Here is a 72,089-nt window from a genome sequence, read left to right as displayed (position 1 = left end):
AGTAGCTGGAAGCAGTGTAGCACTGCAGTGGGGAAACGGCAACAGGCCGTGCTGAAACAAATTTGCTTATGACGCCTTTCCCGTGACCCTCACGTTATGCGCATTTTGGCCAACACCGATTACTGGTTATTCACCCTTCTCGACCCCCGCTACAAAGAGAACTTCTTATCTCTCATTCCTGTGGTGGAGAGGACTTGCAAAATGGTGCAATACCAGAAGGTCCTTGAGGAAAAATTGCTCCCAAAATTTCCAGCTGACAACTCTGTCAGCAGAGTACGTAGTTCCTTGGGCAACCAAGGAGGGGAGACGAGGGGAACACACAGCAGATCCAACAGAGGCAAGACAACACTCTCCAAGGCCTGGGAGAGTTTCATGACACCCCACTAGCAACCTCACCCTGATGCATGGCCTAGTGATACTAGGAAAGAAAAATTTTGGAAGATGGTAAAGGAGTACGTAGCAGACCATGTCAGCATCCTCAATGATCCCTCTGTGCCTTACAACTATTGGGTGTCCAAGCTAGATACGTGGTACAAACTGGCACTCTACGCCTTGGAGATGCTGGTCTGCCCTGCCGCCAGCGTTTTGTCAGAGCGAGTATTTAGTGCTGCTGGGGGCATAATAACTGATAAGCGCATCCGCCTGTCAACTGAAAATTTCCGACAGGTTGATTCTTATCAAAATGAACAAGGCCTGGATTGCCCCTGACTTCTCTACTCCAGCAGAGGAAAGCGGCTGAACATAAAGGCACTTTAAATGTGGCTTTTATGGTGTATTGAATACACTGTATTCCCATGCACCCCTTCCACCACAGAAAAGGGTATATGGTTCAATCTTAATTTTCTCGTCCTCCTCCATCATATCAACATGCTTATTAGGCTGCCCTCGCTCCTAATGTTTTAGAGGGTCAGCTCAGCAGCAGACCCTCAACCATAAATTTTTCCATGGTCAGCTCAGCAGCAGGCCCGCAACCTTAATTTTTTCCATGGTCAGATCAGCAGCAGGCACTCACCCCTAATGTTTTAGAGAGTCAGCTCAGCAACAGACCCTCAACCCTAATGTTTTAGATGGTCAGCTCAGCAGCAGACCCTCACCCCTAATGTTTTAGATGGTCAGCTCAGCAGCAGACCCTCAACCCTGATGTTTTAGGCTGAGTTCACACGAGTGTGTCCGGATAAGATCCGGATGCGTTGCGGCAAACCCGCGCGAGTAGGTACCCAATTGCAGTCAGTTTTGACTGCGATTACGTTCCGTTGTTCAGTTTTTATCGCGCGGGTGCAATGCGTTTTGCACGCGCGTGATAAAAAACTGACTGTGGTACCCAGACCCGAACTTCTTCAAAGAAGTTCAGGTTTGGGTTCGGCAGCTCATGATTAAAGAAGTAAGAAGAGACCGGCAGCTACGCGATCAAGAGGAGAAGGTGAGTTAATTATTTTTTAATTCATGTTATAAGGGAAAATAATACAGTGAATAGACTGTCATCTTAGCAACGATGCGTGAAAATCGCACCGCATCCGCACTTGATTGCGGATGCTTGCGATTTTCACTCAGCCCCATTCACTTCTATGGGGCCTGCGTTGCATGATTAACGCACAATATAGAGCATGCTGCGAGTGATGCGTGAAAATCACAGCTCATATGCACAGCCCCATAGAAATTAATGGGTCCAGATTCAGTTCAGGTGCAATGCGTTCACCTCCCGCATTGCACCCGTGCGGAAATCTCGCCCGTGTGAACTCAGCCTTAGATGAAGCAGACCCTCACCCCTAATGTTTTAGATGGTTAGCTCAGCAGCAGACCCTCACCCCTAATGTTTTAGATGGTCAGCTCAGCAGCAGACCCTCACCCCTAATGTTTTAGATGGTAGGATCAGCAGCAGGCCCTCGCCCCTAATGTTTTAGAGGGTCACCAGCAGGCCCTTGCTCCTAATGTTTTTGAGGGTCACCAGCAGGCCATCAATCATAATTTTTAAAGGCTGTGTATGATCCCCTTTTTTATGTGTCATAAAGGGTGTATTGGAGTGCCGGTTCCTTGTAATTTTTGGCAGCCCTTTCACTTAGTGCATAGGCTTTATTAGTGTAGGAGTCCCACTACCTGAACAATTGTACCACAATGTGAATGAGGCCCTCTTTTATGTGATATACATGTTGTATCGGAGTGCCTCTTCCTTGTAATTTTTGGCAGCATTTGCACGTTATATACAAGTAAATATACAGGAAAGAATGTTTCCTAACAATTTTTCCTCTAAAATCGATTTTTAGTAATTGTGGAAAATTACTAACATCTCAGTGCAAAGGCTGGAAAGTCCCAAAGTCTCTCAGTGTTAGCTGGCTGTGCATTAACCCTTTCCACAGTGCAGTGCAACTACAGTACAATAAGAATGCAAATGAACAGGATATATTACAATAAACATAAAAAATGTAGTTCAACAATATAAAACAGGATAAGTGCAAACAATGGCGAAAATCATAGTGCAAGGTCACCCCCCCAAAGTTCAATAAAGTAGGGAGTTGATGGTTTTGCATAGCAGAATAGGGGCAAATGTCCACAAGCGTCCAGACTCCAAAGGACTTTTTCTCCAAGGCACTACATATGTGTTTTGGGCTGCTGTAGCCCTTATTCACAGCAACCTAATTAAAGTTCTGCTTTTATTTGAACTGACTGAGTACTTGACGACATGAATTGATCAGCTGCAGAGTCTCAGCTCTATCTATGCCATGCTTGGTTCAAGGGAATTGAATGTGAGTCTGTTTAGTGTCTGCTTTAAATCCAATAGTTTTTTATTAATTTTTTAAGACAAATATAAAGCAAAAGTAGCGGACGCAGCCGCAGGGATATCCATATCAATAAAAAGAAAAACACCATTGGCATATTCATAAGTTTCAGGTAGTAAAGCAAGGTATACATTCTTTACATTATAAATGAAATCCAGGACATCCACTAAGATGTAACAACCTGGAATTCTAGCACATAAGTGTTTATAGCCACTGACATGTGACCTGACCAACACTTTGCTAATAATTAAACACCTTATTATATAGTGTATAATGCGTGCATCTCCTCGATTAGTTAGACTCTATGGTACCCCTGTTGTATATATTCCTTGATATACTACTAAATTATAATTAACAAACAGAACATAAAGAAGAACAATAAAAGCACAAAGAAAAAGGGAAAGAAAAGTCGACAAGAACAATATAGACAGAGCCGGACTGGGGGCGCAGCCTTGGGGGGAGGCGACCATGACGGGGGGCTGGTTTGAGGGAGCCCCTGGGGAGGGATTGGTCAGTTTAAGTTATGGGGGCGGTGGAACGAGGGGTTAAATAGGTGAGGGCCCGGGATGAAGGAGGCCATTTTGTGGATAGAACGGAGCTGTATACACCTACACTCCGTGCGCACTTACATTTATCATGGACGTGGAATCACTCCTGTCGGATCTCAGGTCGGCAGCAGCTGCTCGGGGACCCGGCTGGCTCCAGGAGCAGGTCCAGCAGCTGCTCAGAGGGGCGGCTGAGGCTCCCGCTTCGCCTCAGCCACGGGCATCCCGGCCGCGGCGGGCCCGGCCGCCGGCGCGCCTCAGCCCAGATATGGCCTCCCCTAGGGCTCAGCGCCGCAGACGGAGCCCTGCTTTTCAGGACCCTTCACGCCTGCAGGCGCCGGGTGCAGCTCCTTCCCGGGCGTCCAGACGTGGAAGGAATCCAGCCAGGAGGCGGAGCCCTCAGGCAGGCCTCAGTAGGCCTCTTCAGCAGCGCAGCAGCGCCACCTTGTGGTCGGGACCAGGAACGGCGGGCTCTCTCCAGGATCCTGATGTGGATGAGGCCCCTCAGCCAGAGCAGTGTTCCAGAGGGCGCGGGGCTGCTGCGGACCTTGGCAGCAGGCCCTCGGCGGCCAGGCAAGTCGAGGAGGAGGTCGTCGCTGGGCAAGTCGTTTCCAGAGAAGATCCGGAAGATCGCGTCCCTGGCCCCAGCCCGGCCAGGGGACATCCGTGGGAGCTCGCTGTGCCAGGACCGTCTCAGAGGACCGAGCGGCGGGAGTCAGGACCTTCGGCTGATGGGGTCACAGCACCCAGGCAGCCAGGTGAGGCACCTTGGGGACCTTTATGTCAGTTAGTGTCTGGGGGGGCTGGGGGGTCTCAGTCGGATTTGAGTAAGGGACTGGGCCAGCTCTTGGGGGGTTTGGTGGGGTTGTTAGCAAATTTGGGGGCGGCAGGGAATCCCGTGTTACCGGTGGGGGGCTTGGGGGGTGGCGTCGGCGGGGCGGTAGCGTCAGGGCCATTGCCGGCGTGGGGTGTGGGGGCGGTCGCTGGGGGGCCGCCAGCTTCGAGTGCACCCACGGTGGTTTCATGTGGGACTTCGGCGTCCGTTCAGACGCAGGTAGGTGGGTCTGATCAGGAGGATGGAATGCGGTTAGACGATAGGGCTAAGGGGGAAGTTTATGTTTGTTTCGAAGGCCCGTTGGGGGCACATTTGAAGCAGGAGGTTAGGGAGCGCATTTGGAAAGGGGAGTATGTGGATATATTTTCCTTACTCCCTTTGGACAGGTTCAATTTGGATAGGGCGCGGAAGGATGAGGGTAAGAGGGAGGACGAGGAGAAGCGTAGGCACCGCCTGATACCGCGGACGTTCCCAAACTGGTTGCAGGCGTTCGCGATATTGGCCAGGGTGATAGGGGAGAAGGCGCCGGAGTGCTGCTCCGCGCTTTTTTGTTACCTCGATGCTATTGGGGAAGCTTACCGGGTGTATGGGGGTATGGCCTGGCTGCGTTACGACGAACAGTTTAGGCAGCGGAAGGCGGTACGCCCTAGCATCAAATGGGACCACAAGGATATCGCTTTGTGGCTCAAAGTGACGGCGCCGGTTCGGTCGGGTCAGCCCTTTCGGAGTGAATCAGGGGCAGGGGGACAATCCGGATTCGCGGCAGCATCTGCGAAGGGGTTGTGTTTTTTATTCAATGAAGGGGGGTGTAAATTTGGAGCCAAGTGCAAATTTAAGCACGAATGCTCCACCTGTGGTGGGTCTCACGGAGCCACGCGCTGTTTTAGAGGGGCAAGACAGAAGGGGGGTGAGAGTTCTGGAAAAGGGGGAGACGCCAGTGCGGCTGGGAGAGATGGACCGGTTTCTCGCTAGATATCCGGATAGGGAGGCTGCGCAATTGTTGCGGGAAGGTTTTTTGGGGGGGTTTAAAATTCCGTTTGTTCCTTCGGGGCCTGTGTTGCTTAAGAAGAATTTGCAGTCGGCTAGGGAGCACCCTGATGTGGTGACAAAAAAGTTAGAGAAGGAAGTTAGACTTGGAAGGATGGCTGGCCCGTTTTTGGAACCACCTTTGCAGAACCTGCGTGTGTCGCCTCTGGGGGTGGTCCCAAAGAAGGAGGCGAATACGTTTCGCCTGATTCAACATCTATCCTTTCCTAAGGGATCGTCGGTCAACGATGGTATTGACCCGACGCTGTGCTCGGTAGTCTATACCTCGTTTGATGCGGCAGTGAAGTGGGTTAGGAAGTTTGGGAGGGGTGCGTTGATGGCGAAAACAGATATTGAGTCAGCTTTTAGGTTGTTGCCGGTGCACCCAGAGAGCCTGCATTTGTTGGGATGTTTTTGGGAGGGTAAGTTTTTTGTTGATCGTTGTTTGCCAATGGGGTGTTCGTTGTCCTGCGCGTATTTTGAGAAGTTCAGTTCTTTTCTAGAATGGGCGGTAGTGGATTCCTCCGGATGTGAATCACTTATTCACTATCTGGATGATTTCTTATGTATTGGCCCCCCGGGATCCAGGGTGTGCTCTTTGCTGTTGCACACGATGGAGGCGTTGTTTGATTCTTTTGGGGTTCCCTTGGCGGCAGGGAAAACGGTGGGGCCGACCACGGAATTGAGCTTCCTAGGCATAGTGATTGACTCAGTGAGGATGGAATGTAGGCTGCCCTTGGACAAGGTTGAGGACTTGAAAATGGAGGTCGACAGGGCGAGGCGACTGCAGAAAATCCAATTGCGGAGCCTACAGTCACTCCTGGGGAAGCTGAATTTCGCCTGTAGGATTATCCCCATGGGTAGGGTATTTAGTAGGCGTTTGGCGGCGGCAACGGCGGGGGTGGCGGCGCCGCACCATTTTATTAGATTGGGGAAGGAGCTTAGGGCGGATTTGCAAGTTTGGGCATCGTTTCTGGAGTGTTATAATGGCAGAGGTCTGTTTATGGGTGAGGCGGTAGACTCATTTGATTTTGACCTTTTCTCTGACGCGGCAGGGGGAGGCGGTTTCGGGGTCTATTGTGGGGGGCAGTGGTGTGCGGGGGGTTGGCCTGATACCTGGGTGGAGAGAGGCTGGGTCAAGAATTTAGCGTTGCTGGAATTGTTCCCCATTGTGGTGGCAGTAATGTTATGGGGGGAGGAGTTTAGGAACAAGAAGGTTCGTTTCCATTGTGACAACTTGGGGGTGGTGCAAGCGATTAACGGGTTGTCAGCTTCTTCACCGTTGGTGGTGCGTCTGTTACAGAGGCTGGTGCTGGAGTGCTTGTCACTCAATGCTTGGGTGGTAGCAGTACATGTACCAGGGGTTGATAACTGTATTGCTGATGCTCTCTCTCGTTCACAGTGGGAGCGTTTCCGCCAGCTGGCCCCGGGGGCAGAGGAGCGCGGGCTGGACTGCCCGAGTGGCCTGTGGGAACTTCTGGAGACACCGTAGCGGGTCTCATACGGGCTTCACTTGCACCCGGTACGTGGGACACATATGATAGGGCATGGCAATGCTGGGAGGATTGGAAGGCCAGGTTGGCTGTTGTGTCGGATGACTTTGAGATTCCCTTGCTATTGTTCATTGGGCATTGTAGAGAGGAGGGGTGGTCTGTCGCTAGGATTAATAGTTGTGTTTCAGGATTGGCTTTCGGTTTTCGTCTTAGGAATCTGCCAGACGTCACCAAGTCTTTTCTGGTGGTGAGGGCTTTGAAGGGTTGGCGGCGTTCTCAGTCAGTGCAGGATGACCGTAGGCCGGTGTCTTTTGCTTTGCTGTTGAGGCTGGGGGATCAACTAGTCGACGTTTGTGCCTCGCCGTGGGAGTTACGTTTGTTTCGGTTGGCTTTTTCGCTGGCATTTTTTGGGGCCTTGCGTTTGGGCGAGTTGGTTTCTCCGTCGGTTAAGAAACAGGGTGGTTTGTTTAGGGATGATGTAGACCTTTTTCAGGACAGGGTGGAGTTTCGTATTAGGCGGTCAAAAACTGATGTGGAAGGGAGAGGTCGGAAGGTTGTTTTGTTTGCGGTCCCGGGTTGCGCAATGTGTCCGGTATGTTGCTTGAGGGAGTACGGGGTCGCGGTGGTGGGGATGAATTCCCCTCTCTTAGTGCATGCGGACGGGTCTTTCCTTTCCCGTTTCCAGTTCACGGCGGTCTTCAAGCGGTGTCTAGGGCAGTTGGGCTTAGCGCTTGGGGGTTACTCTAGCCATTCTTTCAGAATTGGGGCTGCGACGGAGGCGGCCAGACGCGGATTGGGGCAGGATGTGATCATGCGGATAGGAAGGTGGGAATCGATTCGCTTTAGATCATATATTCGTCTAGATCGGTTGTGATATTGCATTGTATTCTGTCTCATCCCGCACGGTATGCTTTTGTTATTGTTATTTCGTTGCAGGTTCGGACCCAGCGCTGATCTGGATAATGGGTCACTCCTATGTTTTCTGGGGAGCCATCCGGGCAGCGGTTCGGCCGGATGGACAACAGTTGGGGATTGACCGGTCGGTGGCGGTGGTAAGATGGTTGGGGCGTAGGGGTATGGTGTGGGGGGGCGTGCTACCTGAGGTCCACAAGTTTGTGAGGTTGGATAGGGTGCCGGATGTGTTGGTGTTACACGTGGGGGGCAACGATTTGGGGGCGCGGCCGTTGCGGGAGTTGGTGAAGGACGTTAAATTCGATCTACTCCGGTTGTGGGCGCTGTTCCCGGGTCTTATTTCCGTTGGGTCGGACATTGTTCCCCGCAAGGTGTGGAGGGGGGCGCGTTCAGTGGAAGGGATAAACAAGGCTAGGATAAAAGCTAACCGGGCAATAGGGCGGTTTATGGCAAGGAATGGGGCAGTGGTAGTGCGGCATACCGAGCTGGAAAAAGGGGTTGGAGCTTTTTGGCGGTCTGACGGCGTTCATTTGAACGCAGTGGGGATTGACATGTGGTGTCTGGCAATACAGGAAGGCATTGAGACAGCTTTGCGGATGTGGAGGGACGCACATGCTTAAGGTGTCAAGCATGGGCGTTCATGGCGGTGGGAGGTCCTTGAAGTTGGAGAGATTCAGGTGACGAGGATGGGAGGGCCCCACGGTTGGGGCTGGACTCCTATGGCTGGTGGTCGGTTGTGGCGGAATTTGGGCGAGCCGTCAGTGGTGCCTCTGAGCTGGTGCTTAACGGCTGGGGGCAAGTCGGCTCAAAAAGGATACTGGGAAAATTCCGAGGTTTGGGGCTTCCAGGACCTCCCCCGTGTTACTCAGGTGAATTAAGTTGGTTATATCTTATGGGGATGTTTTGTGGGAAATAAAAGGTTAATTATTCATGTATATGTTTTCAATAAACGGCTGCTGTGGCCGATATAATCCAACTTGGTGTCCGTGTCTTATTGGGGTTCTGACGGGGCCAGTTTAGAAGGTTGGGGCTTGTGGTAAGTGAGTCAAGGGTTAGTAGGTGACTGATCATGAGGGGCGAGCGGGTAATAACCAATACCCCGTCAAGACAGAGCCGGACTGGGGGCGCAGCCTTGGGGGGAGGCGACCATGACGGGGGGCTGGTTTGAGGGAGCCCCTGGGGAGGGATTGGTCAGTTTAAGTTATGGGGGCGGTGGAACGAGGGGTTAAATAGGTGAGGGCCCGGGATGAAGGAGGCCATTTTGTGGATAGAACGGAGCTCCCACCCACCCACCCTTGTTGTTCAGGTTCCAGAGCCTGGGTCAGATGGGGGGGGTTGGGGAGGGGACGGAGTGGGGTGATCGTGTAATGAATAAGTAAAATAAAATGTTATTTATTTTGTCACGGCGGCTGTGGCGGTGGGAGGTCCTTGAAGTTGGAGAGATTCAGGTGACGAGGATGGGAGGGCCCCACGGTTGGGGCTGGACTCCTATGGCTGGTGGTCGGTTGTGGCGGAATTTGGGCGAGCCGTCAGTGGTGCCTCTGAGCTGGTGCTTAACGGCTGGGGGCAAGTCGGCTCAAAAAGGATACTGGGAAAATTCCGAGGTTTGGGGCTTCCAGGACCTCCCCCGTGTTACTCAGGTGAATTAAGTTGGTTATATCTTATGGGGATGTTTTGTGGGAAATAAAAGGTTAATTATTCATGTATATGTTTTCAATAAACGGCTGCTGTGGCCGATATAATCCAACTTGGTGTCCGTGTCTTATTGGGGTTCTGACGGGGCCAGTTTAGAAGGTTGGGGCTTGTGGTAAGTGAGTCAAGGGTTAGTAGGTGACTGATCATGAGGGGCGAGCGGGTAATAACCAATACCCCGTCATGGCTAGATCAGCGATATCTTGATTTACATTGCATTACATTATCTATGAGTATGAGACATTTATGTCTAAGAACATATGTAAAACTGTATACCTATTGGTTTTATAAGGTTACTTGCTAAGTATGTTAGCAGACCACAATTGCCAAACATTCTTTAGATATTTTGCTGATAAGATAGAAGGGGTTAATGCTCTCTCATATTGCCAAGTAGTGTTTATAGCAGATATCGTCTCCTCCACTGCAGGAGCCACCACCTCCTTCCAATGTCTGGTGATCACCAACTTGGCTATTACTAAGATCTTGCATGCCAGTATTCTACTGTTTGGAGGTAATTCCCCTAGATCCAAATATAATAATGCTATATGAGCTTTATTAAGAATGGTGATTCCCACAGTGGAAGACAAGATGCGAAACACTTCCTCCCAGTAATTCTGAAGAATGGGACACTCCCATAACGTATGTAATAAGGAACCTTTTTGGCCACAGTTTCTCCAACATAACTGTGAAGTTGTAGGGTATATCTTGTGCAGCCTATCAGGTGTCATATACCATCGTAAATATGTTTTCATTGCTGCTTCATAATGTGTACTGCATTTGCATGCTAGGTGAACTGTTTTAGGAGCGGATTCCCATTGTTTAGGTTCAAAGGTACCACCCAAGTCTTTTTCCCAACTTGTAAACGGTTGTGATTTGTGGAAGGAGAATTGGGAATCTATCAAGCCATAAGCATACCTCGTAATTTTTGATTTAATCTTATGGATAGACGCTATCTGCGTATCACCAGTGTTAATACCTTCGTGATGACTGCTAAGGAAATGTCTTATACGTAAGTATTTAAAAAAGTCAGTATTAGGAATATGATATTTTTGTACTAATTGCTCAAAAGCCTGTAACATTCCCGCCTCATATAATTGGGATATACATGAAATACCTTTTTCCCTCCAGTTTGAGAGATCTAGGTCCCTAATGTGTAGATTCAAGTACTGTAATGGTACTGAGTCCCAGGAAGTATTACCTTTTCCAGCCACTTTTTTATGAAAGGCCCTCCAACACTGCAAAGTAGTTCGTGTCAAAGGAGAAATCTGTGTTAGCTCGGGTATTATAACCCTATTCTCAAAAGTAAGGGCGTGTAATGTTATTGGATATATAAGGCTATTCTCTATATGTATCCAGTTTGTGATCTCCTCTCTTTTCCATTTTGCGATCATTTCCACTTGCGTTGCAATGTAGTATGCTTCCATATTGGGAACTCCCAATCCCCCACACAATTTGTGTTTGGTTAGTAATGAGTATTTAACCCTAGGTTTTCTGTCTGCCCATATAAACCTAGATATACACTTTTGAAGATCTGTGAAAAATTTAGTCGGTATTTTTATGGGTACTGTTCTAAACAGATATAGTAGTTTTGGCAGCAATAGCATCTTAAAGGCCGCTACTCTTCCAGTCCACGAGATTTCACATTTGGACAGTCGAATTGACTCTTCTTTAATATTAGATAGCATGGGTAAATAGTTATTTTTATAAAGTTGACTAAATGTGGAGGGGATTTTTGCACCCAGATAACTAATATTTTCAGTTTGCCAATCCAGATGAAACTGGGTTTTTAACCTTTCTACAAGATGGGATGTAAGGCCCAGTGGCATAGCCTGAGATTTCGAAGTATTATGCTTGTACAATGATATTTGCCCGAATTTTTGGATCCACTCCAGCGATTTAGCCAATGATATTTCCGGATTTGCTAATGTCAAGATAACATCGTCGGCATAGAGGGAGACAATGTGTTCCCGATCCCTTATTTTTATCCCCTTTACTTCTGGATCCGACCTCAAGAGAGTAGCTAAAGGTTCCATGCATAGTACAAATATCAATGGTGACAGCGGACACCCTTGACGTGTGCCGTTTGTGATATCCAATCTATTTGAGAGTGTTCCATTAGTTAGCACCCTTGCCGAAGGTGCTGAATATAGGGCCTTGATAGCTTGTAAAATTCCATCCCTAAATCCAAACCTAGATAGAACCGAGAAAGCGTACGACCAGCCTATGCGATCAAACGCTTTCTCGGCATCCAAAGATACCATCAAAGACGGAACTCTAGAAGATGTGACATAATGCAATATATTCAGCACTCTTCTGGTATTATCAAATGCTTGTCTAGTCCTAACAAAACCTACTTGGTCTTCGTGTATGAGGTTCAATAATAGAGGAGCTATTCTCATAGATAAAATCTTAGCGTATATCTTTAGATCTATATTAAGTAACGATATTGGCCTGAAATTTTGAGGTTTATCAGGATCTTTACCTGGCTTGGGTAAAGTAACTATCAGTGCTTCTTGGTTTTCTCGCGGAAATGAACCTCCAGCCATAGCCTGTTGGTAAATCACTTGGAGATGATTCGCTAATAAGTGAGTAAACGTTTTATAATACTCTCCCGTCAGTCCATCTGGACCCGGCGATTTTCCTGTTGGTAGATTCCGTATAGCTGAGGTTACCTCCGTTAGTGAAATTGCCTCATTTAAAGTGTCTATTTGTTTATCTGTGAGGGATGGAAGATTTACCTTTTGCAAAAAGGATTGGATATCAGATGTAGAAGGCTGAGTGATAAGTGGATCCGATTTTAAATTATATATGGACTCATAATAACATCTAAATTGTTCAGCAATTTTTGTGGGGTGTGAAATTTTCCCCTTAGTATGTTGGTCTATCAGATAAGGAATCCGGGATTTTTGAATCTGCTGTTTAAGTCTGGTAGCTAGTAGCTTCCCAGCTTTATTATTTTGTGAATAATAACGTGCTTTAGTATAGAATAGTTGCTTATTATAGTCTGCTAGTAAATGATCTCTTAATTGTAGCCTAAGGGTGTGTAATTGTGTTTGGAGAGTTTGAGTTTGAAGAGTTTTGTTCTGGGATACTAAGAGTTATAGGTACTTTTGACACTGCTACAGCCAAAATTAAAGAGATTCTTGGACGGAACTGGAGCACCCTTCTGATGGACCCTGACCTGGTCGACGCAGTTAGCCCCCACCCGTCAGTGACCTTTAGGAGGGGGACTAATCTGCGAGACCGTTTCGTCCACAGCCACTATAATCCCCCTAAGAAAAATACGTGGCTGCCTAGTCCAGTCCGTGGTTGTTTTAGGTGCGGCCGCTGCACCTTCTGCAAATTCATTATACAGTGTAAGTCCCTGCCAGCGGATCCGGAGGGCTTTATCCATCATATCCGCAATTTCATCAATTGCCGCACCACTGGGGTTATCTACCTTCTAACCTGTGAGTGCGGCATGAGATATGTGGGCAAGACCCGCAGGGAGCTGCGGGTACGCATAGGTGAACACATGGGGGATATCCGCAACAACAGGGATACCCCAGTGGCAAGACACGTTCATTCTGCCCACGACGGACGCCAATCAGTCATCACTTTCATAGGCCTAGAACACATTAGGAGACCACCAAGAGGGGGAGACTGGGACAAAAAGATCCTCCAGAGGGAGTCCTGGTGGATTTTTAAACTTAAGACCACCCAACCCCTCGGCCTGAACGACCAATTACAATATGGCTGTTTCCTGTGATCCCCTCCTAGGTCAGCTTACTGTACATTATATACAGCATTAGCACACAGTCTTTTTAGATTGGCTACCTGCAGCGTGGACCATATACACTTACCGCTTACATACTTCTCTCCCCTCCCACTGGGACCTTATGTGTTTGGAGCCTTACCCTTAATTATCTCCACCATGCCTAATTCGCATATCGCGGTTTCCATCTCTGACCCCATACATGCCAGATATACCATGGGCTGATTTCTCATGGTACGGACCAAATCAACCTGGGGGCCGCTCTGCGATATGCGATATGGGATATGTCATCACTATTCTAGCAGAGGGAAGTTATATTCCAGCTATGCCCCCCCGTTTGATGGTTTGATTGTCTGTTTGATTGACTTTCAATAGGTAGCGACTCCCTGTAGTTAGTCTCCTACCCTAATATATAGCCGTGTGCTGTTTGGCCTATATTGCTGTTATTATTTCTTTCTATGCCCGCCAATGGACTGCCAAATAAGTCCCCTCCTCGGTCCCATGCTGGGGTGGATTGCCACTCTCTTCCCCCAGCATCGGTAGGTATGCTGTTGTAGGGGCTGGACTATGACACATAGCAGCCACTCCCATACTTACAGCTGGACAGCTCCTGCAGCGATCCGTCACTGCCACGCCCCCATCACATGACTAATATGGGCAGGCGTGACATAGTGAGTTTACAACGTGATGCGGCTGCCAGCTCTATTATCTGCGCATGCGCATCCAAAGACGCGTCCGTCCGCGTCACGTGACACCTTCCCAAGCACGTGAGCGGCGGCGGCCCCCACTGCGCATGCGTTCAGGACCTCCTACCTCACATTTAAACCTCTCAGCGCGCCCTTTTGCGCTGTCAGACGCCAGGCAGATGGTCGGCACCTGTATCTGCTGTGCCGCATCCTACGAGGAGAAGTCACATGACCCCCATGCCTAACAGTGAGTAACTTCATTCAACATGCCATCAGACTGAGTGCCATATTGTGCAACCATATCTAGGTATTGCGCGCCCCAGACTGACTGCACCACTATGTGTTTTCTCTCATTTTATAGGATTCTGGGTTATCTAGGACTGTCTAGTCCCGTCAAGTCTGCGCCACTTGCATTTTCTCCCTCCCTTCCCCCATATCTGTCCTGATCATACAGATAGGTTGCGAGTAGGGGAGGTATACTGTACCCTTTACCCCTGTCCCCCGACGAGTTGTGGGGTTTGCCATAGGCAACTACCTATAGTTCCTTTATTTTAGGACATATATAGCATCTTTCTACTCTCCAACGAAACGCGTAGGGACACAGAGTATTCATCTACACTAGTGTAGGATTTTTTGATACATCTCTCCACATTAGCACCCATATCCCCTTCCCTCTCTCTCTCATTGGCTGACCCAGGCCATCTGAGCCCCATAGGGCCTTTCCCTTTTTCCCGTCCTTACAGGGCTATTTAGGGTCACTGTTTTTAGGGCTAGGTTCCGGACGGGGCCACCCCTTGCGGGGATCGGACCCCGTATTAGCAGGCACTTTAGGGCAGCTTTAGGCCAAGTAGGGCAACACCAGGGACAGTTTCTTCCCTGTGGCCCTCCTGCACTAAGTGACCATCATCCTGCACAAAGGGACGCATTCATACGTGCGAACATCTCCCCCAAGGGCACTGGACCGGCTGGTCCTCTTGCCCATCCACCGGTAAGACCTACCCTTTCTTTTTTGCCTCCCTGGCATGCTTATAGACCACGGCACAAGCCACGGTCTTCAGTACCAGCGCTATCTTGCTTACTTACGCTTATTGGTCAAGCACTCACGTCCCGCCCCACTCCGGGACGTGCCTGTTCATTTGACCATTGGGTGTACCTGTCACACCAGGTCCCCTGTTCTTTTGTGTCTATGTTTTGTTTGTCAGGTAGGGGTCCTTTTCCCAGGTGGGATTTATAACTATCCTATTAAAAGTTAGGTTTTAAAACGTCACTACCCCTTTTTTTACATTTTTTCTGTCTATTTACGAGTAGTCGATTTTGGGGTAAACCCCAAGGGACCACCCTTCATTATTTTTTTGTTCTGGGATTCAAGTTTTTGTATTTCTTGGGTCAATAGTTTAAATTTCTGGGATCTTGATTTCTTTACTGAGTAGTTCAGTTTTAGAAATGACCCTCTGATAACTGCCTTGTGTGCATTCCAGAGACAGAACGGATCATTAACTAAATTGTGGTTGAGCTCAAAATATGTTTTGATATCATGTTCAATACTTTTTTTGGATGATGGATCACTCAAAAGGTATGAATTGCACCTCCACACTGAGGCTGGCGTATTTCTATACCTTTCCTCCAACGTAATGTTAATTGGGGCATGATCCGACCATGAAATTATACCTATAGATGTTTTGGTAGTCTGGAGAAGTACATCCTTGTCTACTAATATAATATCAATTCTGGAGTAGCTGTTGTGTGATGCCGAGTGAAAAGAGTAATCCCTCTCTGACTCATGTAATGTTCTCCATACATCAAACAAACCTTCTCGCCATATCATTTCCCTCAATGATTTAGTGGACGCATATCTAGAAGGTGTTGTCGTGTCTAACTGAGGGTTTACTATGCAATTAAAATCTCCCAATACGAGGAGTTTACCTTGCTTCACCTTATTTATACGGGTCATAATTTTTGAGTAGAAGCGTATCGGATATTTATTTGGTGCGTATATCGCCGCTATTGACTAAACAGCATTATTAAGGGAGCATATTAAGATTACATATCTACCTTTATCATCCTTGTGTTGGTCTATTAACTTGAATGCTACAGTATTTCTTACTGCAATTAAGACGCCTCTGGATTTAGTAGAGTAATGGGATTGGAACACTTCCGGAAACCCCCGGTTCCATAAGCGATGTGCATCCTTGAGCAGAATATGTGTTTCAACTGCACAAAAAATATAACTTTTTTGGTTCATTGATCCCTTCCACATTTGTTTCCGCTTATATGGGCTGTTCAACCGATTTACATTAAGAGCCGTTATATGCAGAACCATTTTAGTATATGAATGCTAGCTGATATCCAGAGGATGTCCGGAGGTTCCAAACCCACACCCCTGATACTCCACGTATCTCCTATTCTCATACAAATCATCACTGATCTCTTGTCGACTATTATAACAAATAATAAAGTAAAACATATAGAACAGACAAAAACAGCAAGTAAAGCAAATAGAGCAAAGTCTCTGTTGTTTCGGCTCTTTGCTGGAACAAAAAGCTTATAGTGCAGAGACTGATCTGTAATAAAGCTTATCTGATAATAAGGATGGGTTGAGTCCATATCCTCATCTTCCATCCTAAACGGAAAGGGGAATGTTCAACTTGAACACGAACAGGTTCCCTCCAACCAACAACTGAAAAAAACCGGAGCACTGGATGATGTACTCCATCAATCAGGTGCACGGCGCCAATCTTGTACTGCGTGCTGCGGAGATGGTCTTCTCTTTACTTCCGCCGATGTTTTGATCTGGAGATCCTGGAGGAGCTTAGTACCCTCAGTGGGGTTTTTGATCACATGCAGATCTTTGTTATATTTGATGATCAAACGTGTAGGAAAGCCCCATCTATATAGAATATTATTTTCTTTCAAAGCTGTAGTGACTGGTAGAAATTCCCTGCTCTGGCGCAGGGTTGTTGCTGATAAATCTGAGTAGAGTGCAACTTTGCTATATGGCTCAGGTAACGGGACTTGGTTCCTAGCAGCCTGAAGTAACCGCTCTTTTACATGATAAAAATGCACACGTGCAAGCACATCTCTTGGCACTGAATCAGCTAGGAATGCAGGTTTAGCTATTCTGTGTATCCTGTCTATGACAAGATCTGCTGGCAATGACTGAGGTATAAGAAGCTTAATAAGCTCTTGTAGGTATGCTTGAAGATCTGCTGGTGCGATTGACTCAGGCACTCCTCTGAGTTTAACATTATTCCGGCGCGATCTATCTTCTAAGTCGGCCATCTTAGATTGCATCATCTTAACTTCTTCTTTCAAAGAATAGTGCGCATCTATCAGCTCATTATGTGATGAGACTAACTCCCCCATTTTAGTCTCCGTATGCTCAACTCTGTTTTCCACCTCATTTATTGCTGCTTTGAGCGGCTGGACCACATCTTTCAATGAAGAGTGTAGAGAATATTTAAAAGCTTGCAGCATATTCTTAAGTGAGATTTCAGTAACATTCTGCTCTGAAGCTGGTATGTCTTCAAACACACAACCAAATTTTGAGGTTAGAAGAGCAGCGGTATCTTCCTCCAAAGCTTCTCTATGTTCGGAGGCATTATGCAGGGCAGGAGATCGCGGCTTGCTAGCGCCATCAAGATGGCTGCCGCTGTGTGTTACATCCTGACCCCCCGAGTGTGCTGAAGGGCTTCTCTGCTTCCCCGCATGTGCAGGAAGGGTTCGGGGCTCCGATCCGCTGTGTCTCCCGTTAGAGATCTGAATCTCCTCATCTTCTGAGCACGGAGCAGGTTCGGATGCCGGAGAAGAAGCAGGCGATGACGCTCTCGCCCGTGCTGAGTCATGCTGCTGAGAAAAGTAAAAATCCGATATTTTCTTCGGACCTACATTGGTCTTTCTTCTCTTGGGCATCTTGGCTCTTAAATTAGGGTCCCAAATGATGAATTAAGGCACCGTATGTTGGGGTTTAGTCGATTTAACCGTTATGGCTGGAGAGAGCTGTGAGCTCAAGCGGCCATCTCATCCAAGTGCAGGCCACGCCCCCTTCTTTAGTGTCTGCTTTAGATAGTTCTGGGCCTGCATACACCAATGTGTATTTTGGATTACTTGTGACTAAAGTTGAGCGGACACCTGGATGTTCGGGTTCGACGGGTTCGGCCGAACTTCACAAAAAAGTTTGAGTTCGGGACCCGAACTTGACCCCGAACCCGAACTCCATTGAAGTCAATGGGGACCCGAACTTTTGAACACTAAAATGGCTCTAAAAAAGTCATGGAAAGGGCTAGAGGGCTGCAAATGGCAGCAAAATGTGGTTAAGAGCATGGCAAGTGCTCTGCAAGCAAATGTGGATAGGGAAATTACTTAAAAATAAAAAATAATAATCTTGATCTAGGAGGGGGAGGTGCATATGGAGTAGGAGGTTAAGGAGGCGGTGGATGTGGCGGTGTAGGTGGAAGCGGCGGTGGAGGATGAGGAGGTAGCCAACACTGGTTTTTGTTTTTTTATTTTATTTTATTTTATTTATTTATTTAGTTTGGGTAGACCCCAAAACATTGGGAAATATAACCTGTGATAACCCCCTCCAGCCGTGCTAAACAAACGTTCAGACAATACACTGGCTGCATGGCAGGCCAGCACCTCCAAGGCGTAAATGGCAAGCTCAGGCCATGTGCCCCATTTGGAGACCCAGAAGTTGAAGGGGGCAGACCCATCAGTCAGTACGTGTAGGCGTGTGCACACATACTGCTCAACCATGTCGCACGTCCCCGTGACGTCCACGATCCAATTGGATATCTTCTCTATCAACTTTCAATGTTCTTTTCTGAGCCTACCATGGTGATCACGGGTAGCGGGGAATCAGGGTTCCAGACGGGAGAGGGAGCCTGAGAAAGGGATACCACATCCAAGGGAGGTCAATGGATGAAATTTAATGTGATCGAGCGGAAATGTGGGACAAATTATTGAAGCCGAAGCTTCCAAGTAAAGGAAGGGCGCGCAGCAATTACCCACTCCCGACTCAGGGAGGTAGTGACGATAAATAACAATACAGGACTCTTAAGATGCCCTTTTATTGAATGATTAATAAAAAATTACAGGGAATGTCACTGGGGTATTTTGGATTTGGAAACGTTAGAGAGGAAAGGCCCTGCTTACGCTTTCGGCAAAAATGGGTTAATGTCACCCACTAATGGAACAGACGATTTTTTAACATTTCGGTCCTTGTCAACTATGCAGAGCAGGGGTTTATTTATGGCAAAACTGTGTTCATGTCACCCACCAATGGAAAAGACGATTTTTTGAAATTTATGTCCCTGTCACCTATGCAGAGCAGGGGTTTATCCACGGCAAAAATGGTAAAATGTCACACATGAATGTAACAGACGCTTTTGCACCCTTCTCCCTCTTTTGCTGTGCTGGTGCCTCTGTGCGACCACTGCCTCTTCCTCCGAACTAGACAGGTCACTCGCATGACCTTGATGTCCACATCATCTTCCACCTAGTCTTCACCCCTGCCCTTCTTGTCGGTCTGCACACTGCAGAAAGCCACAGCAGTTGGCACCTGTGTTTCATCATCATCCGAGACGTGCTGCGGTTGTCCTCCCATGTACTCATCCTGAAACATAAGTGGTTGGGCATCAGTGCACTCAATATCTTCCACTTCTGGGGCAGGGCTATGTGGATGGCCCTGGGAAACCCTGCCAGCAGAGTCATCAAAAAGCAAAAGAGACTGCTCCATTACTTGGGGCTCAGACTGCTTGGCTGATTTGCAAGGGGGTGAGTTGAAAGACAGATGACCATGGGCTGTAGGTGCTAACTCTGATCTTTCAGCAGGGGACTGGGTGGGAGACAATGTGAAGGAACTGGATGCACTGTCAGCCACCCAATCTTCTATCGCCTGTACTGGTTCTGGCCTCACCATTCATAGAGCCGCATTCGGCCCTACCAAATAACGCTGAAGGTTCAGTCGCCTACTCGCACCTGAGGAAGGTGTTTTTCTTGTGGGTGTAGCTGGCACAGATCGACCACATCCTCTCCCTGCATCAGGAGCTACACCAGCAGCACCACGACCGGGGCCACGTCCCTTATTTGACCCTCTCCTCATTCTTTGTGTTCACCCACCAAACTAACAGATGGTTTATGTCAGGCGACAATGTAACCGCCAATAATCAACAATTAAGTTCACTGAGAGTAAGGCAGTGCCGGTGTCATAAAGAGGAAAAATTTCTTGAGGTCACACAACAGTGTGACAGGCGAATTTTATACAATTACTTCACGGTCACAATTGTTTTAAATTTGTCTATTGTAATGACTGGCGTCACGCACAGGGAGGGAAAAGGGAAAGCCCTGCCCAAGGGAGAGGGTAAGGTGGTGACCCCTGACTCACCTTGCAGCTGGCACCTGACTGCCCTGACGTCCCTAGATGGGTTCCTCACCCGGTGCGGCGATCACGTGCCTAAACCCTGGCTTTCCCTGAAATGAGCCCTAGATAGTGAACGGGCCGGTGGGATCGCTAGCCCGCACCACTGAACTAAGAGGGAAACACCAAGGAGAGGACAGACAATACAGACAAACACATACACCCAGGTGGGCGACCACAGCAGTCCACAAAGGTCCAACAGGGATCCGGAGGGTAGCGTTCTGGATCAACAACCAGAGAACGCAACAACACAGCTCCAGAGGGTCAGAATAGATGTCCAGGCAGGAAGCTCTATATCTGGCAACAAGAGAAGTGTGAGAGGGGAATATAAGGAGGTTTGGGAGTGCTGGACAAGGAACAGCTGAGGAGAAGGAGCTACAGATCCCTGAGTGAGCCAAAAGGGTTTGCAAAGCAAACCCAGAAAGCTACCATAAGGAAAACAGCCCTATCTTACATAGAGCGCGCAGCCAACCGCTGCGACCTCCTGACCCCGGGTACAACGGAGTCAGGCGTGGCTCTTGACACCCTCGTGACAGTACCCCCCTCTCTACGAGGGGCCTCCGGACACTCAGGACCAGGTCTCTCAGGATGAGAGGCATGAAAAACCCGAACTAGCCTGTCGGCGTTTACCTCAGACGCTGGAACCCACATTCTTTCCTCGGGACCGTAACCTCTCCAATGCACCAGATATTGAAGAGAGCGGCGGACCCGACGAGAATTAATAATTTTGGATATCTGAAATTCTACGACAACAGGAGGGGGTGGCAGCGGTGACGGTTCTAGAGGTGGAACATATTTTTTGAGTAACGACTTATAAAAGACATTATGGATTTTAAAAGTCTGAGGTAACTCCAGGCGAAAAGCCACGGGGTTGATGATGGCTACAATTTTGTAAGGACCAATAAACCTAGGAGCCAGTTTCCAAGAGGGAACCTTCAATTTGATATTCCTAGTAGACAACCACACATAGTCATTCACTCCTAGGTCCGGACCTGGAGACCGTCTCTTATCAGCCATGCATTTGTATTTACCTCCCATAATTTTCAAGTTAGCTTGCACCTTCTGCCATACCGATGAAAGAGTTGACGAAAACCGTTCCTCTTTGGGAACCCCAGAAGACCCCCCCCTCTTTGAAAGTACAGAATTGGGGATGAAAACCATATGCACCAAGAAATGGTGACTTGCCAGTGGATTCCTGACGACGATTATTTAGGGCAAACTCAGCTAACGGTAAATATGATGACCACAACTCTTGGTTTTCAGACACAAAACATCTTAGATATGTCTCCAGGTTTTGGTTGGTACGCTCAGTCTGTCCATTCGACTGAGGATGGAAAGCTGAGGAAAAGGACAAGTGTACCCCCAAATAGAGATGGCCCGAACTATCCGACGGCGAACAGTTCCCGGCGAACATAGCTTGTTCGCGTTCGCCTCTGCCGGGCGAACACATGCGATGTTCGGTCCGCCCCCTATACATCATCATTGAGCAAACTTTGACCCTGTACCTCACAGTCAGCAGACACATTCCAGCCAATCAGCAGCATACCCTCCCTCCCAGACCCTCCCACCTCCTGCACAGCATCCATTTTAGATTCATTCTGAAGCTGCAGTCTTAGTGAGAGGAGGGAGACTGTAACTGCTGCTGATTTAATTGGGAAATCGATAGCTAGGCTAGTGAATTCAGTGTCCACTCCAGTCCTGAAAGACTCATCTGATCTCTGCTGTAAGGACAGCGTCCTGACAGCACCCCAAAAAGCCCTTTTTAGGGCTGCAACATTAGTCTGCTTTTTTTTTTTCCTTTATATACATATTGCAGTTGCCTGGCCTGCCTGTGTGTGAGGAGCTGCAGGCCCACAGACTGTAGTGTGCCCACTGCCAGTGCTCACCCCTGTCATTCCGTGTGGCACAGGACTTTGCTTAAAAAAAGGCACTTAATTTTTACACTTTAATCTAAGGTTAGTTGCCTGCCAGTGTGTGTCAGGCTGACTTCCACTGACTGTAGTGTGCCCACTGCCAGTGCCCACCACTCATACCGGCTGGCACAGGACTTTGCATAAAAAAGGCATTTAATTTTTACACTTTAGTGTAATTTCAGCTGCTTGCCTGCTGCTAGTGTGTGTCAGGCCGACTTCAACTGACTGTAGTGTGCCCACTGCCAGTGCCCACCCCTGTCATCCCGTGTGGCACAGGACTTTGCTTAAAAAAAAGGCACTTCATTTTTACACTTTAATCTAAGGTTAGTTGCCTGCCAGTGTGTGTCAGGCCGACTTCAACTGACTGTAGTGTGCCCACTGCCAGTGCCCACCCCTGTCATCCCGAGTGGCACAGGACTTTGCTTAAAAAATAGGCACTTAATTTTTACACTTTAATCTAAGGTTAGTTGCCTGCCAGTGTGTGTCAGGCTGACTTCCACTGACTGTAGTGTGCCCACTGCCAGTGCCCACCACTCATACCGGCTGGCACAGGACTTTGCTTAAAAAAGGCATTTAATTTTTACACTTTAATGTAATTTCAGCTGCTTGCCTGCTGCTAGTGTGTGTCAGGCCGACTTCAACTGACTGTAGTGTGCCCACTGCCAGTGCCCACCCCTGTCATACCGAGTGGCACAGGACTTTGCTTAAAAAATAGGCACTTAATTTTTACACTTTAATCTAAGGTTAGTTGCCTGCCAGTGTGTGTCAGGCTGACTTCCACTGACTGTAGTGTGCCCACTGCCAGTGCCCACCACTCATACCGGCTGGCACAGGACTTTGCTTAAAAAAGGCATTTAATTTTTACACTTTAATGTAATTTCAGCTGCTTGCCTGCTGCTAGTGTGTGTCAGGCCGACTTCAACTGACTGTAGTGTGCCCACTGCCAGTGCCCACCCCTGTCATACCGAGTGGCACAGGACTTTGCTTAAAAAATAGGCACTTAATTTTTACACTTTAATCTAAGGTTAGTTGCCTGCCAGTGTGTGTCAGGCTGACTTCCACTGACTGTAGTGTGCCCACTGCCAGTGCCCACCACTCATACCGGCTGGCACAGGACTTTGCATAAAAAAGGCATTTAATTTTTACACTTTAGTGTAATTTCAGCTGCTTGCCTGCTGCTAGTGTGTGTCAGGCCGACTTCAACTGACTGTAGTGTGCCCACTGCCAGTGCCCACCCCTGTCATACCGAGTGGCACAGGACTTTGCTTAAAAAATAGGCACTTAATTTTTACACTTTAATCTAAGGTTAGTTGCCTGCCAGTGTGTGTCAGGCTGACTTCCACTGACTGTAGTGTGCCCACTGCCAGTGCCCACCACTCATACCGGCTGGCACAGGACTTTGCTTAAAAAAGGCATTTAATTTTTACACTTTAATGTAATTTCAGCTGCTTGCCTGCTGCTAGTGTGTGTCAGGCCGACTTCAACTGACTGTAGTGTGCCCACTGCCAGTGCCCACCCCTGTCATACCGAGTGGCACAGGACTTTGCTTAAAAAATAGGCACTTAATTTTTACACTTTAATCTAAGGTTAGTTGCCTGCCAGTGTGTGTCAGGCTGACTTCCACTGACTGTAGTGTGCCCACTGCCAGTGCCCACCACTCATACCGGCTGGCACAGGACTTTGCATAAAAAAGGCATTTAATTTTTACACTTTAGTGTAATTTCAGCTGCTTGCCTGCTGCTAGTGTGTGTCAGGCCGACTTCAACTGACTGTAGTGTGCCCACTGCCAGTGCCAACCACTGATACCGGGTGGCACAGTAGCTTGCCGATAAATAAGGCATTTAATTTTTAGACAGTAGTCTAAATTCAGTTGCTTGCCTGCTGCCAGTGTGTGTCAGGCCCGCTTCCACTGACTGTAGTGTGCCCACTGCCAGTGCCAACCACTGATACCGGGTGGCACAGTAGCTTGCCGATAAATAAGGCATTTAATTTTTAGACAGTAGTCTAAATTCAGTTGCTTGCCTGCTGCCAGTGTGTGTCAGGCCCTCTTCCACTGACTGTAGTGTGCCCACTGCCAGTGCCAACCACTCATACCGGGTGGCACAGTAGCTTGCCGATAAATAAGGCATTTAATTTTTACACTTTAGTGTAATTTCAGTTGCTTGCCTGCTGCCAGTGTGTGTCAGGCCCGCTTCCACTGACTGTAGTGTGCCCACTGCCAGTGCCAACCACTGATACCGGGTGGCACAGTAGCTTGCCGATAAATAAGGCATTTAATTTTTAGACAGTAGTCTAAATTCAGTTGCTTGCCTGCTGCCAGTCAGTGTGTCAGGCCCTCTTCCACTGACTGTAGTGTGCCCACTGCCAGTGCCAACCACTCATACCGGGTGGCACAGTAGCTTGCCGATAAATAAGGCATTTAATTTTTAGACAGTAGTCTAAATTCAGTTGCTTGCCTGCTGCCAGTCAGTGTGTCAGGCCCTCTTCCACTGACTGTAGTGTGCCCACTGCCAGTGCCAACCACTCATACCGGGTGGCACAGTAGCTTGCCGATAAATAAGGCATTTAATTTTTACACTTTAGTGTAATTTCAGTTGCTTGCCTGCTGCCAGTGTGTGTCAGGCCCGCTTCTACTGACTGTAGTGTGCCCACTGCCAGTGCCAACCACTGATACCGGGTGGCACAGTAGCTTGCCGATAAATAAGGCATTTAATTTTTAGACAGTAGTCTAGATTCAGTTGCTTGCCTGCTGCCAGTGTGTGTCAGGCCCGCTTCCACTGACTGTAGTGTGCCCACTGCCAGTGCCAACCACTGATACCGGGTGGCACAGTAGCTTGTCGATAAATAAGGCATTTAATTTTTACACTTTAGTGTAATTTCAGTTGCTTGCCTGCTGCCAGTGTGTGTCAGGCCCGCTTCCACTGACTGTAGTGTGCCCACTGCCAGTGCCAACCACTGATACCGGGTGGCACAGTAGCTTGCCGATAAATAAGGCATTTAATTTTTAGACAGTAGTCTAAATTCAGTTGCTTGCCTGCTGCCAGTGTGTGTCAGGCCCTCTTCCACTGACTGTAGTGTGCCCACTGCCAGTGCCAACCATTCATACCGGGTGGCACAGTAGCTTGCCGATAAATAAGGCATTTAATTTTTACACTTTAGTGTAATTTCAGTTGCTTGCCTGCTGCCAGTGTGTGTCAGGCCCTCTTCCACTGACTGTAGTGTGCCCACTGCCAGTGCCAACCACTGATACCGGGTGGCACAGTAGCTTGCCGATAAATAAGGCATTTAATTTTTAGACAGTAGTCTAAATTCAGTTGCTTGCCTGCTGCCAGTGTGTGTCAGGCCCACTTCCACAGACTGTAGTGTGCCCACTGCCAGTGCCAACCACTCATACCGGGTGGCACAGTACCTAGCACGCGTAGTACCACTTATCTAAAAAAAAAATGACAGGCAGAGGCAGGCCACCCCGCAGGGGCCGTCGTGGTCGTGGTGCTGTGATTTCCACTGTCCCTGGAATAATGCCCAGTTTTCAGAGGCCACGTACCCTGAACCCGAAAAATTCAGAGGACGTAGTTGACTGGCTTAGACAGGACACCCAATCTTCAACAGCTTCCGCTAAGAACCTTGACGCACCATCCTCCTCCAACTCAGCTTCGGTCACCTGCTCTCAAGTTACCACGCACCCGCCCGTCGCCACTACCACCACAGCCACCACAGCCGCTTCACTTGATCCGTCAGAGGAGTTATTTACACATCAGTTGGATGCAATTAGTGATGCGCAACCATTATTGCCAGATGATGTAGATTACGGGGATATGTCTCAGTCAGGCAGGATTACACACATGGACGTACAGTGTGATGATGATGATGTTGTACCCGCTGCTGCTTCCTTTGCTGAGGTGTCAGATACAAGTGAAGCGGTTGATGATGACGATGTGTCCACGGATGCCACGTGGGTGCCTGCTCGAAGAGAAGAAGAGGGGGAAAGTTCTGAAGGGGAGACAGAGAGAATGAGGAGACGAGTTGGAAGCAGGGGGAGGTCGTCGCAAGGAGTTAGTGGCACAGTCAGACAGCATGTATCGGCACCTGGGGTCAGCCAGACAGCACGCCAGTCAACGCATGCTGTTGCCACCACTAGAATGCCGTCATTGCAAAGCTCAGCAGTGTGGCATTTTTTTTGTGTGTCTGCCTCTGATAAAAGCAATGCCATTTGCAACCTGTGCCAAAAGAAACTGAGTCGTGGGAAGTCCAACACCCACCTTGGTACAACTGCTTTGCGAAGGCACATGATCTCACATCACAAACGCCTATGGGATCAACACATGAGTACAAGCAGCACACAAACTCAAAGCCACCATGCTCCTCCTGGTCCTGCATCTTCAGCCACGTCAACCACTGCTGTCCTCCCTGCCCCCTCTCAACCACCCGCCACTCCATCTCTCACCTTCAGCAGTTCCTGCTCATCTGCCCACAGTCAGGTGTCTGTCAAGGACATGTTTGAGCATAAGAAGCCAATGTCACAAAGTCACCCCCTTGCCCGGCGACTGACAGCTGGCTTGACGGAACTCTTAGCCCGCCAGCTTTTACCATACCAGCTGGTAGAGTCTGAGGCCTTCAAAAAATTTGTCGCTATTGGGACACCACAGTGGAAGGTACCCGGACGAAATTTTTTTTCAAAAAAGGCAATCCCAAACCTCTACCATGTCATTGAAAAGGAAGTCATGGCATCTCTGGCATACAGTGTTGGGGCAAGGGTCCATCTGACCACTGATACCTGGTCTGCAAAGCACGGTCAGGGCAGGTATATCACGTATACTGCGCATTGGGTCAACCTGCTGACGGCTGACAAGCATGGAATGCGTGGCTCTGCAGCGGAGTTGGTGACACCACCACGACTTGCAGGCAGACCTACTGCCACCTCCTCTACTCCTACTCCATCCTCTTTAATTTCCTCCTCGGCTGAGTCCTCTTCTGCTGCGGCGTCTGGCTGCACATCAACTGATTCCCCCCAGCTCCCCAGGGGCTATTCCACATCCCGGATACGACAGTGTAACGCTATCTTGGGGTTGACTTGCCTGAAAGCAGAGAGCCACACAGGACCAGCACTCCTGTCCGCCCTGAACGCACAGGTGGATCAGTGGCTGACCCCGCACCAACTGGAGATCGGCAAAGTGGTGTGTGACAATGGAAGCAATCTGTTGGCGGCATTAAATTTGGGCAAGTTGTCACATGTGCCGTGCATGGCACATGTGTTGAATCTCATCGTACAACGTTTTGTGTCTAAGTACCCAGGCTTACAGGACGTCCTCAAGCAGGCCAGGAAGGTGTGTGGCCATTTCAGGCGTTCCTACACGGCCATGGCGCACTTTTCCGATATTCAGCGGCGAAACAACATGCCAGTGAGGCGCTTGATATGCGACAGCCCGACACGTTGGAATTCAACACTCCTAATGTTCGACCGCCTGCTCCAACAAGAAAAAGCCGTCAACGAGTATTTGTATGACCGGGGTGCTAGGACAGCCTCTGCGGAGCTGGGAATCTTTTTGCCACGTTACTGGACACTCATGCGCAATGCCTGTAGGCTTATGCGTCCTTTTGAGGAGGTGACAAACCTAGTCAGTCGCACCGAAGGCACCATCAGCGACCTCATCCCATTTGTTTTCTTCCTGGAGCGTGCCCTGCGAAGAGTTCTGGATCAGGCTGTAGATGAGCGTGAAGAGGAAGAGGAAGAGTTGTGGTCACCATCACCACCAGAAACAGCCTTGTCATCATCGCTTGCCGGACCTGCAGCAACGCTGGAAGAGGAGTATGAGGAAGAGGAGTCAGAGGAGGAATGTGGCGGCTTTGAGGAGGAGGAAGACCAACCACAGCAGGCACCCCAGGGTGCTCGTTGTTGTCACCTATCTGGGACCCATGGTGTTGTACGTGGCTGGGGGGAAGAACAGACCGTCAATGACATCAGTGAGGACGAGGAACGGGAAATGAGAAGCTCTGCATCCAACCTTGTTCAAATGGGGTCTTTCATGCTGTCCTGTCTGTTGAGGGACCCACGTATAAAAAGGATAAAGGAGAACGATCTGTACTGGGTGACCACGCTACTAGACCCCCGGTATAAGCAGAAAGTGGCAGAAATGTTACCAAATTACCGAAAGTCGGAAAGGATGCAGCAGTTCAAAACCAAACTAAAAAATATGCTTTACACAGCTTATAAGGGAGATGTCACAGCACAACGGGAATCTAACAGGGAAAGAGGTGAGTGTAATCCTCCTCCTACCACGGCGGCAAGGACTGGACGATTTACAGATGTGTTGTTGATGGAGGACATGCGGAGCTTTTTCAGTCCTACTCATCGCCACAGCCCTTCGGGATCCAGCCTTAGAGAACGACTCGACCGACAGGTAGCAGACTACCTCGCCTTAACAGCAGATATCGACACTCTGAGGAGCAATGAACCCCTTCACTACTGGGTGTGCAGGCTTGACCTGTGGCCTGAGCTATCCCAGTTTGCGATAGAACTTCTGGCCTGCCCTGCTTCAAGTGTCCTGTCAGAAAGGAGCTTCAGTGCAGCAGGAGGCATTGTCACTGACAAGAGAAGTCGCCTCGGTCAAAAAAGTGTTGATTACCTCACCTTCATAAAGATGAATGAGGCATGGATCCCGAAGGGACTGACAGTGGGGGATACGTTTGACTAACAAAAGGCCTGATTACATGCCTTGGCCTCAAAATGGTCCCCACGCTGCTGTATTTAATGTCTGCATACCGGATGACTTTCGTGAATTCTCCACCACCAACTAGGGTTCAAGCCGTAATGTTTTAGTCACTTTTCTGCCTGGAAAACATAAATTTTTCCGGCCGCTGCTACAATAGCGTCTGCAACAGTGCCATTATTTTTCAGGCATGTGTACATGCCTAATTTTTCTGTCCTATGGTGCAGCACTGTGGCTGCAAAAACAAACCAAAAAAAAAAGGCACATACAAGTGTCAATTCCCCTTCGTGATCGTTACCTTGTTGTGGTGAAGGGGCTTGCGTATCACAATGAAGCAATCATCATCACCTCTATAAAAGTGTGTTGGCAATGTTGCCACACCCCAGATGATAAGGCCGTTGCTTCATTATGGTCAGACCAAAAGCGATCGGGTGGCCACGCTACTAGACCCCCGGTATAAGCAGAAAGTGGCAGAAATGTTACCAAATTACCAAAAGTCGGAAAGGATGCAGCAGTTCAAAACCAAACTAAAAAATATGCTTTACACAGCTTATAAGGGGGATGTCAATGGGGGATTCGACAATGGTTAATCAATTCGACCGGATAGGGTCCGTAACAGGGATTAAACTGATAGCAATAGTACTAGTTAAGACACCACTCATATAGGGTGTCACAGCACATTGCTCTGTGCACGCGCAGTGCCCCAATTTGGGAGTAAGAGGACCGACCAAGCTGCTTTTTCCATCTCCCGGTTCCTGAAATCAATTCAGTTTAGTGTATGAGAGTTTGGTCTGTCACTGTGAAGGCAGTCGAAGGTACCCGGCCTAAATTTTTTTTCATAAAAGGCAATTCCTGATATGGGACGTAACAGGGATTAAACTGATGAGAATAATACTACAGAAAATACCACTCATATCGGTGGAGGGAGCCAGCGTTTTTTTAACCATCTCCCCGTTCAAAAAATCTATTTAATAAATGGCCCCCAGATTGGGGATGTTAGAGGGATTAAACTGATGAGAATAGTACTACAGAAAATACCACTCATATCGGGTGTGACAGTAAATTGCACGGCGCAGATGCAGTCACCGTGGTTTAAAACAGAGTGGAGGGAGCCAGCGTTTTTTTAACCATCTCCCCGTTCGAAAAATCTATTCAATAAATGGCACCCAGATTGGGGACGTTAGAGGGATTAAACTGATGAGAATAGTACTACAGAAAATACCACTCATATCGGGTGTGACAGTAAATTGCACGGCGCAGACGCAGTCACCGTGGTTTAAAACAGAGTGGGGGGAGCCAGGTTTTTTTTAACCATCTCCCCGTTCGAAAAATCTATTCAATAAATGGCACCCAGATTGGGGACGTTAGAGGGATTAAACTGATGAGAATAGTACTACAGAAAATACCACTCATATCGGGTGTGACAGTAAATTGCACGGCGCAGACGCAGTCACCGTGGATTAAAACAGAGTGGAGGGAGCCAGCGTTTTTTTAACCATCTCCCCGTCCGAAAAATCTGTTTAATAAATGGCCCCCAGATTGGGGAGTCGGGGACGTTAGAGGGATTAAACTGATGAGAATAGTACTACAGAAAATACCACTCATATCGGGTGTGACAGTAAATTGCACGGCGCAGACGCAGTCACCGTGGATAAAAACAAAGGGGAGGGAGCCAGCGTTTTTTTAACCATCTCCCCGTTCGAAAAATCAATTCAATTGACCTTTCGGGGACCCTTGGTGTTGTACGTGGCTGGGTGGAGGAAGAAACCTTCAATGACATCACCGGGACGTGGCTAGCTTGGTATCCAACCTTGTGCAAATGGGGAGTTTGCGGTTGTGCAAATGAACTGTTTGCGGTGCATTAAAAGGGGAGTTTGGTCTGTCAATGTCTGTGATGCGGGCGTAACCCTTACACTACCTGATCGATACAACATCATACCTGATCGTATACACACACTGGATGTTTTAAAGCACGTTATTCCAAACAATTTAGGAATGTTAGTTGATTTATGCCCTTTATGGATTAAAACCCGACTCTGCGTCCACTACGTAATTTTCCATGGGAGTTTTGCCATAGATCCCCCTCCGGCATGCCACAGTCCAGGTGTTAGACCCCTTGAAACAACTTTCTCATCACTATTGTGGCCAGAAAGAGTCCCTGTGGGTTTTAAAATTCGCCTGTCTATTGAAGTCTATGGCGGTTCGCCCGGTTCGCCAGTTCGCGAACATTTGCGGAAGTTCGCGTTCGCTGTTCGCGAACTGAAAATTTTATGTTCGCGACATCACTACCCCCAAACGGGAACAAAAAGCTTTCCAAAATTTAGAAATAAACTGGGTACCCCGATCCGAAACAACATCGGAGGGGACCCCGTGAAGCTTCACGATCTCACTGACGAATACCTGAGCAAGAGTTTTAGCATTAGGTAGTGCGGGTAACGCAATGAAGTGTACCATTTTGCTAAACCTGTCCACTACTACCAAAATAACTGTTTTACCCGCAGACAAAGGTAAGTCAGTGATAAAATCCATATATAAGTAAATTTGAGGCACACAATATTTTGAGTTGCAAAAATGGGGCATTTATTCATTAGCATATAATGCTGTCATCCATAGGCCCAATCTTTTTCAAATTGTACACATATTTGGCAGAAACCGTACGTTTCGGTCGCGCAGGACCTTCATCTGCGGTTTTATCTATAATACAATAATGGACATGAGCTGGATAGTCGCAAATATAGCAGTAGAATTCAACACATATAATAATATTTTTTAAAAAAGATCATGGAAAAAATCATAGTGTCATAGAAAAATCAAACAAAAAGGGTTGACTTTAGAAAAGTATCATACATTGCATAAGGGGTATGTGGAACACACTATGCACATCAAATACATCTAGTACCAGCTACATAGATAAATAGCAATATGGATAAATAGCATGTCATAGCCTTATATTAGCTAAGTGGACCATGTCATAGTGAAAGCCAGTATCAGCATGAAGTATTGATGTGTAACACTGTGCTCCATTCACCCATGCCCTGCAGTAATATAGCACACATAAGGTCACCACCTGGACCAAAGGATAATCACATATAGTCATAGCCCCTCATAATATATAGCATATAACCTGGCACATTGAGTATAATAACTTTGTCGATAGTCGTCTGGATCTTGCAGAAGGACATGCCGGTATAATCGCTTGTACTAAGGTCTTGTATAACGGGCCAATATATAAACAAATAGAAGAGGAAAAAGCTGAAAAGAAAGACATCTTGTTAGAGTTATATACACCACAGACTGTACCTGCTCAGACGGATGTGTGTAAGTGGGGCGCTGGATGCATAGTTTGTGTGCTGAGCGGCCGTTCTTAAATATGTATGGGCTGCCTGGAGGTTCCGGTCATGTGAGCGGATGTCATGTGATCATAGGGGCGGGCCTATGCGTTTCACACTGTTGTATGCGTTCCACTGGGAGGTTGCTGGAAGTTCCGGTCATGTGACCACTGGTCACATGATCGCTATGGAAGATGTGTATGCCTTCTAGCTGGTTTTAAACGCAAACGCTGCATTCCATTACAATAAAATCCATTGACAGATGTGTCCATGGTCTATTGGGAATGACGAGTGGTAATAGAGACCCTGCAGGACGTGTATGTGAAACTTTTGCACGCGCACAGGTAGAACAAGAAGACACAAAATCCAATACATCCTGACGCAACCTTGGCCACCAAAATGACGAGACAATAGCTCCAAGGTTGCTTTACTACCCGGGTGCCCAGCAAGTGCCGAATTATGATGTTCCTTTAATAATTTGAAACGTAGGTTCAACGGTACAAACAATTTCTCTGAGGGGCAAGAGACCGGGGCGTCCCCCTGGGCCTCTAACACCTTCCCCTCCAGAACAGAGTGTACCGCAGAAACAACCACTCCTCTTTGAAGAATGGGTACCGGATCACTCACATTACCCCCTCCAGGGAAACAACGAGATAGTGCATCAGCCTTGGTATTCTTTGCCCCAGGACGATAGGTAATCACAAAGTTAAACCTGGTAAAAAAATAGCGACCACCTAGCCTGTCTAGGGGTGAGACGCTTAGCTGATTCGAGGTACAGAAGATTTTTGTGGTCCGTAATCACAGTGACGGGGTGGACTGCCCCCTCTAAAAAGTGACGCCACTCCTCAAACGCAAGTTTAATAGCTAACAGTTCCCTATTGCCAATATCGTAGTTCTTTTCTGCTGCAGATAGTTTTTTAGAAAAGAAAGCACAAGGACGCCATTTGCCAGGAGACGAACCCTGAGACAGCACAGCCCCCACTCCCACCTCTGATGCATCGACTTCAACAATAAAAGGCTGAGAGATATCAGGTTGGACTAGTACAGGTGCTAAGGTAAACCTCTCTTTTAGAGAGGAAAAAGCAACTTTAGCGGCGTCAGACCATTTCGAAAAATCTGTCCCCTTCCTAGTCATGTCAGTAAGGGGTTTTACAATAAGTGAATAATTTTTAATGAATTTCCTATAGAAATTCGCGAAGCCCAAGAACCGTTGTAGTGCTTTGAGGTTCTCAGGAAGATCCCAATCCAAAATTGCCTGGACCTTCCTAGGATCCATACGGAAACCTGAAGCAGATAAAAAATAACCTAGGATTTGTATCTCCTGAACGGCGAAGACACATTTTTCAATTTTAGCATATAATTCATTCATCCGTAGGACCTGCAGTACTTGTCTGACATGCACCTCATGTGTTCTCAGATCAGACGAATAAATTAAAATATCATCTAGGTATATTACCACAAACCTGCCGATTAGATGACTAAAAATGTCATTAACGAAATGTTGAAAGACGGCAGGAGCATTGGTCAGACCGAAAGGCATAACTAGATTTTCATAATGCCCCTCAGGGGTGTTAAAAGCTGGCTTCCACTCATCCCCCTCCTTAATACGAATCAGATTGTAGGCCCCCCTAAGATCAAGTTTGGAGAACCACCTAGCACCCGCAATCTGGTTAAACAGGTCAGGAATGAGAGGAAGAGGGTATGAGTCTCGGATGGTTATCCGATTTAATTCGCGAAAATCTAGGCAAGGACGCAGGCCCCCATCTTTCTTTTTAACGAAGAAAAACCCTGCAGCCACGAGTGAAGAAGAGGGTCTGATGTGTCCCTTAGCCAAACTCTCGGAGATATAATCTTTCATGGCTTGTCTCTCTGGACCTGAAAGATTATATAACCTGGTCTTGGGTAATTTTGCGCCGGGAATAAGGTTAACCGGGCAATCATAAGGACGATGAGGTGGTAACTTCTGACAACCCTTTTCAGAAAAAACGTCCTCAAAATCCGAAATAAATGTAGGTAGGGTAGTTATGGAGGCGACTAAGCAATTGCTATTTAAGCAATTTTCTCTGCACTGCTCACTCTACTCCAATATCTCCCTGGCCTGCCAATCCACCACTGGATTGTGCGTTACCAACCAGGGAAGACCCAGCACTACCGGAGTGGGAAGCCCCTCCAGAACATAACATGAAAGCATCTCGTTATGGTGGTCCCCTACCCGAAGGTGTAAGTTATGGACAATGTGGGTGAGGTTTCTCTGAGACAGAGGAGCAGAATCAATAGCAAATATGGGAATAGGTCTCTGTAGCGTACAGAGAGACAAACCCATAGTGCGGGCAAAATGGGCATCTATCAAATTTACCCCTGCTCCACTGTCTAGAAAAAAAGAAATAGTCTCTGTCTTATCACCAAAAACAATAACCGCTGGCAACACAAATTGCGATGTACGTATGGAGGAAACGTATACCCCCCGGCTGACATCCTCCACACAGCCTGGGGTTAGTAGTTTTCCGACGGTCTTTTGTTTCTGAGGAAAGAAGGACAGACATTAATGAAATGACCCCTCTCCCCACAAAAAAAACAAACCCCACGCCTACGGCGAGCCACAGGAGGACGGACCTGACGAGTAGTTCCTCCTAGCTGCATAGGCTCGTCTAAGTCCGTACAGACTAACTGCTGCTTGGGAGGGGTTACCAATGGCTCCGGTTTTTTCAACCTGTCCCTAAGGCGTCTATCTATTCGGATAGAAAGGGACATAACCGCATCAAGGGAAAAGGGGGTCTCATATAATGCAAGCGCATCCTTAACCCTTTCGGATAACCCAGAGCAGAACTGACTCCTGAGAGCCAGGTCGTTCCATTGGGTATCCGTAGCCCACCTACGGAAGTCAGAGCAATATTCCTCTACCGGCCGCTCTCCTTGTAGGAGTCTCCGTAATCTTGATTCAGCCAGTGCGACTCGGTCAGGGTCGTCATATATGAGACTCAAGGCCCGAAAAACTCATCCACTGACCGAAGCGCCTGGGAATCAGTAGGTAAAGAGAACGCCCAGGACTGCGGGTCCCCCTGCAGCAGGGAAATAACAACCTCCACCCGCTGTTCTTCATTACCAGAGGAGTAAGGGCGCAGTTTAAAGTATAATTTACAGGTCTCACGGAATGTCAAAAACTTGTCCCTTCCCCCAGAAAATCTGTCAGGGAGAGGGACCTTGGGTTCCGCAACAACCTGGTTACCAGTAGCAACCGCTGGGCTTGCGGTCTGTTGTAATTGCTGCTGTTGCTGGAGGACCGACGCCTTCAATCCTGCCACCTCCAAAGACAGGCCATGAAATTGTTTGGAGAGAGCAGCAATTTGATCCATACTGGATTCTAAGTAGGTAAAAAAAATATATATATTTTTTTTTACCTACACAAAAATAAGGGCCAGATATAATGTAATGACCGGCGTCACGCACAGGGAGGGAAAAGGGAAAGCCCTGTCCAAGGGAGAGGGTAAGGTGGTGACCCCTGACTCACCTTGCAGCTGGCACCTGACTGCCCTGACGTCCCTAGACGGGTTCCTCACCCGTGCGGCGATCACGTGCCTAAACCCTGGTTTTCCCTGAAATGAGCCCTAGATAGTGAACGGGCCGGTGGGATCGCTAGTCCGCACCACTGAACTAAGAGGGAAACACCAGGGAGAGGACAGACAATACAGACAAACACATACACCCAGGTGGGCGACCACAGCAGTCCACAAAGGTCCAACAGGGATCCGGAGGGTAGCGTTCTGGATCAACAACCAGAGAACGCAACAACACAGCTCCAGAGGGTCAGAATAGATGTCCAGGCAGGAAGCTCTATATCTGGCAACCAGAGAAGTGTGAGAGGGGAATATAAGGAGGTTTGGGAGTGCTGGACAAGGAACAGCTGAGGAGAAGGAGCTACGGATCCCTGAGTGAGCCAAAAGGGTTTGCAAAGCAAACCCAGAAAGCTACCATAAGGAAAACAGCCCTATCTTACATAGAGCGCGCAGCCAACCGCTGCGACCTCCTGACCCCGGGTACAACGGAGTCAGGCGTGGCTCTTGACACCCTCGTGACATCTATGAAAAATGCAGCAAAGGCCCCAAATGTATTGTCTTGCACAAAATGGGTGTTTTTTTAAAACCAGAATATAACAGCGGTATCTAACGCTTGTATTTGACTGTGACAAATGCAGCAAAGGCCCCAGATGTAGGGTCTTGCACAAAATGGGTGTTTTTTTAAACCCAGAACATAACTGCAGTATTTAAAGTTTGTATTGGACTGTCACAAATGCAACAAATGCCGCAAATGTATTATCTTGCCCAAAATCGGTGTTTTTTTTAATACCAGAATATAACAGCAGTATCTAACACTTGTATTGGACTGTCAGAAATGCTGCAAAAACCGCAAATGTATTATCTTGCCAAAAATGGGTGTTTTTTTTAAACCCAGAATATAATTGCAGCATCTAAAGCTTGTATTTCACTGTGACAAATGCAGCAAAGGCCCCAGATGTAGGGTCTTGCGAAAATGGGTGTTTTTTTAAACCCAGAATATAATTGCAGTATTTAAAGATTGTATTTCACTGCGACAAATGCAGCAAAGGCCCCAGCTGTAGGGTCTTGCAAAAAATGGGTGTTTTTTAAACCCAGAATATAACTGCAGTATTTAAAGTTTGTATTTGACTGTCACAAATTCAGCAATCTGCCCGTTCCCCTGAAGACGCCAAGGCATTTGGCGAAACATGTCGCCCGTTCCCCTGAAGACGCCAAGGCATTTGGCGAAACATGTCGGGGGGCAGTGTCCTGTAAAGTGTTTTAAACAGCATCAGTTTGCAAGGTTCCACAACTATGACTATTAGCTAAGCAGTCAGACGGGGCAAATGAGGAGGAGAGCACGCCAGCTACCAGTTAAATAATAGATAGGAGGGAGAGTTAGTCAACTCCTGTGACGGACCACAAACAATAGTGGTATAACAGAATTGGAGCAGCACAGCACGTGCAGGAGCTGCTAAATATAAAGCAGCCAAAGCAGAGCAGTGACCTGTGACGGACCACAATCAGTGGTATAACAGAACTGGAGCAGCACAGCACGTGCAGGGGCTGCTAAATATAAAGCAGCCAAAACAGAGCATCTATATATATACTATAATATTAGATAGCTGGCAGCACCTCCAAGAGGTATCCCCGAGACGCTAAAAAATTAATAACTATGAAGTTTATTTAAAATAAAAAACATACAGCTTACAAGCTGAGCTGATAATTTTAATTGAGAATGTTATGTCAAGCGATTTATTAATTAATACAATAAATGTTACGTTTTATTTTAAACATATTATCACATGTGTCAATTTAGAGACAGCCATTGATCCTAGAGATCATTTGAAAAATTCAAAAATTTGTGTCTCAACACATTGTGAAGGATCATTCTAAAAGTTAATAAATTCAGCAAAGGACCCAAAATGTATTATCTTGCAAAAAAATTGTGTTTTTTTAAACCCTGAATATAACTGCAGTATTTAAACCTTGTATTTGACTGTCACAAATGCACATATGCTGTGCTGTTGCACTGAACTTGCACAAAATGGCCGCCGACGCCCACCTAACTAACAGACGGATAAAAGTTCTTTTTCTGTGTTACTGGGCTCAGGGCAGGGTAAAAAAATGGTACACTGCACCCACAAAACAAAATCGCTGTAGATCGCAGAGTTAACAAGCACTTCTGATAACAGATTCTTTCCTATTCTCTCCTTCACAGCAGCAGCATCCTCTCCCTACACTAAGCACCGCAGAGTGACGTGCAGTGCTATGTGACTCCAGCTTATATAGAGGCTGGGTCACATAGAAACATAGAAACATAGAATGTGTCGGCAGATAAGAACCATTTGGCCCATCTAGTCTGCCCAATATACTGAGTACTATGGATAGCCCCTGGCCCTATCTTATATGAAGGATAGCCTTATGCCTATCCCATGCATGCTTAAACCCCTTCACTGTATTTGCAGCTACCACTTCTGCAGGAAGGCTATTCCATGCATCCACTACTCTCTCAGTAAAGTAATACTTCCTTATATTACTTTTAAACCTTTGCCCCTCTAATTTAAAACTGTGTCCTCTTGTGGTAGTTTTTCTTCTTTTAAATATGCTCTCCTCCTTTACCGAGTTGATTCCCTTTATGTATTTAAAAGTTTCTATCATATCCCCTCTGTCTCTTCTTTCTTCCAAGCTATACATATTAAGGTCCTTTAACCTTTCCTGGTAAGTTTTATCCTGCAATCCATGTACTAGTTTAGTAGCTCTTCTCTGAACTCTCTCTAGAGTATCTATATCCTTCTGGAGATATGGCCTCCAGTACTGCGCACAATACTCCAAGTGAGGTCTCACCATTGTTCTGTACAGCGGCATAAGCACTTCACTCTTTCTACTGCTTATTCCTCTCCCTATACATCCAAGCATTCTGCTGGCATTTCGTGCTGCTCTATTACATTGTCTTCCCACCTTTAAGTCTTCTGAAATAATTACTCCTAAATCCCTTTCCTCAGATACTGAGGTCAGGACTGTGTCAAATATTCTATATTCTGCCCTTGGGTTTTTACGCCCCAGGTGCATTATCTTGCACTTATCCACATTAAATTTCAGTTTCCGGAGTTCTGACCATTCTTCTAGTTTTCCTAAATCCTTTTCCATTTGGCGTTTCCCTCCAGGAACATCAACCCTGTTACATATCTTTGTGTCATCAGCAAAAAGACAAACCTTACCATCGAGGCCTTTTGCAATATCACTTATGAAGATATTAAACAAAATCGGTCCCAGTACAGATCCCTGTGGAACCCCACTGGTAACATGACCTTGTTTTGAATGTTCTCCATTGACTATAACCCTCTGTTGTCTGTCACTCAGCCACTGCCTAATCCACTCAACAATATGGGAGTCCATGCTCAATGACTGCAGTTTATTGATAAGTCTTCTATGTGGGACACATGCTGCATTAGTAGGCTTCTAAGGGCACATGAGTTAAACGCTTGTTGATTGGCTGCTCTGCAGCCTTTCAAAAAGCGCCATTAACTCGCCGAACACCGAACTCGAACCTTTACAGTTCGGGTTTGCTCAACCCTACTTGTGACAACATATCAGATTCTGCCCCTTAAGGACTCATGCAAACGACCGTTCCTTTTTTTGCGGTTCACAAACCGCGGATCCGCAAAAAACGGAAGCCGCCCGTGTGCCTTCCGCAATTTGCGGAACAGAACGGGCGGCCCATTGTAGAAATGCCTATTCTTCAAAACGGACAAGAATAGGACATGTTCTATTTTTATTGCGGGGCCACGGAACGGAGCAACGGATGCGGACAGCACACAGAGTTCTGTCCGCATCTTTTGCGGCCCCATTAAAGTGAATGGGTCCGCATCCGAGCCGCCAAAACGGCAACTCTGATGCGGACCAGAACAACGGCCGTGTGCATGAGGCCTAAAACAAAGAATTTTCATCTGAATGTTTTAAAGCTTTTTGTACATTTCATTTGTCCATTGTCCAGGGTTAGGTTCTGATTTTTACTTTATTACGCACACAATGACTCAAAGGGAAAGCTCTTTGTGGCTTGTAACTCTTGAGTACTTTTTATTACACAGTCTTTTACTGCCAAAAAACTGAATGATTTCCTTTTGTTTATTTTTCATACTGATTAATATTTGCTGAAGGCAGAAACTTGTCACTGTTGCTAACAATAAAGGCTTTTTGGCAGGTATTGTTCTGCTACGTGTTTTAACAAAAAAAACATTTCTGTAAACTTATTTCTGAAAATTTTAAATGGATTATAACAAACTTATTATTTTATTAGTATGTATTAGCCCCATCAAATGTTTCAGTATTCTGCCCCCTAAAAATGCACATGGCCACATGTATAAACACCCCTCACCACATGTGAAAACCTGTCAAAATCTGTGTTTAAGCATGGGGGACCAGCTGTTTGCTATAGCGGACACCCTTAAATTAGGTAAAGGAGAAAAATGGTTTTTAATTCCTTGGGCCGAATTCTCCTTTTATAACCAATCTGGGGAGTCAACGGACAAATCTCCATTTTACATTGTCTATGGACAGCATATTCATATTCCACTTCCATTTCCGCCTCCTTCAAAGTACCAGCAGGGCAATTCCTTTTGTGAAGGAATCACTATTTAAGTATGTGCTTCCACATTTGTCGGTAAATAAGTCTGCTACTAAAGTATATGCTATATGTATTTTGGCATTGTGTGACAAAGCATATATGAGACTGTACATTTAAGCAAAAATACCTATATTTTTTGCTTCTGTTACATTGTGTAAATTGTCCATAACATGTTGTGACAGAATCACTTTTCATGGACACCAAGCGATGAGTTTGTTTCAAAAAGAATAAATCTCTGTGAATGTAAAAGAAAAAGATAATGTTTCTGTTATATATGTTATACATTACTGAGTATATAGCCTAGTAGCAGATATAATTTTTCTCACTTTGTTATACAGGGTGGGCCATTTATATGGATATACCTTAATAAAATGGGAATGGTTGGTGATATTAACTTCCTGTTTGTGGCACATTAGTATATGTGAGGGGGGAAACTTTTCAAGATGGGTGGTGACCATGGTGGCCATTTTGAAGTCGGCCATTTTGAATCCAACTTTTGTTTTTTCAATAAGAAGAGGGTCATGTGACAAATCAAACTTATTGGGAATTTCACACGAAAAACAATGGTGTGCTTGGTTTTAACATAACTTTATTCTTTCATGAGTTATTTACAAGTTTCTCTTTGTTTACAGCCATTGACATGTCGCCGAGGTTAACATGTGAGGAGCGGATAGAAATTGTCTTGACGTCTGGTGAACGCAGTAACCGGGTCATTGCAGCAGATTTCAATGCAAGACACCCTACGAGACCACCCATCTCCCATGCTACAGTTAGCAAACTGCTTGCTAAGTTTCGTGAAACTGGTTCAGTGTTGGATTTGCCAAAATGTGGACGCATGAAATCTGTCTCTAATGAAGAAACATCAGTGGCTGTCCTAGCTTCATTCAGCAAGAGCCCACAGCGTAGCACTCGCCGCATGTCACTGGAGAGTGGCATTAGTCGAACATCCCTTCGGCGGATATTAGCTACTCACAAATGGCACCCTTACAAACTCCAGCTACTGCAGCATCTCAACGAGGATGACCCAGATCGGCGCACTGAATTTGCAGAATGGGCAAAACAAAAATTGGAACAGGACCCTCAGTTTACGCAGAAGATTTTGTTCAGTGATGAGGCAAACTTTTATGTGAATGGTGAAGTTAACAAAAAAAACACCGCTATTGGTCTGACACTAATCAACATTGTGTGGTATATGGGGTACAAAGATAGTGGGGCCATTCTTCATCAATGGAAACCTCAAGGCCACTGGATATGCAAAATTGCTACATGATGATGTGTTTCCCTCTTTATGCACTGAAGCTGGCACGTTCCCTGAGTTTTTCCAGCAAGATGGTGCACCACCACATTATGGGTGTCAGGTACGAGCATTCCTAGATGAACAGTTTCCTGGAAAGTGGATTGGTCGTCGTGGGCCAGTTGAATGGCCCCCAAGGTCTCCCGATCTGACCCCCTTAGACTTTTATCTTTGGGGTCATCTGAAGGCAATTGTCTATGCTGTGAAGATACAAGATGTGCAGCACCTGAAACTACGGATACTGGAAGCCTGTGCTAGCATTTCTCCTGCGGTGTTGCTATCAGTGTGTGAAGAGTGGGAGAAGAGGGTTGCATTGACAATCCAACACAATGGGCAGCACATTGAACACATTTTATAAGTGGTCAGAAACTTGTAAATAACTCATGAAAGAATAAAGTTACGTTAAAACCAAGCACACCATTGTTTTTCTTGTGAAATTCCCAATAAGTTTGATGTGTCACATGACCCTCTTCCTATTGAAAAAACAAAAGTTGGATTCAAAATGGCCAACTTCAAAATGGCCGCCATGGTCACCACCCATCTTGAAAAGTTTCCCCCCTCACATATACTAATGTGCCACAAACAGGAAGTTAATATCACGAACCATTCCCATTTTATTAAGGTGTATCCATATAAATGGCCCACCCTGTACAACATAGCTTACCATCGATTTCAGCACTGTGACGGAATCACCAGTTGTCCTTCACAGTGTAATAAAAGATTTTATTAAACTTAAGTTTTCCTTAATAAAAATTTAAAAGCTTATAATTTTCTTTTATACAAGCACCACTCATTCTGCATTAACGGAGTTCGCAAATACATATTTCATTCTCCAACAATAAAGAAAGTTCAGACGGCACCACTCCCCCATAAATCGCTGATTCCAACAATTCCAAACTTTTGTCCTCTGTGTATACCGGTTGCATGTAAATATCGGTGGTGCCTGCTAAGTAAAGGAGCAGTAATCGATGTACCAGCGTGAAGGTAAGAAAATCAGCGGCACTCACCAATTGCAGAATATCAACGTTCCATCTCTTTATTTCGGTGACAGGTATGTGCATATACAAGGCTAAGGCGGACAGCCTTTTACTAGAAACAAAAACCGCCTAAGTGGTGTACGGCAGCGACGGCCGTTTCGCACACTTGTGCTTCTTCCGGCTACCTGAATGACGCAGACAGGTGTGCCAGCCTACTTAAGGAGGAGCATGAGGTTAACCCCATATGGGGTATGTGATTCTCTATCGCAGATTAGGCAACACCTGTGTGCGTCCACTAATTGAACATCAATCAAAACAATTCGAACATTTCAAATAAATACACTAAGATCATTGCGATCATTTAGACCTAGGGGTCCCATGGCATCCGTGCGAATTATCCATCGCGCTTCTTTTTGCAATAAGAGGCGATGCCTATCGCCTCCTTGTTTCATCTGTGGAACCACCTCAATTCCAGAAAAACCCAGGCATTTTTTATTTCCCCCGTGTTTTTGCCATACATGGTCTATAAGACGGGGGCAGCCTTTCTTTGTTTTGATGGAATTGAGGTGTTCACGGAACCTCTCCAGCATGGGTCTTATTGTTTTCCCTATATAGAATGCTCCGCATTCGCATTTAACCACATACCATATAGCACTGTATATGCACGTACCTGTAACCGAAATAAAGAGATGGAACGTTGATATTCTGCAATTGGTGAGTGCCGCTGATTTTCTTACCTTCACGCTGGTACATATTTCATTCTGTCATAGGACAACTTTAAAGTTGGCTGCAGTATATGTATAACATCATGTTCATCAATCCAGCATTGATTTTCTTTTTCTGGGAACACAAAAATCTGGCCTGCATCATCATTCTTTCTCAAGTTGAGAACTTCAAATTGGGAGTCTGCTGGTGACACTGAAGTAATTTGTCCAACGTATGATCTTTTTAATTTTTCCCATAGTATGTACAGAGCACGAAACTACCAACATTTAACAATGATGTAGTCCTTTAAACCAGGTGACATCCAACTGATATCGCTGTTGTAGAACTCTTCCCCAACAGCATTGACCTGCTGATTACTTGCTCTGGGACTTAAAGATTGGGATGGAGAGGGAAACTGATCACTGAGGCATTGTACAACTTTTATGATTTTCTGTGGACTGTGCGGAAGACCTCTCTTGACCCGCTTAAAGGGGTTGTCCGGGTTCAGAGCAGAACCCTTGACATACCTCCATTTCCCTCCCAGCAGCCCCCCTGACATGAGCATTGGAGCAGTTCATGCTCCGATGCTCTCCTTTGCCCTGCGCTAAATTGCGCAGGGCAAAGGCATTTTTGGAGATCCGGTGATGTACCTGGGTTCTCCGTGGGGCTGCCAGGAACCACGGTGACGTGTAAAACGGTTAGGGCAGAGCTAAAGCCCGCCCCTCAGAGTCGGTGACGTCACCGAACACACTGCCGGGCGGAAGTTTCCGCCCGGCAGTGTGTTATTGAAAACAAAAGAGCCCTTGCCCTGCGCGATTTAGCGCAGGGCAAGGGAGCACATCAGAGCATGAGATGCTCTGATGCTAGCCTCAGGGGAGCTGTCTGGGTGAAAATAAGGGTATGTGCCTTTAAGTGCTTTCCCAAGACTTTGCCTACTATTGTACGGAAATGAGGAAGGTAAAGCATATTCATGACTGCATGGAGTATCGGCAACTGCTGTAGATGTAGAAGCTTTATCTTGTGAACTGTCTTCTGCTTGTCTCTGTATCTTCTTTGAGCAATATTATGCTGTTTGTTGAATTTCTTAAGTTGTCTTGGTGTCCGCTTGTCTTGCTTCCGATCCTTTTCTTTTATTGCTTCATGCAGGCCTGCATCTTTTTGTCTTTGTCGACTTTCACGTTGTCTCTCAGCATCAGTTTTATCCATCTTTCTCACAAGTTGCTACAACCTCAAAGACATAAAATAAATTGGATGCTACATAGACCTATACTACCACTCTAGTTAGCATGAAATAGCCTTATGGACATTCAGGTGATTCCGTCACACACACGTGATTCCGTCACAGTGCCATAACTGTCCTAATAACGTGAAAATTTGTGACTTTTTACAGTAATAATTCTGGTAAAGGTAGTGCTTTGCACAAAACATTTTACTGACCTGTATAAAATACTGACCCGTATAGCAAGAAAAATCTCGGTTATCGTGACGGAATCACATGCTCATGCACACCATCTTTAAACAGCTAGTGGTTGACTTGTAAACATGGTGGAAAGTCTCTATCTATTAATATCAAATCTCTAATGCATGCTACAAGTGACTGCACTTACCAAACAAATGTCAAACCGTCCTGGCTTTCTTGATGGTATCACAAACTTGACAAAGAACGCACCATCTGTGGAAGCAAATCGGCCATCTTGGTTTACAATGTTGCTACATCAAGGCGCCTTTTTTTAAAAGTTACAAAACAATATTTCCTTGAACTTTAGATTGTGTACATTAATATTACACACATATTGTGTTTTTAAATACAATTTCATTTTTGTGTGATGGGGTTGACATTTCCATGGAATTGCCCAGCAGCTAATTTTCTTTTAATCTAGCAGGAGGCTAAAGCTTCTCTTGAAGGTACCCTCCTACAAATTTGTACCTCTATTTTTGGGCCCTTTTGAAATTTTGGGACAGATCCCTATGGGCACAGCAGCCGCACGGCTCTTGTGACAGACCCCCCACCACACCCCAGTACTCTGGCAGGCATTTCTCTGCTCCTTCTTGGTAGGCACAGCCACCGAAGTAGTGTAGCTCTGTCTACTTCTTGCTGGTCTGCAGCTTGCTCCTTTGCCTGTAGTGCTTCTGTCTGCCCATAGGACGTGTGATCCCTTTATGGCGCTTGAAGGCTAGCCTCCCTAGTTATTTAAGGACTACTTGAAGAGGCAGCAGCCTGGTGTTGTCCCTGCAGCAGGACCCATATCCATGTATAGGAGTTAATGGGTGAATACCCTTAGATGTAGCCCCAAACCAAATCTGTTCAGTGACACAGTGGGTGTACACCTGCTTTCTGGCAACGTGCCTTTGGATAGTTGATAGTGTTATTAAATCATGTATTTAGACACCAAAACATTACACTATAGGAGCTTTTGACATTTAAAATCCATATGCATTAATATGGAGTTCCTGTTTTCTCCCCTTTGCATCTAAATCAGCTTCCACTCTTCTGGAAAGATATTGGATTTTGTCTGTGGGATGTTTTTTTCCATATATCCAGAATAGAATTTGTGAGGTTAGACAGTGATGTTGGACGAGAAGGCCTGGCTTGAAATCTCCATCGTAATTTATCCCAAAGTTGTTCAATAGTGTTGAGGTCAAGTTCTTGCACACTAAACTCACCCAACCATGACTTTATGGAGCTTGCTTTATGCACTCGGGCACAGTCATGCTGAAACAGAAAAGGGCCTTCCCCAAATTGTTCCAAATAAGTAGGATGCATACAGCTGTCCAAATTTAAGGGATGAGCTAATCGATTCTACCAATTTCTCCAGAATTTCCCAATAGTAATCACATACACTCACCTAAAGAATTATTAGGAACACCTGTTTTATTTCTCATTAATGCAATTATCTAGTCAACCAATCACATGGCAGTTGCTTCAATGCATTTAGGGGTGAGGTCCTGGTCAAGACAATCTCCTGAACTCCAAACTGAATGTCACAATGGGAAAGAAAGGTGATTTAAGCAATTTTGAGCGTGGCATGGTTGTTGGTGCCAGACGGGCCAGTCTGAGTATTTCACAATCTGCTAAGTTACTGGGATTTTCACGCACAACCATTTCTAGGGTTTACAAAGAATGGTGTGAAAAGGGAAAAACATCCAGTATGCGGCAGTCCTGTGGGCAAAAATGCCTTGTGGATGCTAGAGGTCAGAGGAGAATGCGCCGACAGATTCAAGCTGATAGAAGAGCAACATTGACTGAAATAACCACTCGTTACAACCGAGGTATGCAGCAAAGCATTTGTGAAGCTACAACACGCACAACCTTGAGGCGGATGGGCTACAACAGCAGAAGACCCCACCGGGTACCACTCATCTCCACTACAAATACAAAAAAGAGGCTACAATTTGCACGAGCTCACCAAAATTGGACTGTTGAAGACTGGAAAAATGTTGCCTGGTCTGATGAGTCTTGATTTCTGTTGAGACATTCCAGCAGGATAATGCACCATGTCACAAAGCTCAAATCATTTCAAATTGGTTTCTTGAACATGACAATGAGTTCACTGTACTAAAATGGCCCCCACAGTCACCAGATCTCAACCCAATAGAGCATCTTTGGGATGTGGTGGAACGGGAGCTTCGTGCCCTGGATGTGCATCCCTCAAATCTCCATCAACTGCAAGATGCTATCCTATCAATATGGACCAACATTTCTAAAGAATGCTATCAGCACCTTGTTGAATCAATGCCACGTAGAATTAAGGCAGTTCTGAAGGCAAAAGGGGGTCCAACACCATATTAGTATGGTGTTCCTAATAATTCTTTAGGTGAGTGTATATTAACTGTTTTCCATTATAGAAATAGTATTTACCCAGAGGTTCCCCAGGGCATTTCAGCTACTAAATTCTATTCTGTCTGCTTTGCCTGAGAAATGGCTTTTGCCTTGAAACAGATATGTGCAGATGTGAAGCTAACTTAGGCTACTTTCACACTAGCGTTCGGGTGTCCGCTCGTGCGCTCCGTTTGAAGGGGCTCACGAGCGGCCCCGAACGCATCCGTCTGGCCCCAATGCATTCTCAGTGGAGGCGGATCCACTGAGAATGCATCCGCCTGCCAGCGCTCAGCCTCCGCTCCGCTCAGTGAGCGGACACCTGAACGCTGCTTGCAGCGTTCGGGTGTCCGCCTGGCCGTGCGGAGGCGAGCGGATCCGTCCAGACTTACAATGTAAGTCAATGGGGACGGATCCGCTTGAAGATGACACCATATGGCTCAATCTTCAAGCGGATCCGTTCCCCATTGACTTACAATGTAAAGTCTGAACGGATCCGCTCAGGCTACTTTCATACTTAGAAAATTTTCTAAGTTTTAATGCAGACGGATCCGTTCTGAACGGATGCGAACGTCTGCATAATCGGAGCGGATCCGTCTGATGAAACATCAGACGGATCCGCTCCGAACGCTAGTGTGAAAGTAGCCTTAGCTATTCTTAGTTAGCAACCTGTTTAAAAGGCTGAGCAATGTTTTAATGCCTGCTGTAGTTGTGAAAGCTTTAATAGCCCGCAAGCATAATGGTGTGTCTTTTATGAAGGTGCATTTTGCGAATAGCTCTAAACAGGTCTATCGCAAAAGAAATGAGACAGAGTACACAGCTGTGAGTGATGAGTTGCAAAAAGTAAAGACGAGTTGAAAGCAAGGCTGACAGAGGCGCAGTTCACCAATTTTGATAAAATATTGAACAACAAATTGATTCTTGTACAAGCGGGAATAAAAGAAAGAAAGAAAGATAAATTCCTTAGAGATAAGTGTGATTATGACAATGGTAATATCTTTGAATAGAACAAGCGCAAACAAAAGAAAAGACGTCCCCAACGTAAGACCAGAAATGATTATTGGACCACAGATTCCGATTCTAGCATCTCAGAGGGGAGCCATGGGAATGGTACCACCAGGAAAGACCCTTTAGAAGGAGAACAAGAAGAGGGAGGAAGAAAAGAAGAAACCAGGCATATAAGGAAATCTACCCGCAGAAGGAGACAAGTCACTTGGACACAATAAAGTCTTCTTCTTTTTCTTCTTTTCAGGATTTTGTCACCCCCTCATCCGATGCAGTTATTAATCTCATGGATTTTTGAGCTGTCGCCGGACTGTATCTCAGTCCTTAATAAAGGGCTGGGATACAGTCTGGTTGAACGGTTCAGTCCGGTTGAGTTTGAGATAGACCTGATGTTCGGAGGGGTCTCGCATACTGCTACACAATTCAGGACATGCAGAAGTACCTATGTTGTATATTTGATTAAGTGTAAATGTGGAGCTTTCTACATTGGAAAGACGATACGCCCTCTCTTTGAGAGATTCAGGGAACACCTTAACTCCTTAAGGACCAGGAAGGGCTGCACCAGGCTAATTGAGCATGTCCGTGATTTACATGGAGAGGATCCGCATTGCCTAACCTTCTCGGGTATAGAGCTGGAGCCCGTGATGCCCTGCGGGGGTGATAGGCACCGGGCTCTCCTGAGGAGGGAGGCTAGGTGGATCATTAAAGCGGCCGCACTCGGTCCCCTCGGACTTAATGATAAAAATGACTTGAGTGTTTTTGTTTGATTTAGCTATACTGCTACTGTTCAGCTTTGATACATACTCCATATGTCTGCAAGTAACAACTTTTAATCACAAATTTGCAATTTGTAGCATCACTGTCGCCTTGACAACCAGACGCAATGTTAAAAGGCACTGACGCATACCAGCGCAGTGAGGTCAGAGGCCAGACGAAGCGCAAGCTTGCGCGAAACAGCCGTCGCCGCTTTCTTGTCCGTCTACTGTGCATATATGCTCCTGCCTACCGCTTTATTCTGAAGAATAAAGGATTTCATTCCAGCAGTGGTGAGTGCCGCCCTTCTTTTGTTTTTTCTTCTTAATTTTTTCATATCATGGGACTTATCACAATAGGGCAGTGTTTAAGCATGGGGGACCAGCTGTTTGGTATAGCGGACACCCTTAAATTAGGTTAAGGAGAAAAATGGTTTTTAATTCCTTGGGCTGAATTCTCCTTTTATAACCGGTCTGGCGAGTCAACGGACAAATCTCCATTTTACATTGTCTATGGACAGCATATTCATATTCCACTTCCATTTCCGCCTCCTCCAAAGTACCAGTGCAGCTAATTTTCTTTTAATCCAGCAGGAGGCTAAAGCTTCTCTTTAACCACCTACGGACCGCCTAACGCAGATTTGCGTTCCGGAGGTGGCAGCCCTGCGCAGAATCACGCATATACGCGTCATCTCGCGCGAGCCGAGACTTCCTGTGAACGCGCGCACACAGGCGCGCACGCTCACAGGAACGGAAGGTAAGAGAGTTGATCTCCAGCCTGCCAGCGGCGATCGTTCGCTGGCAGGCTGGAGATGTGTTTTTTTTAACCCCTAACAGGTATATTAGACGCTGTTTTGATAACAGCGTCTAATATACCTGCTACCTGGTCCTCTGGTGGTCCCCTTTGTTTGGATCGACCACCAGAGGACACAGGTAGCTCAGTAAAGTAGCACCAAGCACCACTACACTACAATACCCCCCCCCCCCCGTCACTTATTAACCCCTTATTAGCCCCTGATCACCCCATATAGACTTCCTGATCACCCCCCTGTCATTGATTACACCCCTGTCATTGATCAACCCCCTGTAAAGCTCCATTCAGATGTCCGCATGATTTTTACGGATCCACTGATAGATGGATCGGATCCGCAAAACGCATACGGACGTCTGAATGAAGCCTTACAGGGGCATGATCAATGACTGTGGTTATCACCCCATATAGACTCCCTGATCACCCCCCTGTCATTGATTACACCCCTGTCATTGATCAACCCCCTGTAAAGCTCCATTCAGATGTCCGCATGATTTTTACGGATCCACTGATAGATGGATCGGATCCGCAAAACGCATACGGACATCTGAATGAAGCCTTACAGGGGCGTGATCAATGACTGTGGTTATCACCCCATATAGACTCCCTGATCACCCCCCTGTCATTGATTACACCCCTGTCATTGATCAACCCCCTGTAAAGCTCCATTCAGATGTCCGCATGATTTTTACGGATCCACTGATATATGGATCGGATCCGCAAAACGCATACGGACGTCTGAATGAAGCCTTACAGGGGCGTGATCAATGACTGTGGTTATCACCCCATATAGACTCCCTGATCACCCCCCTGTCATTGATTACACCCCTGTCATTGATCAACCTCCTGTAAAGCTCCATTCAGATGTCCGCATGATTTTTACGGATCCACTGATAGATGGATCGGATCCGCAAAACGCATACGGACGTCTGAATGAAGCCTTACAGGGGCGTGATCAATGACTGTGGTTATCACCCCATATAGACTCCCTGATCACCCCCTGTCATTGATTACACCCCTGTCATTGATCAACCCCCTGTAAAGCTCCATTCAGATGCCCGCATGATTTTTACGGATCCACTGATAGATGGATCGGATCCGCAAAACGCATACGGACGTCTGAATGAAGCCTTACAGGGGCATGATCAATGACTGTGGTTATCACCCCATATAGACTCCCTGATCACCCCCCTGTCATTGATTACACCCCTGTCATTGATCAACCCCCTGTAAAGCTCCATTCAGATGTCCGCATGATTTTTACGGATCCACTGATAGATGGATCGGATCCGCAAAACGCATACGGACGTCTGAATGAAGCCTTACAGGGGCGTGATCAATGACTGTGGTTATCACCCCATATAGACTCCCTGATCACCCCCCTGTCATTGATTACACCGCTGTCATTGATCAACCCCCTGTAAAGCTCCATTCAGATGTCCGCATGATTTTTACGGATCCACTGATATATGGATCGGATCCGCAAAACGCATACGGACGTCTGAATGAAGCCTTACAGGGGCGTGATCAATGACTGTGGTTATCACCCCATATAGACTCCCTGATCACCCCCCTGTCATTGATTACACCCCTGTCATTGATCAACCTCCTGTAAAGCTCCATTCAGATGTCCGCATGATTTTTACGGATCCACTGATATATGGATCGGATCCGCAAAACGCATACGGACGTCTGAATGAAGCCTTACAGGGGCGTGATCAATGACTGTGGTTATCACCCCATATAGACTCCCTGATCACCCCCTGTCATTGATTACACCCCTGTCATTGATCAACCCCCTGTAAAGCTCCATTCAGATGCCCGCATGATTTTTACGGATCCACTGATAGATGGATCGGATCCGCAAAACGCATACGGACGTCTGAATGAAGCCTTACAGGGGCATGATCAATGACTGTGGTTATCACCCCATATAGACTCCCTGATCACCCCCCTGTCATTGATTACACCCCTGTCATTGATCAACCCCCTGTAAAGCTCCATTCAGATGTCCGCATGATTTTTACGGATCCACTGATAGATGGATCGGATCCGCAAAACGCATACGGACGTCTGAATGAAGCCTTACAGGGGCGTGATCAATGACTGTGGTTATCACCCCATATAGACTCCCTGATCACCCCCCTGTCATTGATTACACCGCTGTCATTGATCAACCCCCTGTAAAGCTCCATTCAGATGTCCGCATGATTTTTACGGATCCACTGATATATGGATCGGATCCGCAAAACGCATACGGACGTCTGAATGAAGCCTTACAGGGGCGTGATCAATGACTGTGGTTATCACCCCATATAGACTCCCTGATCACCCCCCTGTCATTGATTACACCCCTGTCATTGATCAACCTCCTGTAAAGCTCCATTCAGATGTCCGCATGATTTTTACGGATCCACTGATAGATGGATCGGATCCGCAAAACGCATACGGACGTCTGAATGAAGCCTTACAGGGGCATGATCAATGACTGTGGTTATCACCCCATATAGACTCCCTGATCACCCCCCTGTCATTGATTACACCCCTGTCATTGATCAACCCCCTGTAAAGCTCCATTCAGATGTCCGCATGATTTTTACGGATCCACTGATAGATGGATCGGATCCGCAAAACGCATACGGACGTCTGAATGAAGCCTTACAGGGGCGTGATCAATGACTGTGGTTATCACCCCATATAGACTCCCTGATCACCCCCCTGTCATTGATTACACCGCTGTCATTGATCAACCCCCTGTAAAGCTCCATTCAGATGTCCGCATGATTTTTACGGATCCACTGATAGATGGATCGGATCCGCAAAACGCATACGGACGTCTGAATGAAGCCTTACAGGGGCGTGATCAATGACTGTGGTTATCACCCCATATAGACTCCCTGATCACCCCCCTGTCATTGATTACACCCCTGTCATTGATCAACCCCCTGTAAAGCTCCATTCAGATGTCCGCATGATTTTTACGGATCCACTGATAGATGGATCGGATCCGCAAAACGCATACGGACGTCTGAATGAAGCCTTACAGGGGCGTGATCAATGACTGTGGTTATCACCCCATATAGACTCCCTGATCACCCCCCTGTCATTGATCAACCCCCTGTAAAGCTCCATTCAGATGTCCGCATGATTTTTACGGATCCACTGATAGATGGATCGGATCCGCAAAACGCATACGGACGTCTGAATGAAGCCTTACAGGGGCGTGATCAATGACTGTGGTTATCACCCCATATAGACTCCCTGATCACCCCCCTGTCATTGATTACACCCCTGTCATTGATCAACCCCCTGTAAAGCTCCATTCAGATGTCCGCATGATTTTTACGGATACACTGATAGATGGATCGGATCCGCAAAACGCATACGGACGTCTGAATGAAGCCTTACAGGGGTGTGATCAATGACTGTGGTTATCACCCCATATAGACTCTCTGATCACCCCCCTGTCATTGATCACCACCCCTGTCATTGATCACTCCCCCTGTCATTGATCACCCCCCTGTCATTGATCACCCTCTGTAAGGCTCCATTCAGACATTTTTTTGGCCCAAGTTAGCGGAATTATTTTTCTTTTTTCTTACAAAGTCTCATATTCCACTAACTTGTGTCAAAAAATAAAATCTCACATGAACTCACCATACCCCTCACGGAATCCAAATGCGTAAAATTTTTTAGACATTTATATTCCAGACTTCTTCTCACGCTTTAGGGCCCCTAGAATGCCAGGGCAGTATAAATACCCCACATGTGACCCCATTTCGGAAAGAAGACACCCCCAGGTATTCCGTGAGGAGCATATTGAGTCCATGAAAGATTGAAATTTTTGTCCCAAGTTAGCGGAACGGGAGACTTTGTGAGAAAAAAATAAAAAATATCAATTTCCGCTAACTTGTGCCAAAAAAAAAAAATTTCTATGAACTCGCCATGCCCCTCATTGAATACCTTGGGGTGTCTTCTTTCCAAAATGGGGTCACATGTGGGGTATTTATACTGCCCTGGCATTCTAGGGGCCCCAAAGCGTGAGAAGAAGTCTGGTATCCAAATGTCTAAAAATGCCCTCCTAAAAGGAATTTGGGCACCTTTGCGCATCTAGGCTGCAAAAAAGTGTCACACATCTGGTATCGCCGTACTCAGGAGAAGTTGGGGAATGTGTTTTGGGGTGTCATTTTACATATACCCATGCTGGGTGAGAGAAATATCTTGGTCAAATGCCAACTTTGTATAAAAAAATGGGAAAAGTTGTCTTTTGCCAAGATATTTCTCTCACCCAGCATGGGTATATGTAAAATAACACCCCAAAACACATTCCCCAACTTCTCCTGAATACGGCGATACCACATGTGTGACACTTTTTTGCAGCCTAGGTGGGCAAAGGGGCCCATATTCCAAAGAGCACCTTTAGGATTTCACAGGTCATTTACCTACTTACCACACATTAGGGCCCCTGCAAAATGCCAGGGCAGTATAACTATCCCACAAGTGACCCCATTTTGGAAAGAAGACACCCAAAGGTATTCCATGAGGGGCATGGCGAGTTCCTAGAATTTTTTATTTTTTTGTCACAAGTTAGTGGAAAATGATGATTTTTTTTTTTTTTTTTTTTTTTCATACAAAGTCTCATATTCCACTAACTTGTGACAAAAAATAAAAACTTCCATGAACTCACTATGCCCATCAGCGAATACCTTGGGGTCTCTTCTTTCCAAAATGGGGTCACTTGTGGGGTAGTTATACTGCCCTGGCATTCTAGGGGCCCAAATGTGTGGTAAGGAGTTTGAAATCAAATTCTGTAAAAAATGACCAGTGAAATCCGAAAGGTGCTCTTTGGAATATGGGCCCCTTTGCCCACCTAGGCTGCAAAAAAATGTCACACATCTGGTATCTCAGTACTCAGGAGAAGTTGGGGAATGTGTTTTGGGGTGTCTTTTTACATATACCCATGCTGGGTGAGAGAAATATCTTGGCAAAAGACAACTTTTCCCATTTTTTTATACAAAGTTGGCATTTGACCAAGATATTTATCTCACCCAGCATGGGTATATGTAAAAAGACACCCCAAAACACATTCCTCAACTTCTCCTGAATACGGAGATACCAGATGTGTGACACTTTTTTGCAGTCTAGGTGGGCAAAGGGGCCCATATTCCAAAGAGCACCTTTCGGATTTCACTGGTCAGTTTTTACAGAATTTGATTTCAAACTCCTTACCACACATTTGGGCCCCTAGAATGCCAGGGCAGTATAACTACCCCACAAGTGACCCCATTTTGGAAAGAAGAGACCCCAAGGTATTTGCTGATGGGCATAGTGAGTTCATAGAACTTTTTATTTTTTGTCACAAGTTAGTGGAATATGAGACTTTGTATGAAAAAAAAAAATAATCATTTTCCACTAACTTGTGACAAAAAATAAAAAATTCTAGGAACTCGCCATGCCCCTCACGGAATACCTTGGGGTGTCTTCTTTCCAAAATGGGGTCACTTGTGGGGTAGTTATACTGCCCTGGCATTCTAGGGGCCCAAATGTGTGGTAAGGAGTTTGAAATCAAATTCTGTAAAAAATGACCAGTGAAATCCGAAAGGTGCTCTTTGGAATTTGGGCCCCTTTGCCCACCTAGGCTGCAAAAAAGTGTCACACATCTGGTATCTCTGTATTCAGGAGAAGTTGAGGAATGTGTTTTGGGGTGTCTTTTTACATATACCCATGCTGGGTGAGATTAATATCTTGGTCAAATGCCAACTTTGTATAAAAAAATGGGAAAAGTTGTCTTTTGCCAAGATATTTTTCTCACCCAGCATGGGTATATGTAAAATGACACCCCAAAACACATTCCCCAACTTCTCCTGAGTACGGAGATACCAGATGTGTGACACTTTTTTGCAGCCTAGGTGGGCAAAGGGGCCCATATTCCAAAGAGCACCTTTCGGATTTCACAGGTCATTTTTTACAGAATTTGATTTCAAACTCCTTACCACACATTTGGGCCCCTAGAATGCCAGGGCAGTATAACTACCCCACAAGTGACCCCATTTTGGAAAGAAGACACCCCAAGGTATTTCGTGATGGGCATAGTGAGTTCATAGAACTTTTTATTTTTTGTCACAAGTTAGTGGAATATGAGACTTTGTAAGAAAAAAAAAAAAAAAATCATCATTTTCCGCTAACTTGTGACAAAAAATAAAAAGTTCTATGAACTCACTATGCCCATCAGCGAATACCTTAGGGTGTGTACTTTCCGAAATGGGGTCATTTGTGGGGTGTTTGTACTGTCTGGGCATTGTAGAACCTCAGGAAACATGACAGGTGCTCAGAAAGTCAGAGCTGCTTCAAAAAGCGGAAATTCACATTTTTGTACCATAGTTTGTAAACGCTATAACTTTTACCCAAACCATTTTTTTTTTTACTCAAACATTTTTTTTTTAGCAAAGACATGTAGAACAATAAATTTAGAGCAAAATTTATATATGGATCTCGTTTTTTTTGCAAAATTTTACAACTGAAAGTGAAAAATGTCATTTTTTTGCAAAAAAAATCGTTAAATTTCGATTAATAACAAAAAAAGTAAAAATGTCAGCAGCAATGAAATACCACCAAATGAAAGCTCTATTAGTGAGAAGAAAAGGAGGTAAAATTCATTTGGGTGGTAAGTTGCATGACCGAGCAATAAACGGTGAAAGTAGTGTAGGTCAGAAGTGTAAAAAGTGGCCTGGTCTTTCAGGGTGTTTAAGCACTGGGGGCTGAGGTGGTTAAGGTACCCTCCTACAAATGTGTACCTTTGGGCCCTTTTGAAATTTTGGGACAGATCCCTATGGGCACATGTAGTGTCTCACTAGGTAAATGTGGGCACTACACAAGGGTTAATATGGCCACGTTATTCTCCACCTCCTGTGGAATATGGCCATTGTACTTTATATGATGTTTCACGTGAATTTCCCTGTGTATTTCCTGTATAAGGCCTGTTAGGGGTAATTCCTCCTCCTAGACAGTAGAGGGAGCTAGGGGACCCCTAGTATATATAAGGTCCAGACAGGAAAGGGGAGGATAGTAGTCCAGGAGGCTAGTGAGTGCAGTCTAGCCTGCCTGAGGTTCCTGAGCAAAGCAAGCTCAGAAGTTGCCACCAGGAGAGGGTTTGCCTCCTGAGAGAAACCAAGTTCCCATAACAGAGCAGAGCCAGTATTTCAGCCAGACAAGAGAGCTGAAGGGCAGAAGGATTTATGCAAAGCAAGGAGTCATATACCTGAGGAAGTTTCCCTAACCAAGGATAAAGCCAGCAATAGGGCATACGGGCCTTGGGATAAAGACAGACAGGATTTCTGAGGAAAAGTGTAGCCTGATCTGTAAGTGTGTTAACCCTCTGAGTATCTTGCAAGAACATTTTGCCTGCCATTTGTATAAGCCTGCTTGTGGCTACTGCTGACCTATGGAACTGAACAAAAGACTGTAAATAGTTGATTGTTTCCAGTAAAAGGAAGTTTTGGTTCATCACAACATTGTGTTCCTCAATTATTCCTATTATAAATCGATGTGCCACCATTACCGGCACTGGCGTCACGAACTTAAAGGGACCTTGCCACCGGCACATTAAACCTGCAACACCCAGGGCACCTCACCTACCACCGGCCTGGTCCCTATACCTTGAGAGTGCCCCAGAGGACTTCTGTGCCAGCCTCTCCATCACTGCTGTACGCCTGCCCAGGGTCTTCTTATAATCTGTGAGTAACCAAGAGCAACCCTCGTTTGCCTATTAACCGTGACCTCACCATCGCAATACCCTGCAGGGCGGCGTACTGCATATTTTGGAGTCACGAACAGGATTTACGATCATTCCTACGCCATTGTGGAATATAAACTGTGTGCCGTTATTGCCATAAAGTGATAAAGCCCTATATGTTTATTCGCAAAATTGCTGGGCCAAGAACTGTAAAAATCGCGGTGTGAAAATTGTATTGCTGTGGACTGTTTTGCCGCTTCTAAGTCACCGCTTGCTGTCAGTGAATGGACAGTGTTATACTGAAAGATGGCCGCTTAAGCTGACTGGACTATCGGTGCACCTCGTTGTGTCTGTTTGGCGCGAAAAAGAGAAGAGAAGGAACCGCCCAGCCTGTGAAAGAAAATTACCACCCTGTCGGTAGAGAAGATACCGCCTACCTTGAATCCCGGAGCTCAGAGAGGCCGCGCCTATCTCCTGATGCTGCGCGTGGGAACTCTGCACAACGTAATCCTGTGCCTCGGGAGACCTGGACTGCGCATCACCGGAGTAAGTAAACTTTCGGTACGAACCGATTCTTTTATATTAAAGCACCAGATAAATTCCGATCTTGCTGGAAAGCTGGTGGGAAGCCCCTCTTTAGCCATAAGAGACTTAATCCAGGGGAGAACACATCCGATTCGGATCTTGGCCTGCTCCGCTGCTCCTTAAAGGGCCATACTCACTCCATAGCCCCCTTAGCAACGCTTGAGCCAGCAAAACCCCGCGTGTGTCTGCCTAAAGAAGCTACCTCCAGAGACCACGCCATGTCCCCACCTGAAGAAGCGGGGCAGGTGGCCCCTGATATACCTTCTGAAGTGCACGCAGCTGATAACAGGGCGCCCGCCGCTGCGGCAACATCAAGCCTGATGCTACTGACCATGCCATATAATTTTGGGGCCCCCTGGTTCCCGGCATATTCCGGGGAAGCCCATAAATTTAAGGACTTTAGAGACCAAATCCTGGCCTTATTTCGGCTCTACCCTATCTCCACTGAGCAACAAATGGAGATCCTCTTAGCACAGTTAGAAGGGGCCGCCCGCAGGGAAGTCATGTCATGGCCCCGTTCTGAAAAGAGTAGCCTGGAACAGATCTTTGATCGCCTCGGCACCACATTTGGGGCCAGAACGGTGTCCGAAGTTAAGATGCGATTTTTCAGCAGGAAGCAACAGCCTGGTGAGTCACTCCGTGATTTTGCTTTGTCCCTGCAAGAGACCCTGAGGGCCGTGGTCCAGGTGGACCCCCGGGAGGCTGAGGACCAGGACCGGTCTCTGAGAGAGCAGTTCACACTGAGCACTTAAAGGGCCAGCTGAGGATGCTGTCGGCCCAACACCCCAATTGTGCGTTTTTGGACTTTAAAGAGCTGGCCATCAGTATCCTGGGCCAAAACCCGCCCACGGGGCCAGCGGCCTCCCTCGAACCTCAGGCCTGTCAGTCAAAGACTATTAATGTGAGGCCGTCCGGAGCCAGTCAAGCCACCCAGGCTCCAGTAACAGATGTGGTGGCGGCATTAATGGAGCAAGTAAACCATCTCCCTAAGAGCCTGGAAAAGGTGTGCAGGAAAATAGAGGAATGGGAAAGACCATTGTTATTGGAAGACGAAAGCCTCTTACCTCAAAGACTCCTCCCACCTGCATATAAAGAGGTGTACTCCAAAGAACCGGATGGACTACCGAATTACCGGTCTAAGAACCGCAAGCAGCCTGTCTGCCATTATTGTAAAAAATATGGACATACTGAATCAACGTGTTGGCAGTTAAACGGACCACCCCCTGAGGCCGAGGACCGCCCCTCGGGAGGTAGAACAGTAGGTCTGGCATGTTTATAAACATGCCCTTGCATGTTTATAGACCACGGCACTCGCCACGGTCTTCATTATTATTGTTATTTTGCTTACGCTTACTGGTCATACAGCTCGCGTCCCGTTCCACCCTGGGACGTGCACGTCAATTTGACCATCGGGTGACCTGCCACACCAGGTCCCCTGTTTTTCTGTGTCTGTGTTTTGTTTGTCAGGTAGGGGTCCTTTTCCCAGTTGGGATTTATAACTATCCTATTAAAAGTTAGGTTTTAAAACGTCACTTCCCCTTTTCTTCGCATTTTCCTGTCTATTTACGAGTAGTTTAGCTGGGGGGTGCCTTTGCACTACCCCAATAGGACCACCCTTTATTATTTGTCTATCACCCACTAGGGGATATGGCAGGTTTCCTTACCACGGGCTTAGATAGAGATTTGTGGCTCACCGAAGCCCAAACTGTTTTTTCAGAACAGATCTTTACCCAAAAGAAGTACACTCCCACCTTGAACAGAGCTCACCCGAGTATACAAGGAGCACATTAGTTCGTGGTGGGAGGTGCAGGCATTAGAAAATTACATCAAACAAGGGATAGTTCCCCGAGGCCTTCGCATATCACTTAATCCATCCAGTCGGATCAAGAATCCGGGGTTACTAAAGAAGTGGGAGAAGGAGCCCACTGGTAGTTCCCTGCGGTTCATGCAGCTACTGCTAGAAGAAGAAAGAGCACTACTAACAAGAGCAGAGAGTAATCTAGCCGACCAAATCGAGACTACAAAAAAATTTAAGCAAGAGGCCGATTTTGGCGTCAAAGAGAACCAGTTGCAGAACACCATAGAGAGGTATCAATATCACCTGAAGGAACGGAAACACAGGCAGTTCGCTAGGGATTCCCAGGACTTCAAGGAGAACAAGGCCTATCTATTTCTCACCACCCCGGACTATTCACAAAGAACGGACGTGTCTTCCACTGATACCGACGTCTCTGATAGTGAGAGGGACAGATACCCTAGAACTAGAGGACGTGGGCGCGGTAGATCTAGACGCCGGGGAGGTCGGGGCGTTCGCTATAATACCTATCAGTCATACGACCAAGCACCATGCGCACCCACCAACCAACAGCCATCTGCCCCACAGCCATCATCATCTCCCTCTTTTTTAGAACAAACTATGCATTACCCACTCCGAAATCGCAACATCAATCCTCCGCCCAACCAGTAGGGCGTGCTGAGGATAAACTAGTCATTAACCTTTTATCCCGTCCCCTAACAGAGATTTCAAGCGGGTCCGTCTCCCGCTGGCTTTTCGGTGTGGGGTCTGGACGGGTCTGTCTGGTTAATTTGCACACTTGGAACTCCTCTGAACCATGGTGCAGATGGATCTGTCTTTGAGCGGATCCCTATGTCTGCATTGTGGGAGCGGATCCGTCTGTGCATCCACTAGACGGATCCGCTTTGAGCGCGGGCGTGGGAGCAGCCTCAAATGTGCCGCCGCGGTCATGTGGCGCATCGCGTGACCGCTCCGTCACTAAGGCTTGCCTGCGTTGCTGGGGTGGGGCGTCCACCACTGCTTGTGGTGCTGCAGTGGGGGCGTTGCCTCAGCGACGCTCGTGACATCGCGGTCGCGTGCTGTCATGTGATCGCCACATAACTAGTCCTCCGCCCCTTGGAGTCTGAGGCCTCATTTTCTGTTGATGCTGCTGTCATTCAGATGTTTGGCCGCACCTACTGCACTGCCCTCGGCTCCTCCTCCGTATGACTACATGGGCTACTGATTGGTTTTTCTGGGATGATCAGAGTGTGTCGTATGATGCACCTCTGACACTGCTTGCTCACATGCTCGCTCTGTCATCTTAGTCCTGCCTCCATTAGGTGCTTTTGGTTCTATTGATTGGCCCTTAGGTACTGGGGCTCCAATTCCATTGGTGCTGATGTCATTCAGGTCCTGCAATTTTAATTTTCCTCCACACACCTGTGTGGGCACTATATAGGGGAGATGTTTTTATGTGTTTCCGTATCCCCGGAAGAAGCCAGATCTACTGGCGAAACGGCGTTGGGTCAGGAGTCGGCCGAGAGATCTTTGCACCAGTCAGGGTATGTTTATACTTTGTCCTTTTTATTCCAACCTCAATCTCCACAATTGCCTCCTTTGCACTTTGTTTGGGGCGTTGCTGCTATGAGGTTTTGAGATATGCTTTTTCAGCTAGCATTCTTTTTTCCCTGTTATTTCGTGCACTGATCTCCCGGCCTCTCCTTGGGTCCTGCTACTCATCTGTGTGTCCCGTCTTGTGCTGCCTGTTTTATTATATATGTATGTATTGTTTATATGTTTATATATACTTACAATAAAGTTTTTTGGATCTTCATACATATGTAAGTTAGTTTTATTCATTTTTTTGGTGATTATCATGACTACTTGGGGGTCCGATGTTTTTGATATTATTCTATCCGGTTAATATTGGTTGACTAACAGAGATAGAGAACAAGGTACTTAGACGAGGTTTATCTTTTGTCCCTACTACTCAATTTGACCTCTTCCGCTGGACTAAGGATCTCCACCTGTTCGCCCGCAAGCTGAAGTGGCACAAATACTTCAAGCTCAAAGATAAGAAGGAGAGCCGTGAGCTGGGCGTGCCGGTGGAGATCCTCAGCGATGTACATATTCTGTTCAACCTGGACAGCACTCCAGATTGCCCAGATGGTACTGGCCCTTTCACCGATCTAAAAAACAGGAGCATCAAAATGCCTCCGGTGGGGGACATCTCATGTGTGGATGTTTTTCTCAGACAGACCATTGCTGAACTGTCTGAGATAACTCCTAATTATAGGAGATCCAACTGCAGCTGGAAGGAAAGACAAGCAATTATAGAGTTGTCAAAGGACAGTAACATCGTGATCAAGCCCTCCGACAAAGGGGGTAACGTGGTCATATTGGACACCTCGGCCTACCGAGACAGGTGCCTTACGCTACTCAGAGACAAACAAGGCTACAAGATATTAACATCTGACCCGACCCCCAGATTTCAACAGGAGTTAAGGGAGATCCTATCCAAAGCTAAAACAGATAGACTCATTAGTGGTGAGGAATTTGAATATCTCTACCCGGCGCATCCCATAATGGCCACGTTTTACGGCCTACCCAAGGTCCACAAGGGTACCTTGCCCCTTAAGGGTCGGCCCATAGTGTCAGGGGTAGGCAGTCTCCCGCAAAATTGCGGGATTTATGTGGATCGCATATTGGGGCCATTTGTGCAGTCTCTTCCTTCGTATGTGAGGGATACAGGTGACCTACTCTCGAAACTTGAGCGCCTCAACCTCGAACCTGGCTGGTTTCTGGCATCCATCGACGTTGAGGCCCTGTATTCCTCCATCACCCACGACAAGGGTCTTATAGCCACTGCACACTATCTGAGGGCTAGAGGATTACAGTTTGCTGCGCACAATGAGCTGATTCTCCATCTCCTGAGCTTTGTGCTTACAAGCAATTGTTTCCTTTTCGACGGACGCATCTACCACCAGCTCAGGGGCACTGCGATGGGCAGTTCCTGCGCACCATCGTATGCTAATCTGCTCCTGGGCTGGTGGGAGGAGACCACTGTCTTTGGCGATGTGCCTGGCTGGTACACGGAGTTCATCGTCCTCTGGGCCCGCTACATAGATGACATTTTCATCTTGTGGAGCGGCTCAGAGGACGATTTCGGTAGGTTGGTGGAGGAGTTAAATCATAACAGCATTAATCTCAGATTTACTTCATCCATTGTACGGAATAATCTTCCCTTTCTTGATTTATGTATATCTAGAGATACTAAAGGGGGCCTACAGACCACCATATACCGCAAAGAGAGCTCCACCAATTCTCTGCTTCGCTGGGACAGCTGCCATCCTGTCCCACTGAAGCGGGGGATTCCTGTGGGCCAATATCTACGGCTCAAACGCAACTGTTCTGACCAGCAGGAATTCACACGGCAGGCGGGCGAACTAAGAGAACGCTTTCTAGCACGGGGATACCCAGACAATACCCTTAGACAGGCCTACCAACGAGCACAACAGACGACACGCACTAGACTGTTACATCCGACCGGGGACCAGAAAGTTGAGCGCCCTAATGTACTAAGGGTCATAGGCACATTTGACACAGCTGCAGCTAAAATTAAAGAAATTCTCGGACGGAACTGGGGTACCCTCTTGATGGACCCAGATCTGGCCGACGGGGTCAGCCTCCACTCGTCAGTTACCTTTAGGAGAGGGACCAATTTACGAGACCGATTCGTTCACAGCCACTATAATCCCCCTAAGCAAAGTACGTGGCTTCATAGTCCAGTCCGTGGATGTTTCAAGTGTGGCCGCTGCACTTTTTGTAAATTCATCACACAGTGCAAGTCCCTACCAGCGGATCCCACGGGCTTTACCCATCATATCCGTGATTTCATCAACTGTCGCACCACTGGGGTTATTTATCTCTTAACCTGTGAGTGCGGCATGAGATATGTGGGCAAGACCCGTAGGGAATTACGGGTACGCATAGGCGAACACATGGGGGACATCCACAACAACAGGGATACCCCAGTAGCAAGACATGTCCACTCTGTCCACGACGGTCGTCTGTCCGTCGTAACATTCATAGGCCTAGAGAACATCAGGAAGCCACCACGAGGGGGAGACTGGGACAAAAAGATCCTCCAGAGAGAGTGCTGGTGGATTTTTAAACTAAAGACCACCCAACCCCTCGGCCTGAACGACCAATTACAATATGGCTGCTTCTTGTGACCTCCTCTATGGGTCAGCTCACTATATTAGTATACAGTTCCTCTAAGAGCAGTTATCTGCTGTGCGGACCATGTATATTGTCTGTATCCCTTTCTTCCCTCCTATTGTGACTACATGCTTTTGGAGTTTACCCCCTATCATCTCCATCATGCTTATAATTTTTTACAAATTGGCCCCTATTGGCGTCCCCATGTATGACAGATACATTATGGGCTGATTCCTCCTGGTTGCGGACTAGCTCTATCTGTGGGCCACTCTGCGTCACATCACTATATCTGCGGGTGGACGACACATTTAGGCTATGCCCCCTGTTTGATTGTTTTAGTTTTAACCTGTAGCGGCTATCTGCCGATGGTTCCCTACCTCAGTGTACAGTGGAACGCTTGTGTAGCTTATATTGCTATTATTTCTATCTATACCCGTGACCGGACTGTCAAATAAGTCCCTTGTTTTGGTCCCATGCTGGAGAGGATTGCTAATTTCCTCCCTCCAGCATCGGTACATGTGTTGTTGAGGGGCCGGACTATCACACATAGCAGCCCCTCCCATACCTACCGCTGGACAGCTTCTGCAGCGATCCGCCACGGTCACGCCCCCATCACATGACTGGTATGGGACGGCGTGACGTGGTGAGTCTGCGCTGCGATGCGGCTGCCAGTTCTATCACCTGCGCATGCGCATCCAAGGACGCGCTCGTCCGCGTCACGTGATACCTACTTTGGCACGTGAGCGGCGGCTGCGCCCACCGCGCATGCGCCTAGTATCTCTCCACCTTACATTTAAATCCCTCAGCGCGCCTTTTTGCGCTGTCAGACGCCGGCAGACGATCGGCACCTGTATCTGTAGTGCCGCATCTCATGAGGAGAAATCACATGACCCTCACGCCAAACAGTGAGTAACTCCATCTAACATGCCATTGTACTGAGTGCCATGCTATGCAAAAGTATCTAGTTAGTGTGCGCCCCAGACTGACTGTACTATTTTGTATGTGTTTTTTCACCTTGTAGGTTTCTAGGTCATCTAGGACTACCTAGTCCCGCTAAGTCTGCGCCACCTTGGTACTTTTTGTTTCCCCCCCCCCTATTTCTGTTCTGACCATACAGATAGGTTGTGAGTGGGGAGGCATACTGTACCCTCTACCCCTGTCCCCTGACGAGTTATGGGGTCTGCCATAGGCAATTACCTATAGTTCCTTTTTCATAGGATACATATAGCATCTTTATACTCTTTAACGAAACGCGTAGGGAAATAGAGTATCCATCTACACTAGTGTATGGGATATTTCACATCCATCCACACTAGCATTTAATCCCCCTCCCTCTTTTTCATTGGCTGATCCAGGCCATTGGAGCCCCACAGGGCCCTCTCCCCTGTCCCCACAGGGCCATTTAGGGTCATTGTTTTTAGGGCTAGGTTCCGGACGGGGCCACCCCTTGCGGGGATCGGACCCCGTATTAGTAGGCACTTTAGGGCAGTTCTAGGCCAAGTAGGGCAACAGCAGGGACAGTTTCTTCCCTGTGGCCCTCCTGCACAATGTGACCACCACTGGGGGACGTATCCATACGTGAGAACACCTCCCTTAGGGCATTGGACTGGCCGGTCCTCTTGCTCATCACCGGTAAGACCTACCCTTATTTTCGCCTCCCTGGCATGTTTATAGACCACGGCACTCACCACGGTCTTCATTATTATTGTTATTTTGCTTACGCTTACTGGTCATACAGCTCGCGTCCCGTTCCACCCTGGGACGTGCACGTCAATTTGACCATCAGGTGACCTGCCACACCAGGTCCCCTGTTTTTCTGTGTCTGTGATTTGTTTGTCAGGTAGGGGTCCTTTTCCCATTTGGGATTTATAACTATCCTATTAAAAGTTAGGTTTTAAAACGTCACTTCCCCTTTTCTTCGCATTTTCCTGTCTATTTACGAGTAGTTTAGCTGGGGGGTGCCTTTGCACTACCCCAATAGGACCACCCTTTATTATTTGTCTAGAACAGTAGGTCCAAAGGATCCAAGTTGGATGCCTAGATACGTAGGATCTAGTCCAAATATTAACATAAGCATCAACGGGATACCTTTTGAAGCCCTGCTGGATACTTGGTCTCAGGTCACCACCATCCAACGACCCGCCTTTGACAAATTCTGGGATTCAAGTCTCCTTACCCAGCCACCAGAATCCTGGCTGGATATCATTGCTAGCAACGGCAAGCCGGTGAAAGTTCATGGGTACTGGGAACCTACCCTTCAGGTGGGAGAAGCCACCTTACCACAGCAAGGTGTGATTGTGGTGCAAGTCGGAGATAAAGGGGGACACCCCGCGATCCTAGGGACTAATGTCTTTAAAAATTGTTACTCCGAGGTGCTTGAGGCATTGAACCAATCCATACCTTCAGCTTCACCTTCTTCTAAAAGAGTCCTTCAAAAGACTATCAGTGTGCTGTGTGCTCAGCAAAGATTCGCAAACGGAAAAGGAGAAATCTGTACTGCCCGGATCTGAGATAACCGACCGGTAATCCTGCCACCGAATTCCTAGATCATCTTATGGTGCCGCGCTGTGCTAGGGATACAGGGCCTGGACTATCAAGCCCTAGTGGAGCCTATCCAAATGGAGAATCATCCCTTCGTGCGAGCAGCCAAGAGCCTGGTGACCGTATCCCAAGGTAAAGTGCCTGTCCGTTTGATTAATTTTGGTGATCACCCTGTTACTCTCTCTAAGCACTGCCCCGTTGCTCAGCTTTTCCAGGTATCCTTCCAGGATGTTATCCGTCTGCCTGCCACGGAGACGTTCCAGACTGCACAGAGCAGCAGCGCACCTGCCAGCGCCTCTTCAGTAACGTGGTGGGAGGAACTCCATGTGGGGAACGAATCCACCCCGAAGGAGCAAATAGAAGGAGTCCTGAACCTGGTGAAAGAGCACCACAAGGCCTTCAGCAAGCACTCCACGGACTACGGAGAGGTCAGTGTAATCAAAGACACCATACCCACTGGCTCTCATCCTCCTATTAAGGAGCGATACAGACCCATACCACCTACTACCTATCAGTCCGTGAAAGCAGTGGCGTAGGGATCGCCATAGCAACCATAGCAGTGGCTATGGGTCCCTACGCCACTTGGGGGCCCGTCCGACCGCATTCAAATTTTTTTTTTTTTTTTTTTATTAACACACACAGACACTACACACAGGCAGCCAGGAGGTGGCGTAACTACCGGGGAAGCAGCTGCTTCGGGGCCCGACAGTTTATTTTCAAGTTAGTTAAATATTGATGTCTTACTGTTCAGGGCCCCTTCACAGCAGCGGTCTTAATGTTCCCTCGCTAATGTGCTCTAATCTTACTGTATATACTAAAGTCTCCTGATGTGTCTGGGATTCGAACCCACAACCTCCAATGTATCAGTGTATCAGAGGCAAAGCATTAACCCTCACAGCCATAAAGAAGGCATTGCAACTGACTGAAAAAATTTGACACTTCTACTGTTATAGCTGGCTAAGTGTACATCTATACACATGACAGCTGCCCCAACACACCCAGCACTGCTATATCTCTATATGACAGCTATCCCAGCACACTCAGCTCTGCTATATCTCTATATATGAGCAGCTATGTGTATAGATGTACACTTAGCCAGCTATAACAGTAGAAGTCTCATAATTTTTCAGTCAGCAGCAAGGCAGCTGTTATGGTCTTGAGGTTAGGTGCTCTGCCTCTGATACAGAAGGTCATGGGTTCGAATCCCAGCAGAAACCTTTTCTGAAATACAAGCAGTGACTCCATATATGGACATACAGGGAGGGACACAGGAAGAGGCTGCATCGCATCGCTGACATGGAGGTAAGTAGAAGTGTTTATTTTTTTTTTTTTAATACCCGACTGTTACTGCCATGGGGGGAGCGGGGGGGGGGCACTTGATACTGGCACATGGGGGGAGGGGGGTTGGCACCTGACCTGATACTGGCACCTGGGGGGGGGGGGGGTTGGCACCTGATACTGGCACATGGGGGGGGGGGGGGGAGAGAGAGGCACCTGATACTGTGGATGGCACTGTTCAGGGGAGGGGGATCTGTGTATGGCACTATTTAGGGGAGTGTGGATGGCACTGTGGATGGCACTATTTAGGGGAGGGGGGATCTGTGGATGGCACTATTTAGGGGAGAGGGATCTGTGGATGGCACTATTTAGGGGAGAGGGATCTGTGGATGGCACTATTTAGGGGAGAGGGATCTGTGGATGGCACTATTTAGGGGAGGGGGGATCTGTTGATGGCACTATTTAGGGGAGGGGGGGATCTGTGGATGGCACTATTTAGGGGAGGGGGGATCTGTTGATGGCACTATTTAGGGGAGGGGGATCTGTGTATGGCACTATTTAGGGGAGGGGGATCTGTGGATGGCACCATTTAGGGGAGAGGGATCTGTGGATGGCACTATTTAGGGGAGAGGGATCTGTGGATGGCACTATTTAGGGGAGAGGGATCTGTGTATGGCACTGTTTAGGGGAGGGGGATCTGTGGATGGCACTATTTAGGGGAGGGGTGATCTGTTGATGGCACTATTTAGGGGAGGGGGATCTGTGTATGGCACTATTTAGGGGAGGGGGAACTGTGGATGGCACTATTTAGGGGAGGGGGAATCTGTGGATGGCACTATTTAGGGGAGGGGGATCTGTGGATGGCACTATTTAGGGGAGGGGGGATCTGTGGATGGCACTATTTAGGGGAGGGGGGATCTGTGGATGGCACTATTTAGGGGAGGGGGGATCTGTGTATGGCACTATTTAGGGGAGGGGGATCTGTTGATGGCACTATTTAGGGGAGGGGGATCTGTGGATGGCACTATTTAGGGGAGGGGGATCTGTGGATGGCACAGAGGGGGGGGGGCCATAATTTTTTTTTGCTATGGGGCCCATGCATTTCTAGCTACGCCCCTGCGTGAAAGAGATGATACAGGAAATGAAAGACTCTAATATAACCCGGGACAGTCATAGTCCCTGGGCTGCGCCCCTCGTTCTTGTTCGAAAAAAAGATGGCAGCATTAGGTTCTGCGTGGACTATAGAAAAATCAATCAAATCACCCATAAAGACGCTTATCCTTTGCCATGCATTGAAGAATCCTTGACTGCCCTGGGGTCTTCGGCCTACTTCTCCACTCTGGACTTAACCAGTGGGTACTGGCAGGTACTTATGGCCCCAGAAGATAGGGAGAAGACCGCTTTCACTACGCCTATGGGTCTGTTTGAATTTAATTACATGCCTTTCGGACTGTGTAACGCTCCAGGGACGTTCCAGCGATTGATGGAGCGTTGTTTAGACCATAAGAACTTTGAGACTGTACTACTATACTTGGATGACGTCATTATCTACTCCAAGACGTATGAGGACCATTTAAAACACCTGGCTGAAGTGTTCCAAGTCCTTGCTAAACATGGCCTTAAAATCAAGCCGTCCAAGTGCCATCTGCTGAAACCAGCAGTCAAGTACCTAGGGCACGTTGTTAGTGCCGAAGGAGTCCAGCCTGATCCTGATAAACTTGCCGCTGTCCGTAATTGGCCTACTCCCACCAAGGTGAAAGAGGTGAGAAGTTTCCTCAGCTTTGCAGGATATTACAGACGCTTCATCCCGCATTTTGCACAAATTGCGGATCCGATCCAGGAACTCCTAAGGGGGCATCCCAAGAAGAGTCCAAAGACTCCTATCCCTCTTGAATGGAATGAAGAACGGGAGATTGCCTTCCAGCTCTTAAACAAGAAGCTGACTGAACCCCCTGTCCTGGGTTACCCGTATTATCAGAAGCCGTTTCACCTCTACACGGATGCTAGTAAAAGAGGCCTGGGAGCCGTGTGGGCTCAGGTGCAAGACAACAAAGAGAGGGTGATTGCCTACGCTAGCAGATCCCTGAGGGGAGCTGAGAAAAACGATCAGAATTATAGTTCCTTCAAGCTGGAGTTCCTTGCTTTAGTGTGGGCTGTGACTGAAAAGTTCAAGGACTATCTTGCTGCCACTCCGTTTGTCGCCTTCACGGACAACAATCCCCTGGCACATCTGAATACAGCCAAATTGGGAGCTCTGGAGCAAAGATGGGCCTCCCGCCTTGCCAACTATGACTTCACTGTGAAATACCGGGCAGGCCGCTCCAATGACAATGCTGATGCCCTGTCTCGACTCCCCACTACAGAGGCACCAGATGAACCTAAGGATGCTTGGGAAGAGGTGGAGATGCCGGCGTTTTACAACAAATTTGCTCAGCAGGATAATGTTCGCACTGCAAATCACTCAGCTGCTGATCCCTCTTCATCAAATATTCCTGAGTCCAGGGGCGAACAAGAAAGGTGGATTAAGCTCCAGTCAGAAAGTAGAGTCCTCGGTGAACTGTTCGACTTCCTTACTAGTGGGAGAACTCCTGAGAGAGTCCGCAGGAAGAGTGCAGACCCAGAACTATTGAGACTGTGGAGACATTGCCACCAACTCTTCCTTCAAAAAGGCCTGTTGCTTAGAAGGAGCCTGGATCCAGTGTCCTGCGATAGGGTATACCAGATCCTCATACCACATCGAGAAGCCAGTCTGGTGTTAGAGATGTATCATAACCAGTCCGGACACTTCGGCGTGCAGAAAACTGAGGCCACCATTCGCAGGAGGTTCTATTGGATCGGGATGAGAGAAGATATTGAAAAATGGTGCCGGGAATGTACTGCCTGTGCCGTCGGGAGAAGTGAACGCCATGACCAGAGAGCGCCTCTTCATCCTATCGCGAGTAAAACTCCCTTAGAACTTGTTGCCATTGATCATGTGAAGTTGGAGCCAAGTCGCTCAGGGTATACTTATGCCATGACCATTATTGATCACTTCACTAAGTTTGTCGTAGCAGTGCCTGTGAAAGACCTGACAGCCAAGACAGCGGTGGAGGCGTTCTGGAAGCATTTCCTCCTACCCTACGGCTGCCCAGAGAGGATCCTCACCGACCAGGGGTCTGCGTTTGAATCACAGTTGTTCCTGGAGATCTGCCTGCTACATAATTGTCAGAAGGTCCGGACCACAGCTTATCATCCGCAAAGTAACGGACTCTGCGAAAAGATGAATCAAACTCTCATTGAAATGTTGAGAGCAGTGCCCCCTGAGACAAGGTGTAATTGGCCTACTCTGCTGCCACAACTCATGTATACATATAACAATACGATTCACTGCTCCACCGGGTACACACCCTTCTATCTTATGTTCGGCCGTCAAGGGAGGCTACCTGCTGACCACTCCCTGGATGTACAGGTGCCTGATGTCATCAATCCACTACCAAAGACTGATTGGGTGGTGGAGCATCAAATACGTCTCCTTAATGCTAAGGAGATTGTTCAGGAGCGCATGGAAAGTGCCCGAGAGCGACAGCAGAGAGACTATGACCTGGCTGCTCATGAGGAATTTCTAGCTTTAGGAGACATGGTGTGGTTGAAAAATAACCACCGAACCAGTAAACTGGACAGTAAGTGGGAAAGGACTCCCTACGTCATTTCTGCTATCCCTAATGCTGAGGCCCACATTTATCAGATTTCCAGAGAAGATAAAGGCTCCCAAATTGTACGTAGGAGCCGGAGTCTCCTGAGGCCGAGTTGCCAGCCCAACCTGCTGATCCTATGCAGGCTGTTGAGAACCTGATACATGACAAAGAGCCACTTCATTGGTTCCTCACACCCTGGTTGAACTTGGTGGTACCAGCTCCAGTTCCTGCTAGTCCTCAACCCCAGGATGATCTGTCCCAGAGTATACCTGAAAGAGTTCCAGAGCCTAGGGATTCCGCTGGCCCTCCTGAACCAAGGCAGGAAGAGCCTCTGCCAGTGAGAAGGTCCACGCGACCTCCTAAGGGGCACCCACCTGTGAGATTTGGAGACTACATTGTGGACCAGGGTAGCTCCTCCCGGGAAACCCCTGTTTAACTGTTTACAAGACCCGGGCACGGACTCATTTTTGTTCTTTGAGCCTCCAGGAACTTATGTTATTGTTACCATTTTTATTATTATGGACTATCCTGGTTATCTCTGATACGCTGTACCAGGTGAGCGCCCATGTTCCCTATTCTATCCTGAGTGAAGAGAACGATGCCCCTTTTCAACGCACTTGTTCTTTCGCCAGCGGAGCTGCTTGATATATTGATACTGCAAAAGTAGTAATTATCGTAT

This window comes from Bufo bufo, chromosome 2 (assembly GCF_905171765.1).
Source record: "Bufo bufo chromosome 2, aBufBuf1.1, whole genome shotgun sequence".
NCBI lineage: Eukaryota > Metazoa > Chordata > Amphibia > Anura > Bufonidae > Bufo > Bufo bufo.
This window is presented reverse-complemented; position numbering follows the sequence as displayed.